This window comes from Anopheles marshallii, chromosome X, assembly GCF_943734725.1.
Source record: "Anopheles marshallii chromosome X, idAnoMarsDA_429_01, whole genome shotgun sequence".
Classification (NCBI taxonomy): Eukaryota; Metazoa; Arthropoda; class Insecta; order Diptera; family Culicidae; genus Anopheles; species Anopheles marshallii.
Genome location: NC_071325.1, coordinates 12,514,036 through 12,586,124, shown reverse-complemented (window position 1 = coordinate 12,586,124; position 72,089 = coordinate 12,514,036). Strand labels below are relative to the sequence as shown.

Below are 72,089 nucleotides of genomic sequence, written 5' to 3'. Positions count from 1 at the left end.
ATGGACATCTACCGCGTATTAATTTGACAATGTCAAAGGTATGTGGCTGCGGATTTCACGAAGTGAACCACCTTCTGTGATCCTGCGCGGAGTTTGAAAGCGCCAGACCTTTCTTGTTGGATGCGACCGGGATAATCGATAGACTGCTGGGTACTCCAATACACAAAAGTTTGGGCTGTAGGGTCCTCAAATTCATGAGGCTCATTTTAAACTTCTCGCGAATACATGTGCACTATTTATCACATGCAATAAAGTAAAGCAAGTACTACTACAATCAAACAATCAATCCATCAATCTGTAAAATTATGACAATAACTTTTACCGTTGTCAAATGTCAAATGTCATAAATAGGCTAATTATATCCACTGGATATGGCAGAGTTCGCAACGCTAATGCGAAAAATAGACATTGGTGTTAGAGGTTAGAGTTAGTGTTTAGAGGTCTGAAGAAACACACCTTCCGTTTTTTACTTCCGTAATCAACAGAGTTTTACGTAATCAAACAATCCAACAGTCAATCAATTAAACAATCAAACAATCAAACAGTCAAACAGTCAATCAATAAAACCTCCAAACAATCAAATCAATCGAATAATTGTAAAACCCTTAATATTACGACAGTAACTTTTACCGTTGTCAAATGTCAAATGTCATAAATAGGCCAATTACATCCATTGGATATGGCAGAGTTCGCAACGTTAATGCGAAAAATAGACATTGCTGTTAGAGGTTACAGTTAGTGTTTAGAGGTCTGAAGAAACACACCTTCCGTTTTTTACTTCCGTAATCAACAGAGTTTTACGCAATCAAACAATCCAACAGTCAATCAATTAAACAGTCAAACAATCAAACAATCAAACAATCAAACAATCAAACAGTCAAACAGTCAAACAATCAAATCAATCAAATAATTGTAAAACCCTTAATATTATGACAGTAACTTTCACCTTTGTCAAATGTTAAATGTCATAAATAGGCTAATTATATCCACTGGATATGGCAGAGTTCGCAACGTTAATGCGAAAAATAGACATTGCTGTTAGAGGTTACAGTTAGTGTTTAGAGGTCTGAAGAAACACACCTTCCGTTTTTTACTTCCGTAATCAACAGAGTTTTACGCAATCAAACAATCCTACAGTCAATCAATTAAACAGTCAAACAATCAAACAATCAAACAGTCAAACAGTCAAACAATCAAACCTCCAAACAATCAAATCAATCAAATAATTGTAAAACCCTTAATATTAAGACAGTAACTTTCACCTTTGTCAAATGTTAAATGTCATAAATAGGCTAATTATATCCACTGGATATGGCAGAGTTCGCAATGTTAATGCGAAAAATAGACATTGGTGTTAGAGGTTAGAGTTAGTGTTTATAGGTCTGAAGAAACACACATTCCGTTTTTTACTTCCGTAATCAACAGAGTTTTACGCAATCAAACAATCCAACAGTCAATCAATTAAACAGTCAAACAATCAAACAATCAAACAATCAAACAGTCAAACAGTCAAACAATCAAACCTCCAAACAATGAAATCAATCGAATAATTGTAAAACCTGTAATATTATGACAGTAACTTTTACCGTTGTCAAATGTCAAATGTCATAAATAGGCCAATTATATCCACTGGATATGGCAGAGTTCGCAACGTTAATGCGAAAAATAGACATTGGTGTTAGAGGTTAGAGTTAGTGTTTAGAGGTCTGAAGAAACACACCTTCCGTTTTTTACTTCCGTAATCAACAGAGTTTTACGCAATCAAACAATCCTACAGTCAATCAATTAAACAGTCAAACAATCAAACAATCAAACAGTCAAACAGTCAAACAATCAAACCTCCAAACAATCAAATCAATCAAATAATTGTAAAACCCTTAATATTATGACAGTAACTTTCACCTTTGTCAAATGTTAAATGTCATAAATAGGCTAATTATATCCACTGGATATGGCAGAGTTCGCAATGTTAATGCGAAAAATAGACATTGGTGTTAGAGGTTAGAGTTAGTGTTTATAGGTCTGAAGAAACACACATTCCGTTTTTTACTTCCGTAATCAACAGAGTTTTACGCAATCAAACAATCCAACAGTCAATCAATTAAACAGTCAAACAATCAAACAATCAAACAATCAAACAGTCAAACAGTCAAACAATCAAACCTCCAAACAATGAAATCAATCGAATAATTGTAAAACCTGTAATATTATGACAGTAACTTTTACCGTTGTCAAATGTCAAATGTCATAAATAGGCCAATTATATCCACTGGATATGGCAGAGTTCGCAACGTTAATGCGAAAAATAGACATTGGTGTTAGAGGTTAGAGTTAGTGTTTAGAGGTCTGAAGAAACACACCTTCCGTTTTTTACTTCCGTAATCAACAGAGTTTTACGCAATCAAACAATCCTACAGTCAATCAATTAAACAGTCAAACAATCAAACAATCAAACAGTCGAACAGTCAAACAATCAAACCTCCAAACAATCAAATCAATCAAATAATTGTAAAACCCTTAATATTATGACAGTAACTTTTACCGTTGTCAAATGTCAAATGTCATAAATAGGCTAATTATATCCACTGGATATGGCAGAGTTTGCAACGTTAATGCGAAAAATAGACATTGCTGTTAGAGGTTACAGTTAGTGTTTAGAGGTCTGAAGAAACACACCTTCCGTTTTTTACTTCCGTAATCAACAGAGTTTTACGCAATCAAACAATCCTACAGTCAATCAATTAAACAGTCAAACAATCAAACAATCAAACAGTCAAACAGTCAAACAATCAAACCTCCAAACAATCAAATCAATCAAATAATTGTAAAACCCTTAATATTATGACAGTAACTTTTACCGTTGTCAAATGTCAAATGTCATAAATAGGCTAATTATATCCACTGGATATGGCAGAGTTCGCAACGTTAATGCGAAAAATAGACATTGGTGTTAGAGGTTAGAGTTAGTGTTTAGAGGTCTGAAGAAACACACCTTCCGTTTTTTACTTCCGTAATCAACGTGTTTTACGCAATCAAACAATCCAACAGTCAATCAATTAAACAGTCAAACAATCAAACAATCAAACAGTCAAACAGTCAAACAATCAAACCTCCAAACAATCAAATCAATCAAATAATTGTAAAACCCTTAATATTAAGACAGTAACTTTCACCTTTGTCAAATGTTAAATGTCATAAATAGGCTAATTATATCCACTGGATATGGCAGAGTTCGCAATGTTAATGCGAAAAATAGACATTGGTGTTAGAGGTTAGAGTTAGTGTTTATAGGTCTGAAGAAACACACATTCCGTTTTTTACTTCCGTAATCAACAGAGTTTTACGCAATCAAACAATCCAACAGTCAATCAATTAAACAGTCAAACAATCAAACAATCAAACAATCAAACAGTCAAACAGTCAATCAATAAAACCTCCAAACAATCAAATCAATCGAATAATTGTAAAACCTGTAATATTATGACAGTAACTTTTACCGTTGTCAAATGTCAAATGTCATAAATAGGCTAATTATATCCACTGGATATGGCAGAGTTTGCAACGTTAATGCGAAAAATAGACATTGCTGTTAGAGGTTACAGTTAGTGTTTAGAGGTCTGAAGAAACACACCTTCCGTTTTTTACTTCCGTAATCAACGTGTTTTACGCAATCAAACAATCCAACAGTCAATCTATTAAACAGTCAAACAATCAAACAATCAAACAGTCAAACAGTCAAACAATCAAACCTCCAAACAATCAAATCAATCAAATAATTGTAAAACCCTTAATATTATGACAGTAACTTTTACCGTTGTCAAATGTCAAATGTCATAAATAGGCTAATTATATCCACTGGATATGGCAGAGTTCGCAACGTTAATGCGAAAAATAGACATTGGTGTTAGAGGTTAGAGTTAGTGTTTAGAGGTCTGAAGAAACACACCTTCCGTTTTTTACTTCCGTAATCAACAGAGTTTTACGCAATCAAACAATCCTACAGTCAATCAATTAAACAGTCAAACAATCAAACAATCAAACAGTCAAACAGTCAAACAATCAAACCTCCAAACAATCAAATCAATCAAATAATTGTAAAACCCTTAATATTAAGACAGTAACTTTCACCTTTGTCAAATGTTAAATGTCATAAATAGGCTAATTATATCCACTGGATATGGCAGAGTTCGCAATGTTAATGCGAAAAATAGACATTGGTGTTAGAGGTTAGAGTTAGTGTTTATAGGTCTGAAGAAACACACATTCCGTTTTTTACTTCCGTAATCAACAGAGTTTTACGCAATCAAACAATCCAACAGTCAATCAATTAAACAGTCAAACAATCAAACAATCAAACAATCAAACAGTCAAACAGTCAAACAATCAAACCTCCAAACAATGAAATCAATCGAATAATTGTAAAACCTGTAATATTATGACAGTAACTTTTACCGTTGTCAAATGTCAAATGTCATAAATAGGCTAATTATATCCACTGGATATGGCAGAGTTTGCAACGTTAATGCGAAAAATAGACATTGCTGTTAGAGGTTACAGTTAGTGTTTAGAGGTCTGAAGAAACACACCTTCCGTTTTTTACTTCCGTAATCAACGTGTTTTACGCAATCAAACAATCCAACAGTCAATCAATTAAACAGTCAAACAATCAAACAATCAAACAATCAAACAATCAAACAGTCAAACAGTCAAACAATCAAATCAATCAAATAATTGTAAAACCCTTAATATTATGACAGTAACTTTCACCTTTGTCAAATGTTAAATGTCATAAATAGGCTAATTATATCCACTGGATATGGCAGAGTTCGCAACGTTAATGCGAAAAATAGACATTGGTGTTAGAGGTTAGAGTTAGTGTTTAGAGGTCTGAAGAAACACACCTTCCGTTTTTTACTTCCGTAATCAACAGAGTTTTACGCAATCAAACAATCCTACAGTCAATCAATTAAACAGTCAAACAATCAAACAATCAAACAGTCAAACAGTCAAACAATCAAACCTCCAAACAATGAAATCAATCGAATAATTGTAAAACCTGTAATATTATGACAGTAACTTTTACCGTTGTCAAATGTCAAATGTCATAAATAGGCCAATTATATCCACTGGATATGGCAGAGTTCGCAACGTTAATGCGAAAAATAGACATTGGTGTTAGAGGTTAGAGTTAGTGTTTAGAGGTCTGAAGAAACACACCTTCCGTTTTTTACTTCCGTAATCAACAGAGTTTTACGCAATCAAACAATCCTACAGTCAATCAATTAAACAGTCAAACAATCAAACAATCAAACAGTCAAACAGTCAAACAATCAAACCTCCAAACAATCAAATCAATCAAATAATTGTAAAACCCTTAATATTATGACAGTAACTTTCACCTTTGTCAAATGTTAAATGTCATAAATAGGCTAATTATATCCACTGGATATGGCAGAGTTCGCAATGTTAATGCGAAAAATAGACATTGGTGTTAGAGGTTAGAGTTAGTGTTTATAGGTCTGAAGAAACACATATTCCGTTTTTTACTTCCGTAATCAACAGAGTTTTACGCAATCAAACAATCCAACAGTCAATCAATTAAACAGTCAAACAATCAAACAATCAAACAATCAAACAGTCAAACAGTCAAACAATCAAACCTCCAAACAATGAAATCAATCGAATAATTGTAAAACCTGTAATATTATGACAGTAACTTTTACCGTTGTCAAATGTCAAATGTCATAAATAGGCCAATTATATCCACTGGATATGGCAGAGTTCGCAACGTTAATGCGAAAAATAGACATTGGTGTTAGAGATTAGAGTTAGTGTTTAGAGGTCTAAGGAAACACACATTCCGTTTTTTACTTCCGTAATCAACAGAATTTTACGTAATCACATAATCCAACAGTCAAACAATCAAACAATCAAACAATCAAACAGTCAAACAGTCAATCAATAAAACCTCCAAACAATCAAATCAATCGAATAATTGTAAAACCTGTAATATTATGACAGTAACTTTTACCGTTGTCAAATGTCAAATGTCATAAATAGGCTAATTATATCCACTGGATATGGCAGAGTTTGCAACGTTAATGCGAAAAATAGACATTGCTGTTAGAGGTTACAGTTAGTGTTTAGAGGTCTGAAGAAACACACCTTCCGTTTTTTACTTCCGTAATCAACGTGTTTTACGCAATCAAACAATCCAACAGTCAATCAATTAAACAGTCAAACAATCAAACAATCAAACAGTCAAACAGTCAAACAATCAAACCTCCAAACAATCAAATCAATCAAATAATTGTAAAACCCTTAATATTATGACAGTAACTTTTACCGTTGTCAAATGTCAAATGTCATAAATAGGCTAATTATATCCACTGGATATGGCAGAGTTCGCAACGTTAATGCGAAAAATAGACATTGGTGTTAGAGGTTAGAGTTAGTGTTTAGAGGTCTGAGGAAACACACCTTCCGTTTTTTACTTCCGTAATCAACAGAATTTTACATAATCACACAATCCAACAGTCAAACAATCAAACAATCAAACAATCAAACAGTCAAACAGTCAATCAATAAAACCTCCAAACAATCAAATCAATCGAATAATTGTAAAACCCTTAATATTACGACAGTAACTTTTACCGTTGTCAAATGTCAAATGTCATAAATAGGCCAATTACATCCATTGGATATGGCAGAGTTCGCAACGTTAATGCGAAAAATAGACATTGGTGTTAGAGGTTAGAGTTAGTGTTTAGAGGTCTGAAGAAACACACCTTCCGTTTTTTACTTCCGTAATCAACAGAGTTTTACGCAATCACACAATCCAACAGTCAATCAATTAAACAGTCAAACAATCAAACAGTCAAACAGTCAATCAATAAAACCTCCAAACAATCAAATCAATCGAATAATTGTAAAACCTGTAATATTATGACAGTAACTTTTACCGTTGTCAAATGTCAAATGTCATAAATAGGCCAATTATATCCACTGGATATGGCAGAGTTCGCAACGTTAATGCGAAAAATAGACATTGGTGTTAGAGGTTAGAGTTAGTGTTTAGAGGTCTGAAGAAACACACCTTCCGTTTTTTACTTCCGTAATCAACGTGTTTTACGCAATCACACAATCCAACAGTCAATCAATTAAACAGTCAAACAATCAAACAATCAAACAATCAAACAGTCAAACAGTCAAACAATCAAACCTCCAAACAATCAAATCAATCAAATAATTGTAAAACCCTTAATATTATGACAGTAACTTTTACCGTTGTCAAATGTCAAATGTCATAAATAGGCTAATTATTCATATTCGTTATCCTCAAGCCTCAAGCTCACGAAGACCGGTTAAACGTTAAATTGCATAGAAAATTAATCTTCAGTGCGTTGATGCATTGATGCCGTGAACAATATCGCCTATGGTGAAGATATTTTATCTTTTTAAATTTTATCCTTCGTGATAATTTTTATCCTTCGTGATGAATTGAGGGTGTAAACAATGCGAGTAAACGATCTTAAACACTTTTAACATTTTAATTGATTTAACATCTACAAAACACTGGGCGTCTCCACCAATCACCCAGATATACGATATTCGCCAAGTGAGGTGAGGTACCACTCAAATGCCCAAACGTGAAACGACCAAAATGTCGCTAAAGTTTTGTTTTTTCAAAACGTATTAACCGGAAGAAAGGAAAAAATTGAACATATGTTTCAGTTCTACTCGTGATCTTTAGCTGCTCTATCAGCTGTCTAAGTTATTTGAAAGTCCAGCACCTTCTCTATGGAAAAAAAACTGTCAACCAGTTTATTTTATCCATTGATATAAACGGCGTCACAACTCTGGTTGGCTATACTCCAGTCATGTTCTTGATGAAGGCGTTAACTTCCGGAAAACATCTTGTACGCATGTCCTCAATAACAAAAAACCGCTGAACGAATGAACAGTTCCTATTCGCTAATCGTCATCCATAAAATATGCTTGTGCGGGTACGTATACTACCCAGTGACCATGCATATCGTTGTCATCTATTAATAACAATGAGCCGTGTGTCATGAACGATTTTCGCCCACAGCAATTTTTTAACGTGGTAATCTGCTACTCGGATTGCTGCACTTGCGCTTGACAAGGACGTGGTTAATAAGTTCGAACACACATGTTCTTCGTCAAGTATGCGTAATACAAATGCTCCTCCTGCAATGCAATGATATCAATGTCAATTTTAACTACAGCTATAGCTATCTACGTATCAATTCGACTCGTGCGTGTTGTCTGAAAATCAACTGACTATGATGGTTTCTTTTGACACTTCGTTTTTCTTCCGAAAGTGTTTAGAAAATTGCTTTTGGTGAGCAATTTAATGAAATCGCATGGGTTCGGTTTAACAATTTCGTAAGTGTTTTTGGGTATACTGGTCGTACTCCCGTATGCAGTAGTAAATACGGATCTGGCTACGCATCAATACATTAATCAAGCAAGTCAAGGATAAAAGTCTAGGCAAACATAAAAAAAACGGAAATATCTGGTGAACCCACAAAGGGTAGCCACATAGATAAAGATTCCGAATGTCCATTCAAAGGGTATTTCAGGCATTTTGAAGGCGCAAATCACTCTTGAGTTTTAACGATAACGGACTGCAATTTGGATTGTGCGATAATCCCATTTCTCACGCTCAGACCCAGAAGCAAACAGCTCAGGCCTCGTTCGGACGTACCTAGATTGGCAAGCGAAGTTTATTGCACAAATGCTAGTAATATAAATAAAATTAAAATTAATAACGCTTAATACCAATGTGTACACGTAACCAAGGTCACCAGAAGTTCACAAGATAAGTCCCACCTATTGTGGTAAAAAGTTCATCGGTAGCGCATGTGCATAAAACGTAATAGCATCTGGTGTAGTGCGTTACATCACCAAACAGTCGTACGCAGGTACAGTTGTGCAATCAACCAATACAACACCTCAAAATATCCAATATATCTTTTCATACACACCAGTTAGAAGAAGATAAATCAACAAATATCTTCTTACACGGACTAACTGCTCTGCCCACTGAGGTAGTGTTATGTTAGTGGAAGATCCACAGAACAGAAAAACTACGAGTGTGAAAAAGCTTGAAAAAAGAGACCTACGCCGAAACCGCTGTGTATTTGTTACATTCCGTGCAGGTTTAACACATTGACTGCTACCGTACATGTCCACTGAATTGCCCGATAGGCCACAGAACCACTCTTTGAAACGATTGCATTTGCTTTTGCATTTTTTGCTCCTTCTCTTTTAAATCATAATCACCAATTGTATGTGTTGTCTCAGTCGCTCCACAATGTCGTTTGTTGTGTTAATTTCTTGGAAACTCATTCTGGGAAAACCACTCCCTCTCTCGCAAAAGAAAGTGATATTCCGACTCCAAATCGGATGGAATCGTAATTATCAGACCTTGAAAAAATCACGTCTATGAATTCCTTAATTCCTGAATGAATTAATGAATTGTTCGATCAAAAATAAACATCGGCATTTTTTTTATAATTGACTCAAACAAAAACTGTATTTCAATATAAAATATCTTAGTTTAAAATTCTATACTTAATAATTCTTCACTTATGTCTACATAGGGATTTCGACTAACTGCATTTATGTAATTAACAAAGTGTTTGAAAACCGCTTCTTTCTTGGCAGTATTGGGGAAAACTAATTTCTCCCAGATTTGAGTTTTTGACTCACTTTAAAAAAGTTTCCCATCTTTGTTTTACCATGGATCATGCTGCGTGTTGCTTGTGTTCTAACGTTTCTATTTCATTGCATCTTTCACATTTGTCAGAGATTCCAATGTTCATTCGTTTGAGTGTTTCATTGTTGAGTACCTTTCCGTGAATTAAATAGTAGTAATCAGGTTTTTCTGATTGGTTGCCATACCATTTTTGTGTAGATTTCTCCATATTTGCTTTCAGTTTTTGGGACAGGTATTGCGTACATATTTTCAGTTTACGTAATTGTCTTAAATAATGTTTGTAATTGCTCTTGCTTGACGGTTTTTCTATTATTTTCCTCGGAAGATATGCTGTTTTATGTTTCAGGGAAGGTTTGCAGCTGTAAGAGTTAGAGTGTAAGCCGGAACTCTTAGCATCCCTGTGTCCCATACAAATCTCGTTAAGTTCGCCTTAATTTTGCTGATCTGTGAGTAAAGTGCAGAAAAAAGTACAGAAATGTACCATATCTAGGGCAGAACGTACGTGTTGCAAATTTTAACCTTTTGAAATAAATTCAAAATTCTTTGGTTGTGGAGCCAAACATGATATTTTTTTTCACTACTTCATCCCAGTTCTTTTTTCCCATGAGCCGTATATCGTTTATGAACGTTACTCCTAATACCTTTATGGTTTGTGTTGTGTTGAGCCACGATAATGAAATTTTGTTGTTGTACGTCCTATATCCTTTACATTTAGTTAAGTTCAACTCTCCGAATGTGTGATTAACTCTTTGATCCTATGGAGTTTGCTTGGGGAGGACGATATTACAGAAATATCATCAGCATATACTGTGATGCAGTCATGCTCTCCAGAGCACTTTTTTTCAATTCTCTTATTAGAGGATTTAGGTAGATCACAAACAAAAGCATCAACATGGAATCCCCTTGTCTTACGGTACGTTGTTTATGGAATGTATTGATTAGTGTTTACTTCAATTTTTGATGATGCTTTGTCTCCCATTGTTTTGAGTATATGTATTATGTTTTTGTTTATTCATATTTCATTCATTGTCTTGTATAGGAAATTTCGATTTACTCTATCAAAGGCTTGGTTCAAGTCGAGGGTAATGAGTTTCCTTGTAAACTTTTTCTGTTCCAGTTATCTATTTTTTCTTTTAATAATATGATAGATTGCAAGATATGGCAGTTTTTGTCAATCACAATGACAAAACATTGTGTATGTCAATTATAGTTTCTATGCGTATTCGTTTTATTCTGCTGAAAATTTTATAACCGACATTTAGCAACGCGATGGGATTTTACGACTTTAATCCTGCAGCTGTTCCATTTCTTTTTTTAACAAGTAATATTACGCCCTCGAGCAATGTAGAGGGTACTTTGCAATGGATAGTATCGTTCATGACCAAATTTAACTCGCGATGTAAAACACGACTGATAGAACCCAATTGGAATTCCATCGCAGCCTGGTGTTCGGCCGTTGGCTGATGTTTGATCGCTGACCAAATTACTGCTGTCGATGTATTTCTTCACGTATACTATTATTGTTCTCACAGCCTGTAGGCATTGCCCTAATTGATGGGAAAGTATATTTACTATCATGTCGATCTTCTTTAAATAGGTTTTCAAAGATGATTAGTGATGTAAGTTTTCATTTCATCTGAATCATCGGATAATAGTTCCGCCTTCTGTAACTAATTCTGCGATGTTATTAGCTTTTGCTTCGATTCTTGCTTTTATATGGAATGTAGATATCTTTTCATCCTGTTCCCTGCTTTCGTTGATTCTAAATTCATTCGCCATGAAATTGCGTTGCAATGTTAGCATTTTTGCTTTTATCTGGTTGATCTTAACGATTTCTAGCTATAGTAGCAATTAGCTGATCTATCATGTGAGTTCCTAAATAGTTTTATGTTTTCATTACTATTCCATTTGAAAAATGCTATTATTTCGGGTTTGGCTAGTGAAACCCACCAATCTATCCAGTTGGAGTATTTTTTTAGCCGTGTCAAATAAGTCCAACTTGTTTCAAATTTCGTAATGTTTTTTTCTTGGCTGGGTATGTTTTTCCGTATCGTCCAGTATAAGATATAAGAGAATTTACCGAGTTGATTGCTTCTGAATTGTTACAACTAACCGTTAAAAATACAACTAAATTCAGTCCGCAACAAGAACATCATCTTTTCCAAAAAAAGCCATCCGTCAAAACTCTAATGGGAAAAAATTACGACGCGCATGCATACGATGCTACAACAATAAATGACAAAACATGGGCCGTGTTTTAATATTTAATTATTTTCTTAGAAAGAATAACTACGAATAAAAGGCACTGTGAAAGAAAATGAATCAAATACGTGCACATTTATCTCGAGTAACTCGTCTGTTTCAATGTGAAATGTGTCATGCACTATGGGGCTGACGTGGCCCGATCGAAAAAACCTTTCAGCCACAACATAGCCACGTCGACTGCCACGACGTGCTCATCAATCTGCAGTTCTGAAAACAAATCGAAGGACTAGCACATTGTGTGGTGTCGTGGAGTTATTTCTCTCAACCTCTGGACCCATGCAGTGCAAAAGATGCCATGGTTATGGTGGAAATAATTGCAACAATGAAGCAAAATGCAATAAGTATGCTGGTGCTCATCAGTCCATCCAATGCCCCCTTACAGCAGGGCCATCCTCGGATGATGGTAAAATACCCGAACACAAGCTAAAATGTGCCAACTGCGATGATAACCACACACCGGGGGCTTTCATGGTTGTACAAAACGTCTTCAATGGTTCAAAAAACGGTTTCAATCCGGATCGACGCGATTTCCCATCGGTTCCTCAGATACCAAATATAAACGGGTTCAATTCGTCGACAAGCTAGCCCAGAACAACAACAAACAAAAAAACCATTCTAACGATGATATGTTCGACCCAACAGAAATATTTCCTATCATTGGAGGTGTATTTAGCCATTTACAAAAATTCTAATCTAAGCATGACGTTATTACCGCTGTATTAAAGGTAGTAATCCAATTCTGTTTTGCGCGATGAACGATTCAAGTGAGGTTAATAGAATCATAATGCTGTAGAACTGTAATGCTAATAGTGTTCTAAATTTAAAAAAAACTGAATTAGCTATCTTTCTTAAAGTTAACAATGTACATATAATGATTGTAACTGAAACTTTTCTAAAACCTGATATAAACTTTAGTATTAGTAATTATATAGCCCATAGATTTGATAGAACCTCTTGTACCAAAGGGGGAGTTGCAATAATCGTAAAATCAGATCCTCACAAAATTGAGAGAACGCCAACATTGAAAGTATCAGAAGTTGTGCAGATCATAGTCAGTATCAAGGATGGTAGCAAAGTAAAAATTACAGCAGCGTACTGCCCTGGCTCAAGTAAAAATTTTACCGATTTTTCAAACGACATAACCAATTTGACAAGATATCAAGGTAGTTATGTTATATACGGCGATTTTAATGCGCATCATCGTACATGGTACAAAAAAAACTGTGTTAAATCAAACTCAGCTTGAAAGATCCTCTTTGAAAAGTCCTTTATAGTGCAAAGAAGTATTTTTTCCATACATAATCCAAACAAGCCAACGATCTCTCCTTCTGATGCAAACCGTTTGCCTTCTATATTATCATTTCCAATAACCTTCATGACATTTCCAAACCGATTATTTTATCTGACCTTATTTCAGATCATATGCCGACACTTTTCGAAATCAAAAATTTAAAACCCACCAGTTAGCTGCCTAATTAAATTTTTGATCATGCACATGCCGATTGGAATGTCTTCAAAAAGTACATCAATACCAACCTTAATTGCACCCATACCCATACAATATAAATGATAAGTCACAAATCGATTCCATGATTGCAGAACTTAACAAAACCATACTCATTGCCCATAATTTAGCTGTTCCGACTATAATCCTTGGCCAATACAACATCGTTATTCCGGAGGATATACTCAATTTAATAAAAATTCGAAACATGTTCCAACGTAAGTGGCGAAGACACAGACACAGAATCTAAAACCCAGTACTATTTTTCTAGCAGACTAATCCAAGTAAAACTAAACGTTTTACATAATGAGAATTGGAGTAAGGATTTAATTGCTAATAACTAAGACAAACAAAATAAAAATAAACTCTGGAAATTTGCTAGAGTTAAAAAAAATAGAAAGAATATTCCCATGCTTGAATATGCACAAAAGCTTACTCATAATTCGAAAAGCCCAATCGAACAAAAAGTGGTAACTACGAACAAAAACGTTTTTAAAACCCATAATGAAAAAGTGGAAAATAATAATTGGACTCTTGTAAAACCAAACGAAATCAAACGTATTATTCATGCGTATTATTAAATAAAAAAAGGCAATAGGATAATATAAATAATCACACGCATAAAGAATTCCCAAATAAAGCTCTTGATTATCTGAATGTAATTTTCAATGATTGTTGAAACTTGGATACTTTCCAGAGGCCTGGAAAAAAGGAATAATAGTTGCAATACCTAAATCAGGCAGAGATTTGACGATTCCAGAAAACTATAGACCCATAAGTTTGTTGAGCTGTGAAGGAAAGGTATTTGAAAAATTATTGTCTCTCGTCTACGTTTATTCACGGATAACAACAACGTCATCCAAAACTATCAATTCGGCTTCCAACCTGCACTGTCCATCACTCATCAAATTCATAGATTGAAAAATACCATATTGAATAACCGAATAATTAAAAAATTAACCGGGCTTGTTCTGTTGAAAGGTGAAAAAGCATCTGATAACATATGGCATCAAGGTATGATATATAAACTTATTTCATATAACTGTCCACCATATTTGGTGAAAATCATTAAATCATTTCTCGAAAACTGACAGAACTGTGTCCACATCAAGAATACCAATTCTGAATTTTTTTCACCAACAACTGGCGTACCACAAGGTAGCATATTATCACCACTACTATTCAACAATTACACATCAGATCTACCGACTATGAAGAATTGTGAACAATACCTATTCGCTGACGACTTTGCCATTACATCGACATCAAAGCAACCAAAAACAACAATAAAATCACTAAACAACGCGTTTAAAAGGTACAATAAATTTTGCAACAAATGGAAACTGAAAGTAAACGGAAATAAGTCAGAAGCACTTTTCTTTACTAAATACACCAGTAAACGAAAACTTCCCTAACATTTGCTTGAAAATAAATAACTCAAACATTCCATGAAAAAATCGCGCAAAATACTTGGGAATCCTTGGATCAACGCATTACTTTAAAATCACATTTAGACAATTCAATCAACAAAGCATGGCCTGCTAGATCGGACATTTTGGCGGGTTCGATGAACTTTTCATGGCCTACTAGATCGAAAATGATGGCGGATTCTATGAACTTTTCATGGCCTACTAGTTAGGAAAAATCGGAAATGATGGCGGATTCTATGGACTTTTCATGGCCTACTAGATCGGACATTTTGGAGGGTTCGATGGACTTTTCATGGCCTACTAGATCGGAAATGTTGACGGATTCTATGGACTTTTCATGGCCTACTAGATCGGACATTTTGGAGGGTTCGATGGACTTTTCATGGTCTACTAGATCGGAAATGTTGACGGATTCTATGGACTTTTCATGGCCTACTAGATCGGAAAAATCGGAAATGATGGCGGATTCTATGGACTTTTCATGGCCTACTAGATCGGACATTTTAAAGGGTTCGATGGACTTTTCATGGCCTACTAGATCGGAAATGTTGACGGATTCTATGGACTTTTCATGGCCTAGTAGATCGGACATTTTGGAGGGTTCGATGGACTTTTCATGGCCTACTAGATCAGAAATGTTGACGGATTCTATGGACTTTTCATGGCCTACTAGATCGGAAAAATCGGAAATGATGGCGGATTCTATGGACTTTTCATGGCATACTAGATCGGAAAAATCGGAAATATTGGCGGATTCTATGGACTTTTCATGGCCTACTAGATCGGACATTTAAAAGGGTTCGATGGACTTTTCATGGCCTACTAGATCGGAAATGTTGACGGATTCTATGGACTTTTCATGGCATACTAGATCGGACATTTTGGAGGGTTCGATGGACTTTTCATGGCCTACTAGATCGGAAATGTTGACGGATTCTATGGACTTTTCATGGCCTACTAGATCGGAAGAATCGGGAATATTATCGGATTCTATGGACTTTTCATGGCCTACTAGATCGGACATTTTGGAGGGTTCGATGGACTTTTCATGGCCTACTAGATCAGAAATGTTGACGGATTCTATGGACTTTTCATGGCCTACTAGATCAGAAATGTTGACCGATTCTATGAATTTTTCATGGCCTACTAAATCGGAAAAATCGGAAATTTAAGCGGATTCTATGAACTTTTCATGGCCTACTAGATCGGACATTTTGGAGGGTTCGATGGACTTTTCATGGCCTACTAGATCGGAAATGTTGACGGATTCTATGGACTTTTCATGGCCTACTAGATCGGACATTTTGGAGGGTTCGATGGACTTTTCATGGCCTACTAGATCGGAAATGTTGACGGATTCTATGGACTTTTCATGGCATACTAGATCGGAAGAATCGGGAATATTATCGGATTCTATGGACTTTTCATGGCCTACTAGATCAGAAATGTTGACGGATTCTATGGACTTTTCATGGCCTACTAGATCGGAAAAATCGGAAATGATGGCGGATTCTATGGACTTTTCATGGCATACTAGATCGGAAAAATCGGAAATATTGGCGGATTCTATGGACTTTTCATGGCCTACTAGATCGGACATTTTAAAGGGTTCGATGGACTTTTCATGGCCTACTAGATCGGAAATGTTGACGGATTCTATGGACTTTTCATGGCATACTAGATCGGACATTTTGGAGGGTTCGATGGACTTTTCATGGCCTACTAGATCGGAAATGTTGACGGATTCTATGGACTTTTCATGGCCTACTAGATCGGAAGAATCGGGAATATTATCGGATTCTATGGACTTTTCATGGCCTACTAGATCGGATATTTTGGAGGGTTCGATGGACTTTTCATGGCCTACTAGATCGGAAATGTTGACGGATTCTATGGACTTTTCATGGCCTACTAGATCGGAAAAATCGGAAATGATGGCGGATTCTATGGACTTTTCATGGCCTACTAGATCGGAAAAATCGGAAATTTAGGCGGATTCTATGAACTTTTCATGGCCTACTAGATCGGACATTTTGGAGGGTTCGATGGACCTTTAATGGCCTACTAGATCGGAAGAATCGGGAATATTATCGGATTCTATGGACTTTTCATGGCCTACTAGATCGGAAATGTTGACGGATTCTATGAATTTTTCATGGCCTACTAGATCAGAAATGTTGACGGATTCTATGGACTTTTCATGGCCTACTAGATCGGAAAAATCGGAAATGATGGCGGATTCTATGGACTTTTCATGGCATACTAGATCGGAAAAATCGGAAATATTGGCGGATTCTATGGACTTTTCATGGCCTACTAGATCGGACATTTAAAAGGGTTCGATGGACTTTTCATGGCCTACTAGATCGGAAATGTTGACGGATTCTATGGACTTTTCATGGCCTACTAGATCGGAAAAATCGGAAATGATGGCGGATTCTATGGACTTTTCATGGCCTACTAGATCGGAAAAATCGGAAATATTGGCGGATTCTATGGACTTTTCATGACCTTCTAGATCGGACATTTTAAAGGTTTCGATGAACTTTTCATGGCCTATTAGATCGGAAATGTTGACCGATTCTATGAATTTTTCATGGCCTACTAAATCGGAAAAATCGGAAATTTAGGCGGATTCTATGAACTTTTCATGGCCTACTAGATCGGACATTTTGGAGGGTTTGATGGACTTTTCATGGCCTACTAGATCGGAAATGTTGACGGATTCTATGGACTTTTCATGGCATACTAGATCGGACATTTTAAAGGGTTCGATGGACTTTTCATGGCCTACTAGATCGGAAATGTTGACGGATTCTATGGACTTTTCATGGCATACTAGATCGGACATTTTGGAGGGTTCGATGGACTTTTCATGGCCTACTAGATCGGAAATGTTGACGGATTCTATGGACTTTTCATGGCCTACTAGATCGGAAGAATCGGGAATATTATCGGATTCTATGGACTTTTCATGGCCTACTAGATCGGACATTTTGGAGGGTTCGATGGACTTTTCATGGCCTACTAGATCAGAAATGTTGACGGATTCTATGGACTTTTCATGGCCTACTAGATCGGAAAAATCGGAAATGATGGCGGATTCTATGGACTTTTCATGGCATACTAGATCGGAAAAATCGGAAATATTGGCGGATTCTATGGACTTTTCATGGCCTACTAGATCGGACATTTTAAAGGGTTCGATGGACTTTTCATGGCCTACTAGATCGGAAATGTTGACGGATTCTATGGACTTTTCATGGCATACTAGATCGGACATTTTGGAGGGTTCGATGGACTTTTCATGGCCTACTAGATCGGAAATGTTGACGGATTCTATGGACTTTTCATGGCCTACTAGATCGGAAGAATCGGGAATATTATCGGATTCTATGGACTTTTCATGGCCTACTAGATCGGACATTTTGGAGGGTTCGATGGACTTTTCATGGCCTACTAGATCAGAAATGTTGACGGATTCTATGGACTTTTCATGGCCTACTAGATCGGAAAAATCGGAAATGATGGCGGATTCTATGAATTTTTCATGGCCTACTTAATCGGAAAAATCGGAAATATTGGCGGATTCTATGGACTTTTCATGGCCTACTAGATCGGACATTTTGGAGGGTTCGATGGACTTTTCATGGCCTACTAGATCGAACATTTTAAAGGGTTCAATGGACTTTTCATGGCCTACTAGATCGGAAATGTTGACGGATTCTATGAACTTTTCATGGCCTACTAGATCGGAAAAATCGGAAATGATGGCGGATTCTATGGACTTTTCATGGCATACTAGATCGGAAAAATCGGGAATATTGGCGGATTCTATGGACTTTTCATGGCCTAGTAGATCGGACATTTTGGAGGGTTCGATGGACTTTTCATGGCCTACTAGATCGGAAATGTTGACCGATTCTATGAATTTTTCATGGCCTACTAAATCGGAAAAATCGGAAATGATGGCGGATTCTATGGACTTTTCATGGCATACTAGATCGGAAGAATCGGGAATATTGGCGGATTCTATGGACTTTTCATGGCCTAGTAGATCGGACATTTTGGAGGGTTCGATGGACTTTTCATGGCCTACTAGATCGGAAATGTTGACCGATTCTATGAATTTTTCATGGCCTACTAAATCGGAAAAATCGGAAATTTAAGCGGATTCTATGGACTTTTCATGGCATACTAGATCGGACATTTTGGAGGGTTCGATGGACTTTTCATGGCCTACTAGATCGGAAATGTTGACGGATTCTATGGACTTTTCATGGCCTACTAGATCGGAAGAATCGGGAATATTATCGGATTCTATGGACTTTTCATGGCCTACTAGATCGGATATTATGGAGGGTTCGATGGACTTTTCATGGCATACTAGATCAGAAATGTTGACGGATTCTATGGACTTTTCATGGCCTACTAGATCGGAAAAATCGGAAATGATGGCGGATTCTATGGACTTTTCATGGCATACTAGAACGGAAAAATCGGAAATATTGGCGGATTCTATGGACTTTTCATGGCCTAGTAGATCGGACATTTTGGAGGGTTCGATGGACTTTTCATGGCCTACTAGATCGGAAATGTTGACCGATTCTATGAATTTTTCATGGCCTACTAAATCGGAAAAATCGGAAATTTAAGCGGATTCTATGGACTTTTCATGGCATACTAGATCGGACATTTTGGAGGGTTCGATGGACTTTTCATGGCCTACTAGATCGGAAATGTTGACGGATTCTATGGACTTTTCATGGCATACTAGATCGGAAGAATCGGGAATATTATCGGATTCTATGGACTTTTCATGGCCTACTAGATCGGATATTTTGGAGGGTTCGATGGACTTTTCATGGCATACTAGATCAGAAATGTTGACGGATTCTATGGACTTTTCATGGCCTACTAGATCGGAAAAATCGGAAATGATGGCGGATTCTATGGACTTTTCATGGCATACTAGAACGGAAAAATCGGAAATATTGGCGGATTCTATGGACTTTTCATGGCCTACTAGATCGGACATTTTAAAGGGTTCGATGGACTTTTCATGGCCTACCAGATCGGAAATGTTGACGGATTCTATGGACTTTTCATGGCATACTAGATCGAAAAATCGGAAATATTGGCGGAATCTATGGACTTTTCATGGCCTACTAGATCGGACATTTTAAAGGGTTCGATGGACTTTTCATGGCCTACTAGATCGGAAATGTTGACGGATTCTATGGACTTTTCATGGCATACTAGATCGGACATTTTGGAGGGTTCGATGGACTTTTCATGGCCTACTAGTTCGGAAATGTTGACGGATTCTATGGACTTTTCATGGCCTACTAGATCGGAAGAATCGGGAATATTATCAGATTCTATGGACTTTTCATGGCCTACTAGATCGGAAATGTTGACGGATTCTATGGACTTTTCATGGCCTACTAGATCAGAAATGTTGACGGATTCTATGGACTTTTCATGGCCTACTAGATCGGAAAAATCGGAAATGATGGCGGATTCTATGGACTTTTCATGGCATACTAGATCGGAAAAATCGGAAATATTGGCGGATTCTATGGACTTTTCATGGCCTACTAGATCGGACATTTTAAAGGGTTCGATGGACTTTTCATGGCCTACTAGATCGGAAATGTTGACGGATTCTATGGACTTTTCATGGCATACTAGATCGGACATTTTAAAGGGTTCGATGGACTTTTCATGGCCTACTAGATCGGAAATGTTGACGGATTCTATGGACTTTTCATGGCCTACTAGATCGGAAGAATCGGGAATATTATCGGATTCTATGGACTTTTCATGGCCTACTAGATCGGAAATGTTGACGGATTCTATGAATTTTTCATGGCCTACTTAATCGGAAAAATCGGAAATTTAGGCGGATTCTATGGACTTTTCATGGCCTACTAGATCGGACATTTTGGAGGGTTCGATGGACTTTTCATGGCCTACTAGATCAGAAATGTTGACGGATTCTATGGACTTTTCATGGCATACTAGATCGGAAAAATCGGAAATGATGGCGGATTCTATGAATTGTTCAAGGCCTACTTAATCGGAAAAATCGGAAATATTGGCGGATTCTATGGACTTTTCATGGCCTACTAGATCGGACATTTTAAAGGGTTCGATGGACTTTTCATGGCCTACTAGATCGGAAATGTTGACGGATTCTATGGACTTTTCATGGCATACTAGATCGGACATTTTGGAGGGTTCGATGGACTTTTCATGGCCTACTAGATCGGAAATGTTGACGGATTCTATGGACTTTTCATGGCCTACTAGATCGGAAGAATCGGGAATATTGGCGGATTCTATGGACTTTTCATGGCCTACTAGATCGGACATTTTGGAGGGTTCGATGGACTTTTCATGGCCTACTAGATCAGAAATGTTGACGGATTCTATGGACTTTTCATGGCATACTAGATCGGAAAAATCGGAAATGATGGCGGATTCTATGGACTTTTCATGGCATACTAGATCGGAAAAATCGGAAATATTGGCGGATTCTATGGACTTTTCATGGCCTACTAGATCGGACATTTTAAAGGGTTCGATGGACTTTTCATGGCCTACTAGATCGGAAGAATCGGGAATATTGGCGGATTCTATGGACTTTTCATGGCCTATTAGTTCGGAAAAATCGGACATTTTGGAGGGTTCGATGGACTTTTCATGGCCTACTAGTTCGGAAAAATCGGACATTTTGGAGGGTTCGATGGACTTTTCATGGCCTACTAGATCGAACATTTTAAAGGGTTCAATGGACTTTTCATGGCCTACTAGATCGGAAATGTTGACGGATTCTATGAACTTTTCATGGCCTACTAGATCGGAAAAATCGGAAATGATGGCGGATTCTATGGACTTTTCATGGCATACTAGATCGGAAGAATCGGGAATATTGGCGGATTCTATGGACTTTTCATGGCCTAGTAGATCGGACATTTTGGAGGGTTCGATGGACTTTTCATGGCCTACTAGATCGGAAATGTTGACCGATTCTATGAATTTTTCATGGCCTACTAAATCGGAAAAATCGGAAATGATGGCGGATTCTATGAACTTTTCATGGCCTACTAGATCGGACATTTTGGAGGGTTCGATGGACCTTTAATGGCCTACTAGATCGGAAGAATCGGGAATATTGGCGGATTCTATGGACTTTTCATGGCCTACTAGTTCGGAAAAATCGGACATTTTGGAGGGTTCGATGGACTTTTCATGGCCTACTAGATCGAACATTTTAAAGGGTTCGATGGACTTTTCATGGCCTACTAGATCGGAAATGTTGACGGATTCTATGGACTTTCATGGCATATTAGATCGGAAAAATCGGAAATTTAGGCGGATTCTATGGACTTTTCATGGCCTACTAGATCGGACATTTTGGAGGGTTCGATGGACTTTTCATGGTCTACTAGATCGGAAATGTTGACGGATTCTATGGACTTTTCATGGCCTACTAGATCGGAAGAATCGGGAATATTATCGGATTCTATGGACTTTTCATGGCCTACTAGATCGGATATTTTGGAGGGTTCGATGGACTTTTCATGGCCTACTAGATCGGAAATGTTGACGGATTCTATGGACTTTTCATGGCCTACTAGATCGGAAAAATCGGAAATGATGGCGGATTCTATGGACTTTTCATGGCCTACTAGATCGGAAAAATCGGAAATATTGGCGGATTCTATGGACTTTTCATGACCTTCTAGATCGGACATTTTAAAGGTTTCGATGAACTTTTCATGGCCTACTAGATCGGAAATGTTGACGGATTCTATGGACTTTTCATGGCCTACTAGATCGGAAGAATCGGGAATATTATCGGATTCTATGGACTTTTCATGGCCTACTAGATCGGACATTTTGGAGGGTTTGATGGACTTTTCATGGCCTACTAGATCGGAAATGTTGACGGATTCTATGGACTTTTCATGGCATACTAGATCGGACATTTTAAAGGGTTCGATGGACTTTTCATGGCCTACTAGATCGGAAATGTTGACGGATTCTATGGACTTTTCATGGCATACTAGATCGGACATTTTGGAGGGTTCGATGGACTTTTCATGGCCTACTAGATCGGAAATGTTGACGGATTCTATGGACTTTTCATGGCCTACTAGATCGGAAGAATCGGGAATATTATCGGATTCTATGGACTTTTCATGGCCTACTAGATCGGACATTTAAAAGGGTTCGATGGACTTTTCATGGCCTACTAGATCGGAAATGTTGACGGATTCTATGGACTTTTCATGGCCTACTAGATCGGAAAAATCGGAAATGATGGCGGATTCTATGGACTTTTCATGGCCTACTAGATCGGAAAAATCGGAAATATTGGCGGATTCTATGGACTTTTCATGACCTTCTAGATCGGACATTTTAAAGGTTTCGATGAACTTTTCATGGCCTATTAGATCGGAAATGTTGACCGATTCTATGAATTTTTCATGGCCTACTAAATCGGAAAAATCGGAAATTTAGGCGGATTCTATGAACTTTTCATGGCCTACTAGATCGGACATTTTGGAGGGTTTGATGGACTTTTCATGGCCTACTAGATCGGAAATGTTGACGGATTCTATGGACTTTTCATGGCATACTAGATCGGACATTTTAAAGGGTTCGATGGACTTTTCATGGCCTACTAGATCGGAAATGTTGACGGATTCTATGGACTTTTCATGGCATACTAGATCGGACATTTTGGAGGGTTCGATGGACTTTTCATGGCCTACTAGATCGGAAATGTTGACGGATTCTATGGACTTTTCATGGCCTACTAGATCGGAAGAATCGGGAATATTATCGGATTCTATGGACTTTTCATGGCCTACTAGATCGGACATTTTGGAGGGTTCGATGGACTTTTCATGGCCTACTAGATCAGAAATGTTGACGGATTCTATGGACTTTTCATGGCATACTAGATCGGACATTTTGGAGGGTTCGATGGACTTTTCATGGCCTACTAGATCGGAAATGTTGACGGATTCTATGGACTTTTCATGGCCTACTAGATCGGAAGAATCGGGAATATTATCGGATTCTATGGACTTTTCATGGCCTACTAGATCGGACATTTTGGAGGGTTCGATGGACTTTTCATGGCCTACTAGATCAGAAATGTTGACGGATTCTATGGACTTTTCATGGCATACTAGATCGGAAAAATCGGAAATGATGGCGGATTCTATGAATTTTTCAAGGCCTACTTAATCGGAAAAATCGGAAATATTGGCGGATTCTATGGACTTTTCATGGCCTACTAGATCGGACATTTTAAAGGGTTCGATGGACTTTTCATGGCCTACTAGATCGGAAATGTTGACGGATTCTATGGACTTTTCATGGCCTACTAGATCGGACATTTTGGAGGGTTCGATGGACTTTTCATGGCCTACTAGATCGGAAATGTTGACGGATTCTATGGACTTTTCATGGCCTACTAGATCGGAAGAATCGGGAATATTATCGGATTCTATGGACTTTTCATGGCCTACTAGATCGGACATTTTGGAGGGTTCGATGGACTTTTCATGGCCTACTAGATCAGAAATGTTGACGGATTCTATGGACTTTTCATGGCATACTAGATCGGAAAAATCGGAAATGATGGCGGATTCTATGAATTGTTCAAGGCCTACTTAATCGGAAAAATCGGAAATATTGGCGGATTCTATGGACTTTTCATGGCCTACTAGATCGGACATTTTAAAGGGTTCGATGGACTTTTCATGGCCTACTAGATCGGAAATGTTGACGGATTCTATGGACTTTTCATGGCATACTAGATCGGACATTTTGGAGGGTTCGATGGACTTTTCATGGCCTACTAGATCGGAAATGTTGACGGATTCTATGGACTTTTCATGGCCTACTAGATCGGAAGAATCGGGAATATTGGCGGATTCTATGGACTTTTCATGGCCTACTAGATCGGACATTTTGGAGGGTTCGATGGACTTTTCATGGCCTACTAGATCAGAAATGTTGACGGATTCTATGGACTTTTCATGGCATACTAGATCGGAAAAATCGGAAATGATGGCGGATTCTATGGACTTTTCATGGCATACTAGATCGGAAAAATCGGGAATATTATCGGATTCTATGGACTTTTCATGGCCTACTAGATCGGACATTTTGGAGGGTTCGATGGACTTTTCATGGCCTACTAGATCGGAAATGTTGACGGATTCTATGAATTTTTCATGGCCTACTTAATCGGAAAAATCGGAAATGATGGCGGATTCTATGGACTTTTCATGGCCTACTAGATCGAACATTTTAAAGGGTTCAATGGACTTTTCATGGCCTACTTAATCGGAAATGTTGACGGATTCTATGAACTTTTCATGGCCTACTAGATCGGAAAAATCGGAAATGATGGCGGATTCTATGGACTTTTCATGGCATACTAGATCGGAAGAATCGGGAATATTGGCGGATTCTATGGACTTTTCATGGCCTAGTAGATCGGACATTTTGGAGGGTTCGATGGACTTTTCATGGCCTACTAGATCGGAAATGTTGACCGATTCTATGAATTTTTCATGGCCTACTAGATCGGAAAAATCGGAAATGATGGCGGATTCTATGAACTTTTCATGGCCTACTAGATCGGAAAAATCGGGAATATTATCGGATTCTATGGACTTTTCATGGCCTACTAGATCGGACATTTTGGAGGGTTCGATGGACTTTTCATGGCCTACTAGATCGGAAATGTTGACGGATTCTATGAATTTTTCATGGCCTACTTAATCGGAAAAATCGGAAATGATGGCGGATTCTATGGACTTTTCATGGCCTACTAGATCGAACATTTTAAAGGGTTCAATGGACTTTTCATGGCCTACTTAATCGGAAATGTTGACGGATTCTATGAACTTTTCATGGCCTACTAGATCGGAAAAATCGGAAATGATGGCGGATTCTATGGACTTTTCATGGCATACTAGATCGGAAGAATCGGGAATATTGGCGGATTCTATGGACTTTTCATGGCCTAGTAGATCGGACATTTTGGAGGGTTCGATGGACTTTTCATGGCCTACTAGATCAGAAATGTTGACGGATTCTATGGACTTTTCATGGCATACTAGATCGGAAAAATCGGAAATGATGGCGGATTCTATGAATTGTTCAAGGCCTACTTAATCGGAAAAATCGGAAATATTGGCGGATTCTATGGACTTTTCATGGCCTACTAGATCGGACATTTTAAAGGGTTCGATGGACTTTTCATGGCCTACTAGATCGGAAATGTTGACGGATTCTATGGACTTTTCATGGCCTACTAGATCGGACATTTTGGAGGGTTCGATGGACTTTTCATGGCCTACTAGATCGAACATTTTAAAGGGTTCGATGGACTTTTCATGGCCTACTAGATCGGAAATGTTGACGGATTCTATGGACTTTCATGGCATATTAGATCGGAAAAATCGGAAATTTAGGCGGATTCTATGGACTTTTCATGGCCTACTAGATCGGACATTTTGGAGGGTTCGATGGACTTTTCATGGCCTACTAGATCGGAAATGTTGACGGATTCTATGGACTTTTCATGGCCTACTAGATCGGAAAAATCGGAAATGATGGCGGATTCTATGGACTTTTCATGGCCTACTAGATCGGAAAAATCGGAAATATTGGCGGATTCTATGGACTTTTCATGACCTTCTAGATCGGACATTTTAAAGGTTTCGATGAACTTTTCATGGCCTATTAGATCGGAAATGTTGACCGATTCTATGAATTTTTCATGGCCTACTAAATCGGAAAAATCGGAAATTTAGGCGGATTCTATGAACTTTTCATGGCCTACTAGATCGGACATTTTGGAGGGTTCGATGGACCTTTAATGGCCTATTAGATCGGAAGAATCGGGAATATTATCGGATTCTATGGACTTTTCATGGCCTACTAGATCGGAAATGTTGACGGATTCTATGAATTTTTCATGGCCTACTAGATCAGAAATGTTGACGGATTCTATGGACTTTTCATGGCCTACTAGATCGGAAAAATCGGAAATGATGGCGGATTCTATGGACTTTTCATGGCATACTAGATCGGAAAAATCGGAAATATTGGCGGATTCTATGGACTTTTCATGGCCTACTAGATCGGACATTTTAAAGGGTTCGATGGACTTTTCATGGCCTACTAGATCGGAAATGTTGACGGATTCTATGGACTTTTCATGGCATACTAGATCGGACATTTTGGAGGGTTCGATGGACTTTTCATGGCCTACTAGATCGGAAATGTTGACGGATTCTATGGACTTTTCATGGCCTACTAGATCGGAAGAATCGGGAATATTATCGGATTCTATGGACTTTTCATGGCCTACTAGATCGGAAATGTTGACGGATTCTATGAAATTTTCATGGTCTACTAAATCGGAAAAATCGGAAATTTAGGCGGATTCTATGAACTTTTCATGGCCTACTAGATCGGACATTTTGGAGGGTTCGATGGACTTTTCATGGCCTACTAGATCGGAAATGTTGACCGATTCTATGGACTTTTCATGGCCTACTAGTTCGGAAAAATCGGACATTTTGGAGGGTTCGATGGACTTTTCATGGCCTACTAGATCAGAAATGTTGACGGATTCTATGGACTTTTCATGGCCTACTAGATCGGAAAAATCGGACATTTTGGTGGGTTCGATGGACTTTTCATGGCCTACTAGATCGGACATTTTAAAGGGTTCGATGGACTTTTCATGGCCTACTAGATCGGAAATGTTGACGGATTCTATGGACTTTTCATGGCATACTAGATCGGACATTTTGGAGGGTTCGATGGACTTTTCATGGCCTACTAGATCGGAAATGTTGACAGATTCTATGGACTTTTCATGGCCTACTAGATCGGAAGAATCGGGAATATTATCGGATTCTATGGACTTTTCATGGCCTACTAGATCGGAAATGTTGACGGATTCTATGAATTTTTCATGGCCTACTTAATCGGAAAAATCGGAAATTTAGGCGGATTCTATGGACTTTTCATGGCCTACTAGATCGGACATTTTGGAGGGTTCGATGGACTTTTCATGGCCTACTAGATCGGAAGAATCGGGAATATTGGCGGATTCTATGGAATTTTCATGGCCTACTAGATCGGAAAAATCGGAAATATTGGCGGATTCTATGGACTTTTCATGGCCTACTAGATCGGAAATGTTGACGGATTCTATGGACTTTTCATGGCATACTAGATCGGAAGAATCGGACATTTTGGCGGATTCTATGGACTTTTCATGGCCTACTAGATCGGACATTTTGGAGGGTTCGATGGACTTTTCATGGCTTACTAGATCGGAAATGTTGACCGATTCTATGAATTTTTCATGGCCTACTAAATCGGAAAAATCGGAAATTTAGGCGGAATCTATGGACTTTTCATGGCCTAGTAGATCGGACATTTTGGACGAATCGATGGACTTTTCATGGCCTACTAGATCGGAAATGTTGACGGATTCTATGGACTTTTCATGGCATACTAGATCGGACATTTTGGAGGGTTCGATGGACTTTTCATGGCCTACTAGATCGGAAATGTTGACGGATTCTATGGACTTTTCATGGCATACTAGATCGGAAAAATCGGAAATATTGGCGGAATCTATGGACTTTTCATGGCCTAGTAGATCGGACATTTTGGAGGAATCGATGGACTTTTCATGGCCTACTAGATCGGAAATGTTGACGGATTCTATGGACTTTTCATGGCCTACTAGATCGGAAAAATCGGAAATGATGGCGGATTCTATGGACTTTTCATGGCATACTAGATCGGAAGAATCGGGAATATTGGCGGATTCTATGGACTTTGCATGGCCTAGTAGATCGGACATTTTGGAGGGTTCGATGGACTTTTCATGGCCTACTAGATCGGAAATGTTGACCGATTCTATTAATTTTTCATGGCCTACTAAATCGGAAAAATCGGAAATTTAGGCGGATTCTATGAACTTTTCATGGCCTACTAGATCGGACATTTTGGAGGGTTCGATGGACTTTTCATGGCCTACTAGATCGGAAGAATAGGGAATATTGGCGGATTCTATGGACTTTTCATGGCCTACTAGTTCGGAAAAATCGGACATTTTGGAGGGTTCGATGGACTTTTCATGGCCTACTAGATCAGAAATGTTGACGGATTCTATGGACTTTTCATGGCCTACTAGATCGGAAAAATCGGAAATGATGGCGGGTTCTATGGACTTTTCATGGCATACTAGATCGGACATTTTGGAGGGTTCGATGGACTTTTCATGGCCTACTAGATCGGAAATGTCGACGGATTCTATGGACTTTTCATGGCCTACTAGATCAGAAATGTTGACGGATTCTATGGACTTTTCATGGCCTACTAGATCGGAAAAATCGGAAATGATGGCGGATTCTATGGACTTTTCATGGCCTACTAGATCGGAAGAATCGGGAATATTATCGGATTCTATGGACTTTTCATGGCCTACTAGATCGGATATTTTGGAGGGTTCGATGGACTTTTCATGGCCTACTAGATCGGAAATGTTGACGGATTCTATGGACTTTTCATGGCCTACTAGATCGGAAAAATCGGAAATGATGGCGGATTCTATGGACTTTTCATGGCCTACTAGATCGGAAAAATCGGAAATATTGGCGGATTCTATGGACTTTTCATGGCCTACTAGATCGTACATTTTAAAGGGTTCGATGGACTTTTCATGGCCTACTAGATCGGAAATGTTGACGGATTCTATGGACTTTTCATGGCATACTAGATCGGACATTTTGGAGGGTTCGATGGACTTTTCATGGCCTACTAGATCGGAAATGTTGACGGATTCTATGGACTTTTCATGGCCTACTAGATCGGAAGAATCGGGAATATTATCGGATTCTATGGACTTTTCATGGCCTACTAGATCGGACATTTTGGAGGGTTCGATGGACTTTTCATGGCCTACTAGATCAGAAATGTTGACGGATTCTATGGACTTTTCATGGCATACTAGATCGGAAAAATCGGAAATGATGGCGGATTCTATGGACTTTTCATGGCATACTAGATCGGAAAAATCGGAAATATTGGCGGATTCTATGGACTTTTCATGGCCTACTAGATCGGACATTTTAAAGGGTTCGATGGACTTTTCATGGCCTACTAGATCGGAAATGTTGACGGATTCTATGGACTTTTCATGGCATACTAGATCGGACATTTTGGAGGGTTCGATGGACTTTTCATGGCCTACTAGATCGGAAATGTTGACGGATTCTATGGACTTTTCATGGCCTACTAGATCGGAAAAATCGGAAATGATGGCGGATTCTATGGACTTTTCATGGCCTACTAGATCGGAAAAATCGGAAATGTTGACGGATTCTATGGACTTTTCATGGCCTAGTAGATCGGACATTTTGGAGGGTTCGATGGACTTTTCATGGCCTGCTAGATCGAACATTTTAAAGGGTTCGATGGACTTTTCATGGCCTACTAGATCGGAAATGTTGACGGATTCTATGGACTTTCATGGCATATTAGATCGGAAAAATCGGAAATTTAGGCGGATTCTATGGACTTTTCATGGCCTACTAGATCGGACATTTTTAAGGGTTCGATGGACTTTTCATGGTCTATTAGATCGGAAATGTTGACGGATTCTATGGACTTTTCATGGCCTACTAGATCGGAAGAATCGGGAATATTATCGGATTCTATGGACTTTTCATGGCCTACTAGATCGGATATTTTGGAGGGTTCGATGGACTTTTCATGGCCTACTAGATCGGAAATGTTGACGGATTCTATGGACTTTTCATGGCCTACTAGATCGGAAAAATCGGAAATGATGGCGGATTCTATGGACTTTTCATGGCCTACTAGATCGGAAAAATCGGAAATATTGGCGGATTCTATGGACTTTTCATGGCCTACTAGATCGGACATTTTAAAGGGTTCGATGGACTTTTCATGGCCTACTAGATCGGAAATGTTGACGGATTCTATGGACTTTTCATGGCATACTAGATCGGACATTTTGGAGGGTTCGATGGACTTTTCATGGCCTACTAGATCGGAAATGTTGACGGATTCTATGGACTTTTCATGGCCTACTAGATCGGAAGAATCGGGAATATTATCGGATTCTATGGACTTTTCATGGCCTACTAGATCGGACATTTTGGAGGGTTCGATGGACTTTTCATGGCCTACTAGATCGGAAATGTTGACGGATTCTATGGACTTTTCATGGCATACTAGATCGGAAAAATCGGAAATGATGGCGGATTCTATGGACTTTTCATGGCATACTAGATCGGAAAAATCGGAAATATTGGCGGATTCTATGGACTTTTCATGGCCTACTAGATCGGACATTTTGGAGGGTTCGATGGACTTTTCATGGCCTACTAGATCGGAAATGTTGACGGATTCTATGGACTTTTCATGGCCTACTAGATCGGACATTTTGGAGGGTTCGATGGACTTTTCATGGCCTACTAGATCGGAAATGTTGACGGATTCTATGGACTTTTCATGGCCTACTAGATCGGAAGAATCGGGAATATTATCGGATTCTATGGACTTTTCATGGCCTACTAGATCGGACATTTTGGAGGGTTCGATGGACTTTTCATGGCCTACTAGATCAGAAATGTTGACGGATTCTATGGACTTTTCATGGCATACTAGATCGGAAAAATCGGAAATGATGGCGGATTCTATGGACTTTTCATGGCATACTAGATCGGAAAAATCGGAAATATTGGCGGATTCTATGGACTTTTCATGGCCTACTAGATCGGACATTTTAAAGGGTTCGATGGACTTTTCATGGCCTACTAGATCGGAAATGTTGACGGATTCTATGGACTTTTCATGGCATACTAGATCGGACATTTTGGAGGGTTCGATGGACTTTTCATGGCCTACTAGATCGGAAATGTTGACGGATTCTATGGACTTTTCATGGCCTACTAGATCGGAAAAATCGGAAATGATGGCGGATTCTATGGACTTTTCATGGCCTACTAGATCGGAAAAATCGGAAATATTGGCGGATTCTATGGACTTTTCATGGCCTACTAGATCGGACATTTTAAAGGGTTCGATGGACTTTTCATGGCCTACTAGATCGGAAATGTTGACGGATTCTATGGACTTTTCATGGCATACTAGATCGGACATTTTGGAGGGTTCGATGGACTTTTCATGGCCTACTAGATCGGAAATGTTGACGGATTCTATGGACTTTTCATGGCCTACTAGATCGGAAGAATCGGGAATATTATCGGATTCTATGGACTTTTCATGGCCTACTAGATCGGACATTTTGGAGGGTTCGATGGACTTTTCATGGCCTACTAGATCAGAAATGTTGACGGATTCTATGGACTTTTCATGGCATACTAGATCGGAAAAATCGGAAATGATGGCGGATTCTATGAATTTTTCAAGGCCTACTTAATCGGAAAAATCGGAAATATTGGCGGATTCTATGGACTTTTCATGGCCTACTAGATCGGACATTTTAAAGGGTTCGATGGACTTTTCATGGCCTACTAGATCGGAAATGTTGACGGATTCTATGGACTTTTCATGGCATACTAGATCGGACATTTTGGAGGGTTCGATGGACTTTTCATGGCCTACTAGATCGGAAATGTTGACGGATTCTATGGACTTTTCATGGCCTACTAGATCGGAAGAATCGGGAATATTATCGGATTCTATGGACTTTTCATGGCCTACTAGATCGGACATTTTGGAGGGTTCGATGGACTTTTCATGGCCTACTAGATCGGAAATGTTGACGGATTCTATGGACTTTTCATGGCCTACTAGATCGGAAGAATCGGGAATATTATCGGATTCTATGGACTTTTCATGGCCTACTAGATCGGACATTTTGGAGGGTTCGATGGACTTTTCATGGCCTACTAGATCGGAAATGTTGACGGATTCTATGGACTTTTCATGGCCTACTAGATCGGAAAAATCGGAAATGATGGCGGATTCTATGGACTTTTCATGGCATACTAGATCGGAAGAATCGGGAATATTGGCGGATTCTATGGACTTTGCATGGCCTAGTAGATCGGACATTTTGGAGGGTTCGATGGACTTTTCATGGCCTACTAGATCGGAAATGTTGACCGATTCTATTAATTTTTCATGGCCTACTAAATCGGAAAAATCGGAAATTTAGGCGGATTCTATGAACTTTTCATGGCCTACTAGATCGGACATTTTGGAGGGTTCGATGGACTTTTCATGGCCTACTAGATCGGAAGAATAGGGAATATTGGCGGATTCTATGGACTTTTCATGGCCTACTAGTTCGGAAAAATCGGACATTTTGGAGGGTTCGATGGACTTTTCATGGCCTACTAGATCAGAAATGTTGACGGATTCTATGGACTTTTCATGGCCTACTAGATCGGAAAAATCGGAAATGATGGCGGATTCTATGGACTTTTCATGGCCTACTAGATCGGAAAAATCGGACATTTTTAAGGGTTCGATGGACTTTTCATGACCTATTAGATCGGACATTTTAAAGGGTTCGATGGACTTTTCATGGCCTACTAGATCGGAAATGTTGACGGATTCTATGAATTTTTCATGGCCTACTTAATCGGAAAAATCGGAAATTTAGGCGGATTCTATGGACTTTTCATGGCCTACTAGATCGGACATTTTGGAGGGTTCGATGGACTTTTCATGGCCTACTAGATCGGAAATGTTGACAGATTCTATGGACTTTTCATGGCCTACTAGATCGGAAAAATCGGAATCATGGCGGAATCTATGGACTTTTCATGGCCTACTAGATCGGACATTTTGGAGGGTTCGATGGACTTTTCATGGCCTACTAGATCGGAAATGTTGACGGATTCTATGGACTTTTCATGGCCTACTAGATCGGACATTTTGAAGAATTCGATGGACTTTTCATGGCCTACTATATCAGAAATGTTGACGGATTCTATGGACTTTTCATGGCCTACTAGATCGGAAAAATCGGAAATGATGGCGGATTCTATGGACTTTTCATGGCATACTAGATCGGAAGAATCGGGAATATTGGCGTATTCTATGGACTTTTCATGGCCTAGTAGATCGGACATTTTGGAGGGTTCGATGGACTTTTCATGGCCTACTAGATCGGAAGAATAGGGAATATTGGCGGATTCTATGGACTTTTCATGGCCTACTAGTTCGGAAAAATCGGACATTTTGGAGGGTTCGATGGACTTTTCATGGCCTACTAGATCAGAAATGTTGACGGATTCTATGGACTTTTCATGGCCTACTAGATCGGAAAAATCGGAAATGATGGCGGATTCTATGGACTTTTCATGGCATACTAGATCGGAAAAATCGGAAATATTGGCGGATTCTATGGACTTTTCATGGCCTACTAGATCGGACATTTTAAAGGGTTCGATGGACTTTTCATGGCCTACTAGATCAGAAATGTTGACGGATTCTATGGACTTTTCATGGCATACTAGATCGGAAAAATCGGAAATGATGGCGGATTCTATGGACTTTTCATGGCCTACTAGATCGAACATTTTAAAGGGTTCGATGGACTTTTCATGGCCTACTAGATCGGAAATGTTGACGGATTCTATGAATTTTTCATGGCCTACTTAATCGGAAAAATCGGAAATTTAGGTGATTCTATGGACTTTTCATGGCCTACTAGATCGGACATTTTGGAGGGTTCGATGGACTTTTCATGGCCTACTAGATCGGTAATGTTGACGGATTCTATGAACTTTTCATGGCCTACTAGATCGGAAAAATCGGAAATATTGGCGGAATCTATGGACTTTTCATGGCCTACTAGATCGGAAATGTTGACGGATTCTATGAATTTTTCATGGCCTACTTAATCGGAAAAATCGGAAATTTAGGCGGATTCTATCGACTTTTCATGGCCTACTAGATCGGACATTTTGGAGGGTTCGATGGACTTTTCATGGCCTACTAGATCGGAAGAATCGGGAATATTGGCGGATTCTATGGACTTTTCATGGCCTAGTAGATCGGACATTTTGGAGGGTTCGATGGACTTTTCATGGCCTACTATATCAGAAATGTTGACCGATTCTATGAATTTTTCTAGGCCTACTAAATCGGAAAAATCGGAAATTTAGGCGGATTCTATGAACTTTTCATGGCCTACTAGATCGGACATTTTGGAGGGTTCGATGGACTTTTCATGGCCTACTAGATCGGAAGAATAGGGAATATTGGCGGATTCTATGGACTTTTCATGGCCTACTAGATCGGAAATGTTGACAGATTCTATGGACTTTTCATGGCCTACTAGATCGGAAAAATCGGAAATATTGGCGGAATCTATGGACTTTTCATGGCCTACTAGATCGGACATTTTGGAGGGTTCGATGGACTTTTCATGGCCTACTAGATCGGAAATGTTGACGGATTCTATGGACTTTTCATGGCCTACTAGATCGGACATTTTGAAGAATTCGATGGACTTTTCATGGCCTACTATATCAGAAATGTTGACGGATTCTATGGACTTTTCATGGCCTACTAGATCGGAAAAATCGGAAATGATGGCGGATTCTATGGACTTATCATGGCATACTAGATCGGAAAAATCGGAAATATTGGCGGATTCTATGGACATGGCCTATTTCATGGCCTACTAGATCGGACATTTTAAAGGGTTCGATGGACTTTTCATGGCCTACTAGATCGGAAATGTTGACGGATTCTATGGACTTTTCATGGCCTACTAGATCGGACATTTTGGAGGGTTCGATGAACTTTTCATGGCCTACTAGATCGGTAATGTTGACGGATTCTATGGACTTTTCATGGCATACTAGATCGGAAAAATCGGAAATATTGGCGGAATCTATGGACTTTTCATGGCCTACTAGATCGGAAAAATCGGAAATATTGGCGGATTCTATGGACTTTTCATGGCATACTAGATCGGAAGAATCGGGAATATTGGCGGATTCTATGGACTTTTCATGGCCTACTAGTTCGGAAAAATCGGACATTTTGGAGGGTTCGATGGACTTTTCATGGCCTACTAGATCAGAAATGTTGACGGATTCTATGGACTTTTTATGGCCTACTAGATCGGAAAAATCGGAAATGATGGCGGATTCTATGGACTTTTCATGGCATACTAGATCGGAAAAATCGGAAATATTTGAGGGTTCGATGGACTTTTCATGGCCTACTAGATCGAACATTTTAAAGGGTTCGATGGACTTTTCATGGCCTACTAGATCGGAAATGTTGACGGATTCTATGGACTTTTCATGGCCTACTAGATCGGAAAAATCGAATATGACGGCGGAATCTATTGACTTTTCATGGCCTACTAGATCGGAAATTCTTATGGTAGGCAAAGATTTAAGGATTCCAATGCTTTAGACCCATAAGTTTTTTTTGAGGTCTTAATGAAAGGTCTTTGAAAAAAGTAGCGCAAATTAAATTATAACAACAACGTCATTCAAAACTATCAATTCGGCTTTCAACCTGCACTGTCCTCCACTCATCAAATCCATAGATTGAAAAATACCATAATGAAAAGCCGAAAAATCTAGAAAAATCAACCGGCCTTCTACTGTTGGATGGTGAAAAATTCGTTAATGCCATATAACACCAAAGTAATATTTTTAATTTTATTTCATATAACAACCTCCCATATTTACTGCAAATCATAAAATCCTTCTTCGAAAACAAACAGGACTGTGTCCGTATCGGAATTTCCAAATCTGAAGCGTTAGATATTATTGTTTTTATTATATATTAGTACTGAAATATTTGACATAAACCAGAGCGATGATATCGCGCCCAATTTTCTTGAGCAGACTAATTAGCTGGTTACCCTTAGTAGCTGTATGCTCAAGCTGGTCATTAAAGCGCAACTTATCGTCAAGCACTCCAAGGTCTCTGAAATAATTGTTACGCTCAAGAGCAGTGGTACTAATTTTGTACTGGTAGAGTAATGGGTTGCGTTTTCGGGCAAAGTTTATGACCGCACACTTATCGACGCAGAGCTTAAAGTCATTCGTGGCACACCAGGGTTGGAACACAATCATAAAAACGGACGCTGCGATAAAAAGACGAGTGTCCCTAAGTTGCATAACAGCGCAGGCTAGCGACGAATGGTTCATGGGGAATTCCCGAGACGTTAGAGAGTGAGAGCAGGCAATTAACACTCCACCACCACAAGCGCATGTACTATTAGCAACACTACGAGCGCAGCGGAAAAACCTGGAAGTTAATTTCAAATAACAGGGACGTGGGTTGTCACGGGTCAAGCCAGGGGTCAGTAAGCAATTAAGTCGCATTCCATAATCGCTAATCGAAATTGCATTATTCCGGCACGTTCCGCATTAAAAGCACGCACCGTACGTGGTAGTGAATCACTGCGACTTAAAGCAGTTGGGGATATTTAAGGGGGGGGCGCATATGGTGGGCACGAGTAGGAACATAAAATGGTATGATGGCTTGAAGAGTAGATGCATTAGTACAACCGAGCAGAAGGGAAGCAATAAAGGAAGGCTGGAACGAGGAATGACGGACTTGAAGGAATTCAAGGGTAAGCCAGATCAATATGCAAGTGTGAACTATTGCCCTCTAGCTTGCGTAATACAAATCTTGTGAACGATCACTGAATCCGCTCAACACGATCAGCATGTACTCTGGACGAAAGAGTCCAACGTACCGAGCAGTACTCGAACCTTACGTAAAGACCTTACGATGGAACAATACAGGGTTTTTAAACACAGAGGATCAGTAAAATCACTCGCAACACGTTTCAGCAAACCAAGAGCTCTCCATACTTTGCTAACAATATAGTCAATGTGATAGGAGGAGGTGAGACCACGGTCGAGAAACACACCAAGATCTTTAATCACACTGACCCTATTAACAGCAACATCGTCAATAGTATAATGGTGGGAAATGGGAGTAGGAGACCGGGAAAACGATGGGACATTACACTTATCAGGACAAAGCGATGAGAACACCACAAGGACCAAATATTTAGGATGGATTGTAGAACATCATAGTCTTCACGAGACTAGATAGCATGGCTAATCTTTCAATCATCTGCGTAACAAAGTAAACAATTAGGTGTCCAGACAGAACAAACATCGTTGGTGAACTGAACAAATAACAGAAGATTGGGAAGGTGGGACACCAACGTTAGCAACGATACTGGAGCAGACATAGGAATTAAATTTCACACGATAAACACGACTACGCAGAAAAGAACATAATCAGCTAACAGAGGAATGGATGCTTAAATTAGATAATTTATCTATAAATAATATATGGAAATAAATTCGGCAAATATATCAATAGTTTGCCGACCCCTGAGACGATTGAAGACGGGAACGAAAAAAGTTTGGTGACAAGTTGAAATCAAAGAAGGGAGATAAGTGGTTGAGTCATCTAAACCAGGAAAGAAGCGGAACATTACGGGTATAAGGGCTCATTCAATTATTACGTAACGCAAAAATTGACAATTATCGACCCCCTCCCCCGTTACTGTAACAAAACGTTAACAACACTGGAAGTAACCTCCCTCTGTTGATTGCGTCACATTTCGACGACTCCCCCTCCCTCCTCGTTTATATAAAAAAATCTTAAAATTTTCTTAACCCTTTTACCGTTGTGCTAATTTGTTTAGTAGTCAGTTAAGTCAGGATGGATCAAAAGGCAATGTACTTATAATTCTGAACATTATGTTGGATATATGCCAGTTGATTTAAAAATTGCTGCTGCTTTTGCTTAAACACAAGAGGATTCTGAGACTGCTTATAGCCCTTCTAGCTCAAAAATTGTTTTATGAATAGACGACGCTTGTTATGTTATGCTTGATGCTAATCCCCGCCTCCCTCTATCAGCGTTACGTAATAATTGAATGAGCCCTAAGACTCTTCTTAGCCGAGACCCTACCAAAGTCAAATCTCTCTAAAGGGTCGTTCGAGTGGAGGGAGCGGGAGAGCGCATAAAAACATATGGAGGAGAGGAGGTCGGGAGCATCGAAGGAACCAGCAATAGGCCCACGTATAAAACAGGCTAGACTCACATGACATCGTTAGTTAAGTGAACGAAATATTTATGGCGATTTTCTTAAGGTGGCAAGTGCGTGGAACCAAACAAACAGCGAAAAGCAACGCTGGAGAAATATCGTTGTATGTTTTCGATTCTGGCGCATCCCTCAATTGTAGGTAGGTTTCAAACACAACTGCCATACTCAAGTATAGGGTGAACAAAACTGCAATATAAGGCGATAAAAGAACATTTATCAGAGCAAAGCCGAAGGAAATGAAGCGAACACCAGACTGTAAAGGTATCAATGTAACGCTGCATTTTTTCACAGTAAACACAAGAGGACATAGGTGAAAAGATACTGATGTAATCGGCATACAAAAAATGACCATCAGGTGGTAGTACAGTAGAATTAATAGAAAAAGCTAACAGAAGGGGAGTAATCACACAATCTTCTGGAACAACTAGTTTACAATTTTACTTTCAGTCTTCATGCTTAACGATCACTTTCGCGAGAGGTCAAAACAATTTTTTTCTTTTTGAAGCACTACCCTTCCTTCAGACAGGATACGTAGTCACGAACACACCACTTTCAAACGATCGACACATACAGGGATCTCAAAATGAAAACATAATAATGGGTAAAATAATAGGACCGGATTGATTGGTCGTTAACTGTTCTGTACACAATAATACAATATTCAAAGAAAACATGAAAACCGAAGACGTGTTGAGACACCACAAAATAAGAGCCAGAAGTCTCGGTTGGAAAATCATTTCTGGAATTCTTGTTAATACATCAGCGAGTATGTTGCTATGGGTGATAATCACTGCACTATATCGAAGATCAGGATCGAATCAAACATACCATACCATACCATACTATACCATAGAAAAAAAAAAACATAAACATACCAGACGACATCATTAGACGGTTAAGGCAACGCTATCAAACAGTATATCACAGTTTTTCGCACGCTTTAAGCAACTTACAAAGTCTTAAACTGATCACACACTCCGCGGTACACAAGCTGCACACTTTGTCTCTTGCAGTAGCACAAACACCATACACAACAGGAAAATATCACTTACCTGCTTCTGTTCAACGTAACAATTACTACAATTACTACACTTCCACAAAATTCGATTAGTTGGTCAAGTTATTCGAATCGCAGCAAGCTTTTTGAACACAACCGCACACACAAGCAATCTGTTTGAAGTTGCAAGGATTGCACACAACGCGACCGCGACGCTACTGACCCACTCACCTACAGCAAACTAATCGTATCAAATGCCAAAAACGGAGTGCAAGCTCTAACCAGTATACGGTTGGCTTTTATATTGCAGTTCGTCGTCCCTGCCGCCTTTCCGCCGGTAGAACCAACCGACGAAAGCTCCACGCGAAACGCAGTTTTACTGTCGAATTTGCATAACTTTAGTTGAGTGGCTGAGTGACTGAGTCGTAGAGGGGTATCAAACAGACTGCCATCGAAAGTGTTAATGCGCAAATGTTCCAGGCTACGTGAGTTACGCGTTTGAGTGTACTATTCCCCTACAACTGCATCGGCTGGCGATGATCGTGCACCGCGAAAATTATTTGATCAAGCCCTTCGGAAAAAGGGGAGTGTCGTACAACAATGCACGCTATCTCTTTTCGTTCGGTTTACCCAACCGAGCCCGATGCTTAGCCGCGGTTAACGTTGCGTGGTGGTGTTAGGGGATCGAATGTCGCCTGTACGGTCTGAAGCGAGACAAATGCGGGTTAGGGGTTGTGGAACATCCAAACCCTTGCATGGGTTCCTGCAACAGGCAACGCATAAGACACGAACGAGAAAGAACCAAGTGGTGGGAAAGGGAAAAAGCAAGAAGCTGAATTGTAAATGCACCCATAAAATAGTTTTGCGTGATGAGTCATACATTTCTATAGCGGATATTTTCGAAACGGAAAACAGCTCTCTAAATATTCCGAATAATATTTCCAACGATCGTTTGAGAAAATAAAAACACATTATTTCGTTTAAGAAAAAAAATTATCTAAATGTATAAATGTATATATTTATTGTTTCTTGTGTTCCATTCCGAACATTTGATAAGCCGCCATTCCAGATTAAATTAAAAGTAGACAATAACAAATGACGTACCTAAAAGGTTAAACCTTTCGTATCAGCTAGGATCATACGACATAATAACGACTTTGTTAAAAAAAAAAATACCGCGATCGGAAATCTCTTTTACGGCTTTTTTAGAGTTATAGTCTAGAAAAAACATTGTTCCAATTATTTCATAAAATATCGCTACATATCCCATCCCTGAAATAGAGCCCATGTCTAAGCTGAAACCCGTGCGGTTCTGCTCCCTGCCGTCCCAGTGTCGGATGCACCGTTTTGAGCGCCTCAATCAGGGAAACAAACGAACCTTTTGTGAAATGCGGACCTCGTAAACGAACCGTAAGACAATAATCGCATTGAGTCACTATGCGAGAAGAATGATGGCTGGTTCCAGCCCCAAGTGGCCCAACGGTTCATAACGCAAACATAAAAAAAACATAGACAACAAAGCAATCTTAGGACGGAAACCAATAACGATCGCCGCGTTCAGACTTGCGCTGGTGAAACCGGCGAATGCAAGAGCATAAAAAAAAACAATGCAGACACGAATCTTCAGCACACTTTCGTCCGTTTATCCCCCGTACGGGTGCAGGCAACGGTGGTATGGTAAACAGGCAGGCTCGTCGTATTCTCCTTCTGCACGCCCATTTTGCTCGGGTCTCCGTTCGTTCGGTTAGACAAAAAAAAAATTGGGGAAAAAAAAGCATCGCAAAAACGACCGATTAACAGGGAACGAAGCAGCATTGTGTGTGTAATGCGTTGGAAAGCGAGACTGCTTCTGTTGGATGCCCGTGTACGCTGTGCGTGATCAGAACGTGTCGATCTCTGTTGACCGCTGCACGCGATACCGCATTGAGTGGACGAAACGACGAGCATATTTGAATGTGTTGTTGCTGCATTGGTGCGTTAGGTGCGAAAGTGGTGTTGAAGCTGTAACGAAAGTGAATTGGTTTGGTGGGAAAATTCGATTGGGTGTTTTTTTTTTTTTTGTTTGGCAGAATGAAACATTACGTTGTCATCACTTTCAAGGGCGCTAACAAAGGTAAGAGATGAAGATGTGGGAACGTATCATAAAAGGTCCAGTGTGAGAATGATGGTTTGTTTTTGTTCAGTGCTGAAACACTATTGCACCGATCAGCAGGAAGCGTTACGGACGCTGCGAGCAACGCCCGGAGCTCGTATGATGGTGTTTTCTTCCAAAAACGATATACCCGACTTCTTAGCAACGCCAATAACCACCACTAACAGTAAGTCGTTGAGACTGTTTCCCCCCAAAAGCCCAACATTGCATATCGCTCCATCTCTTCTGTCGAACAGACCGACCCGTTACCGATTCCGCTTGTATCCGTCCCCGCGGGGCTGTTGACTACGACGGCAGATATGATCGGTGTTTCCTGCAAGCGGTCGAGGCTGGCGATCAGCTGAAGGTGTTTCGGATGATTGTTTGCGTTCCGGCGCTGTTAATCAACGACACGTACCATCCGCGCGTGTACACGAAACAGGGTGAGAACGCGCTGCACATTGCGGCCAGACGGGGCTTTTCGCAAATCTGCAACCACATCCTGCAAGCGATCGGGTCCCCTTTGTTCATCGCGACGCACCAGGGAAAAAGGACCGAGATGACGACGGTGCTGAGCGAAAAGTTGCTGGAGCTCTACCTGAACTCGGCCGAACGGTACCGATACGACACACCGATACATCTAGCGGTGGAGCACGGGTGGGTGAGCGTCGTGCGCGTGCTCATTTCGTATCCGCAGTGCGAGCTAAAGCCCAACATTTGGAACCATTACCCGCAAGACTTGGTATGCGTTCGCGCCACTGGTGCTCGTACGACGAGCGCGGTGTACTCGACCATTGCCGGTTTGCTGCAGGAGAATTATTTCGTACCGCTCATAAGAACCGAGTGCGATCTGGAGCCGCCATTCGTAGGGGAACCTTTCTCGCGCCTGAAACCGCCCGACCTAACCAACCAAACTGGAGATGTACTGGCACCACAAAGGGTAGTCACCGCATTCGCTGGTCCGATGACTCTCGTTATGGCGCAACACTTTCGCAAGCAATGGCAATCCTCTCCGCGGCTGACGGTAGTTCCGACCAACACCGACGGCACGCATGATTCATCGCCGCCAGGCCGCGACACACAACTGCTATGCTCGGTCACCCAAAAGCTGTACGACCAGTCCAACCTAGCGCAGGCACCGGGTTACATTGTGCGTGCGTTTCGCAGACGCTATTTGAACACCGCGCTGGAGCGAATCGGCCGTTATATGGCTAAAGCGCTGAACATGCAATGGAAAGAGTACTGGCCTTTTCTCAACCTGTACTGTGATTTGAGCGAGCCGTACGGGTTGCGCATGCTTGAGAAATATTTGGCGTACAAGGCGGCCAACCTGTCGCTGCAGCAGGACGCCACGGCGATCGCTATCGGTGGGAGCATAAAAAACCGGGAGAACCTTTTCGCGCTGTTCGCTATCGCAAATGTGGAAATCAATGAGCAGCTGTACCCATTCATTACCCGCTGGAAACATAACATGTCGCTTATCTTAAATGCGGATTGATTCATTGGCTAGTGCGCTAACCGATACGGAGTTTAACACATGGAAACGATGGTTTCATATAAATGATTTAAATTCAAGTGATATTGATACATGATTGTCTATCGAGGAGTTCATTTTTCTACAAGGAGGAGTAAAAAGAAACAGAAAATGCAACAAAAAAACTACTCTTAAATATACTTAACATAATTTATAATTTTAAATGTCTTCATGACAGAAAAATACTTCTACATAGAAGTGCCTATTATCTTATCAACAAAGAAAAAACTTTATAAAAATGCCATATTACAAAATATCTTAAATATTGTTACAAACAAACAAAAACAAAAAAAAGCAGTTACAACAAAATATGAAATTAAGATATAACAAAAAGACGAAAAAAAAAGAAGATAAAAAATTAGGATGTCAAAATAGATAAAAGTGACAATATTATCGAGCAGATGGATCATCAACTGAAGGTCGATTCAACAATTATTGTAATGCAAATAAAGGAGAATTCATACATTACCTGAGTCTCCATTAACTTCAGGCACTGGGCGTCTCCACGCATAAAAGAATATTATGGTCACGAATGAAAGGTTTTAATAAAATTTATTGCTGCTAATTCTTTGGTGTTTACGGATGTATTCTTTCACCAGCTTTTACACGCCTTACGATTCTCTACCAGGAGAAATGGGAGGAATTGGGATGAAGGGAAAGAAAAGGGTGGGTACAGGAGGAAAAGGGTGGAGGGGGGGTGGGGGGAAAGGGGGTTGGTAGGAGAGGTGATTATGCTTGGGGTGGTTTGGGATGAATAGAATTCTTCTTCTTCTTCTTCTTCTTCTTCCCGGGCAGGTCTGCCGCGGGGAATTGGTTCGGATGGGATTTTGGGACAGTCCGTTTGTGTGAAGACCGGCGCCGCTACCATCATGCCACCGGGCCGCCCAAATGGAATTGAATGGAATGAGGGATTGATTGAACACGGCAGCATTTTCAAGGTGATCAGTCACCCTAACCCCGGTACTTATTCCCCCGAGGCCATTGCGATGGATGGTGGTTTTGGGGTGAGATTGAGTAGTGCAAAACAGAAGTAAAAACGCGTTAAAAAAAACTACACATTGGCGAACACTTGGGACAGTGAAACCATCACACACGGACCATTGTTATCTACGTAGACAGGCGTGAGAGGGGAGCGTGCTGAAACGTGTTCCAACGCGTTCGCACACCACAGCCGCACGGACTGTACGCGTAGCCGCCACACCGCCGGCTTAATGATTGGAGCAAGATCGCTGCGAGGTTGGTGAGCGAGAGACGAAAACCGATCGTTTACGCTTGCCGGTACCACCGCCTGCGGGACACAAACACCGAAAATCACCAAGGGTCCAGTTGAATTCTTGAGCGTTAACGAAATTTATGGCAAGAAGCAACTGACGGACGAAAAGGAACAATAAAAAATGATATATGAGCATCAAAGAACTTCGGTGCTCTCGGGCAACGGATGGAACAAAGAGGACAAAGAAAATGATTTTAGGCGCGTCGAAACGGCTCCCGTGAAAACATCAGCCATAGCTTAGAGGGTGTGTTACCCACAATGGCTGCCAGATCATACGTGGTAACGATGATAAACCCAGACGATTTTTTAAGCTTAAATTTAATATGAAATCAATTGTTGGAATTTATTCAACCTCGATCGAACATTTGTTTGATCACTTATGACATACGGTTGTGCCTGCTAGCGAAAGAGCTGCGAGTTTTGTAGCGATTGCCTCAAGAACTGGCTTGGCACGAGGTTGGGCGAGTACTCGACCCCCGGCACTACCACCTCGGCCTGCGGTTCCGGTTTCGGTACGATCGGTGGTATGCGCGACTGCCGGACCGCTTTCACGCGCGGCAACGACTTGGTGAGGTAGTCCGCAGGTGGCATCGGAGGTGGCGCCGGTGCATCGCTGTGCTGGGTGAGCAAAATAGGCCGCAGCACGGTGCCGGGTTCGGATTTCACCGTCAGCAACCCGAGCGCTGGATCGGAACGCTGGGCACGTGCCGCTAGCGGTGGCAGCAGCGGCAACGGTTGGATGGTTTCGGGCGGGATCGCTCGGAGGCGTGACATTTGGTCAGAGCCGGTGGGCGAGTCGAGACCCCGCTGCTGGAGAAGACGCGCGTTCAGATAGTTGGCTTCATGCTGCCTTCGTAGCGCATCCTGCTGTTGTTGATGTAGGTGCGGATCTTGATGATGGTAATGCATGTGCTGATCGAAGTCGTTGTACGGACTGCGGCTGCGACTGCGTGCGGTAGGGCTGTGGCTGGCGAGGCTGTGGGCGGATCCATTCCGTGGATCCCGCGGATCTGGCGAGTCGGGATAGAGTGCGGCAAACCGTGCCGCATTTCTCGCACTTAACTGCTCGTGGCCGGCCGGTTGAGGATCCTCGAGAGTGTCGTCCAGTCGGCCGTTTGCGTGTGTAGTATCCACCTGCAGTTCGGGGTTGATCGTGGGCTGTGGTGGGGGTGGTTGTTGATGGCGCCGGCTGAATGCAAAGTAAGACCGCATGCGGCTAAGGTCGGACTCTATCTCCGCCAACGACTTACGGCCAGTGTTGGGCATATGCCACAAGGTGGCGACCGCACAAACCACACCAACCACGATCGCCGTAATGTAGTGCGCAGCGATCACGTCTTTATGGTTGCTGCTGGCCACCGCCACCCCACCGGATGTTACCTCCATCCCGAACAGGGTGCCATCGTTGGTACCATAATACTGCAGCAGCGCAATCGCAAGCAGCTCGATCGCAGTGCCCAGGGCGAGCGCGGCTTCGTTGAAGTTCAGCGGTGTCAGTTCCAAAATGTGGATGGCCGGCAACGGTAAGGCAGCGCCAAGAAACGCAAAGAACAACAGCTTGGCGATACCATACTCCGGTTTGGTCAGATCAGCGGAGTAGAAGGCAATTGCTAGCACAAGCGCTATGACATACAGGACGGATGCACCCAGGAACAATGTCTTCGGTGCGAGTCGAATGCCAAGAAGCGTTGTGAGTAGGGCACCACCCGCCAGCAACCAAAAGGGTAGGTAGCCCACGTTATCCTGCTCCAGCAGTACCTCGGTAGCCATGATGCCATATATCAGCAGTACCCAATAGAACGCGAGCAACCCGACCAGCTTGGTTCCTATCATGTACACCGTCCACAGTGTCCGATAACGGCAGCCGGTTTCGTTGCCTCCAGCACTAACGATGCGCTCGGTGGACCAACCGGTGCCAGTAACGCCCTTGCCGAGCGCCGGCGCAGCACGACCGAACTGGGCGTACGAGGCGAAGGGGCGTCGGTCCGGATTCAGCAACCTGCCACTGTCATGTGCCATTGCCGTGTCGTAGTCGAGCGGTTGGCGATAATTAACGATAGTTTCACGCTGCAGTAGCTCTACCAGTCCAAGCAGCACCAGCAGGAAAGTGCTGGCGGTCAGCAGAGCGATCGCGACGTTCTGATGCAGCCGGTCCTCGCCTTCATCGTTGACCGCGGCCAGTTCGGTGATGGTTGCCGTCGTTGCCACACCAGCTAGAAACCAGACAGTGCACAACGACATCAGCAGCACTCGGTGACGGGAGCGGCAGCGAATGTGTAGGTAGCTCAGGCCCGGCACGAGCGTTAGTCCAAAGGCGATGGCGCCAAGGTAGATCGCCGGCACGACGTCTGCAATAAGAAGAGAGACAGCAAGGCTTTAGAAATACAACACAAGCACACCACAACGTTGCATAAATTGAAAATGGTGGCGAAAAGGCAAAACATCAACTAATTAATTATTATATTATTCTTATAACAAATTAACTATAATTCTTCACGTTGGTAGGCAATTTTCTATAAAAAGCACACTGCTACTACTACTACTACTACTACATAGTATCCTCACTATTCACTATTGCTTACTCAGCATCCATACACAAGGTATCATTAGAATTTCTAAGCTTAAGCAAACAAATAAAATAATTAAATAAAAATAAAGTTCATGAACTAAGTAAGTAAGGATTAAGGTTTGGCATGCCGGCCTACACCTGCAAACTCATGTTCGCTTCTGCTCGTGAACGCCCCTTCACAGCACGTTCTCTAAACGGCCAAACAAAAAAAAATCGAATGACGTGTTTGATAGCGATCGGCAATCCATCGTATACAAGCAAATACATACGGGTGTACGCATGTCGCTTGCTGTTTGACAGCTGTCAATTGAAAATTCGGGTGCGGTATCTCCCAGGTACTCGCAGGTTGATAGATGCTCCTATTTGATAGCGTGCTTGAACTGTGAGTCACTGGCAAGAATATTCTTTCCCGTGCAGCAGGAAGCGCAGAGGTGAGATAGTGGAACCGGTGTGCCGGTAGGAAGTGAAAAAAAAAGCCTAGTTGACAGCGTACCGAGTGTCGAAAGGGCAGATGATCAAAGACGTTGTACACGCGTAGGCACATAACGCGCACGCTCGATTTGATAAGATAACAGGTGGCACTAGATATCGGCAATCAAGTGAGCACTTCAACCCATCACACCTCGGGCGGGGTTCGACGGCGTACTCCAACACTCGGTAAACCCCGGGTCATGCTTACCATCCACAAGAAGAAAGACGAGACCGGCCGTTATTGAGAACACGGTTGCGGTCAGCTGTAGGTACAGATGAATAAACTGCGTCTTGCGATAGTTAAGCTTCAGACCGTTGGTCAGCACCACCGTGATGAGCATAGCGACGATCGCGATGATGTGTGGCCAGTAGTAGGTTTCCTCGTACAAGCAGGCAATGAGTTTGTCTTCAATGGTGGGCAACAGCAGCAGATATCCGTAGATGATCCCGGCCGGGACGTACGCGATCCCGGCCGTTACCTCGGCGATATGGTCCATACCGGCTCAGCTGCAGTGCCTCTAGAGGAGGTGCTGTACCGATAACTGCATCGGTGGAAAAATGGTTCAATTAGCAGCAAACGATCTTGCTGGTCACGACACACTGCACGGTAATGAGCTGGAATGCACTAACCACTGCTCTGAACTAACTCCTATCCCTTTGGCCCGTCTTAAGGAAGGTACAGAGAAGCGTCTTATCAGCGTCAAGTACGGCCGACGACTGAACGAACCCGAACACAAACTAAATGAATGCTCTGTTGTTGGGCAATCGCATGTAATCGATAAACCACTTCCACCGATGATACCTCTTCCTTGCTTTTGGTAGTATTGAGCGCAACCGGCAGGTTGGAACGCCGAAGGTCCAACATCGATCATGCGTAGTGGGTTGCTGATGAGATCCGCTGGGGTAAACCCATTCATGTGAGAAAAAAAGCGTTCATTTTGAGCTGCTAGGGATAGCCAAAATGACCCATTGATAGGAAATTTGTTGCACGTGATTTGGCGATTAAACAATATCGTCCAAAACGATTTCATCTTCTCTATCGCTCGCCCATCATGCAGGATAAAGAGTTCTTCGGATAAAGCTTGTCTTTCTGATAGCGAGGGTACCAACTGACGGTGTGGCCTTCGGGGGAATAAACGTTAAGCAGCATGGCCATTGAAGCAGATTAAGAAATAGTTGATTCCAACGGCCTACGCAGTGTGCTGTGGAGTTGCAATGAATCAGGGAAACATCAAACAGTCGTTCTTGTATACACTCCTACCCGTGCATAGCCTCGCCTCGCGCATAGCTTCACCCCGTTTTATTCGATTCCATGTAAACAGAAACAGTCAATGGTTATCTTATCTCTATACCGACCGTAGTGCATCGATTGTCTGTCCACCGGCATGCCTCTGTTATGACTACCTATTAACTTTTACAGGTAAAGCATTCTACCCTTCTGCCACACGGCCACCACAATTGTACGTTCTGGCAAATGCGAGGTAATAATTCAAGGAGATAATTTACGCGTAAGATTAGAATGTGCCAAGAACATCCACACGAGGGCATTCATTCATCATGCCTTTGCTTGCTTTGGTTCTTTGATAATTTGCTAGCTGCGTGATGGGGCACCAATGCGAAGGAATTCGTGGAAGGGCAGAACAAGAAGCAAAATAAAATAAATCGGTGGTGGTGGATGATTGAGTTTGGTGATCCATCGTTATTAGTTATGTTACTGTTAGTTTACGGTCTAGCATTAAATTCGATATCATACATAATTATCGACAGGTCTGTCGTTTAACGATTATGTCTAGAAAAAAAAAACCACCCGTCCGACTAAGACCGACACCTGCTTCAACAGATTTCAAGTTTTTCACACATAAAATAGATAACAAAAGATAACACTAAGAGACAAGAAGAGCGGAACGAACACAAACAAGGCAGAAGGCTAGGGAAGAATTCAAGTCAAAACGATCGTGCAATCGATTAAACCATTTAAAGAGGGAATTAACGGATCATTATGACGATATAGAGATTGTCGCGTTTCCGCTGCAAGGGAATGACGTGGACGGAGAGACCATGAAGGAACATGAAGGGGTTTACAAACATTTCATTCATTGGTGGGCATTTCCTCCTACCAACTTATCCCAGACATACTCGGTTTTTAGTGTTCTGCTTTATGGTTCGTCGGGGTCCAGTCCATTCGATTGTCGTCGTCGCTTTGGGGTCTTATCTGAAGTCGTCTCACGTTTCGTGCTTGTTGTGCCTCTATGCGTGCAGCGCTACTTACATAAATACAAACAGACGATACAACACTTACTACATGGAAGACTAAGGAGAAGGAAAGCTAGACATTTACACATTTAAGTCGAATTCTCTGGCGAATCTATAAATAATTTTCATGTATGGCAGGTCTCTTGACGCCAAAATGTGCCTTATTGGAACATTTGGTTTCCCTGTTATTTGCCGCAACAACCGTCAGTAGTGAGTTTCTGGCATCGGCAAAGTCTTTACAAACCCATACGATATTACCCCCCCACGATATGGACCATCTACTATATCGTGATGGTCTTTATCGCAAACGCAAAACTTCGTTGGAGCCAGGTTTATACGCTGAAGATGAGAGTTCAATGCAAAATGATTAGACATGAGTCTTGACATCATGCGGATGAAAGCTCTACCTTCAGAGAGCCCGGCAAACCAGGGTCGTAAGGAGATTTATGGTGAAACCGAGTAATAAAATTTCCCGAGATCATCTGTATCCCATAGATTCTGCTTAACTTAACCGAAATATTGGAACTGGAAGGTGTCATTCCACATCTGTCACTGCAAGGTCATCCCTAAAGTCCGTTGTGTCTGCAGGTGGGGTCACGAGATACTGGAGCCGGGAAATGGTTACTCCAATCGGCACTCACTGGCCAACCCTAAAATCCGTTGTGCCCTACGCGATTCCGGGTATGTTCGTAGGCTCCGGGTATACCATATAATGGATCCAGCCGGGAGTAGAAATATGGTTTTCCTGTGTCTTGTTGTTTTGAACGCATGTGAGGGAGCAACACCACCTCCGTCACTAAAGGCCGATGCAACATTGGGAATAAGCGTGTGCCCGTATCTCCACCATACGAGCCAGCGAGTTCTCTTTATGGACTAATTATCCAGAGTCTCGCTTATACAACAATGTCCTTGGAGCCCATGAGGCTAAGTTCGAAAATTACTGTTGTGAATACTTGTTTTTTTAACACTCCAGAAGGGGTTTTATTTCAATTTTTCTTTTGTTATACAAATAGCAATAACAAAGCACGATCCCCTTCCGAAACCTTTTCTTACACATTTTTCCCTTAGGGGGTTAATGTTAGAAATGATACCGTAATTCATATACGCTCTCTTTACAGCAGATTCCGCTTAGAAGCTTCCCCAAATTACGCCTTCCCGTTAAGCTAGCTATTTTCGCATCCCTCGTGGGGTTAACAATTATTCCGCTTTTTCCCCTCTTCAACGGAGCTTCCCTGTATGCGATCGTTTGCACTAGCGGCCGGATGTTGTCGCCTCGGTGATAGAGGCCTCTTCTGCAGCTGTGAAAGCATTAGTAAGAATAAATGTACCCAAAAGGCCTATCGCTGACGTAAATGTCTTAGCGGACCATCCAGCGTAGGTTTTGAGACCTGGGGAGTTGTTCATCCGTAGACGCTTCGGCGAATCGGGCAGTGCCTCGGGTGAGGTGCCTTCTGCATACGAGCTTCCTTGGTTAAGGAAGTGGGTTATCTGTGAAGATTCTCTCCTCCAACAAGCTAGATAGAAAGACGTAACACGAAAGATGAAACCAAGAGTGCCGTATGCATTCATTAGAACTTCGTCAACATGTAATTTGAAGTTTAACTCATCATCGAGTTCGAGATGGTCGGATGGTTCGGAGACGAGATGGTATGGGAAATGTTGATGTCATCAGCATAAAGGAGATAACCATCAGGAGGTAAGACAAACAGAGCAAACAAAAACGGACTGAGTACACTACCGTGTGGATCACCGGATGAACAAAGGTAACTTTTGGAACAATTAATTTAATTTCAACCAATTTTTACTCAGCAATGTTGCTCCTTCAAAACCATGTTAATATAGCATATCCAAATACCAATTCTTATAATTTAGCCAATTTATATTTTATTCCACGTTAATTAGGGGAAGATCGATGACTTTTTTTGGATTGGAAAATGACCATGAGGATTTTCAAAAAGTGGGAAAGGCTCCTTTTGAGCAAAAAAGAGTTTAAAATTTGAATAGGACAGAAGAGAGAAAGAATCTCTACAATTTAACAAAGCAGAAGCGGGAATACCAATCTGACTCGGTGAATACGAAGGTTTCAATTTAGACAGTGCACATCATCTCAATACTGATATCAATTTTAGCTAAATTCTGAAAAGCGAATCTTTTCGCTTTCGTGGAGATCGCAAACAGGGTCCACGAACATACTGGAAGAGTAATCAGCGAACAATGTACAAACAAAATGTAGAAGGATTAGAATGAAAACGTGACTACATCCTATACATAAAACAATGGTAGTGGGTTCGGTAATACAACCAGTCTATTCTCACTGCATATTTAAAGAAACCAACAGTGTAACTCGAAAAACAACGACGTTATTAATTCATAAGCGGTTTATTGATTCTTTTGTCCTATAGAACAACTAATTTGTTCGACCCAGATCTTAAAGCTTGGTGTACGTCAAGGCAGCATCCTTGAACACAGCCAGCAGGTGCTTGTACAGCTGAGTATTGCCAAAGCACTGAGCGAAGACATCGGTGACGTGTTCACACTTGCTCTTGTTACAGGCCTGCTTGTTCAGGTTAGCCAAACAGACTTGAGTCTCAGCGTTGTTCTCCTTGAAGGCTTCCTCGTTGCTTTGGGTGTAAAGGTTGTGCAGGAGCGGAGCATCCTTGGACCAACCACCGTACCGTACCACATAAGCATAGAAGAAGCACTGCGATTCTAGCCCGCTTGGGAAGCATCCACCAGCCAGTTTACGGCGGGTCTCTTCCGACACGTCCAACATGTCGAACAAGTCATAGGCCTCCTGCAGGTCCTCGCCGTAGTAGCTCGGGATGTACTCAGGACAGTTGGTAAGCGTTCCGTAGTTCTGGTAGTAGCACTGGAAGGCACGATAGGCCTGCACGCATGGCTCACCGTTGCATTCCTGGGGCAGGTTCACCAGGCACCGTTCGGTACGCTTGGCGTTGTCGCAGTCTTCGGTGGCTGGGACGAAGTAGTTGGACAGCACTTCCTCGTGAAGCGTACCGTTTTCCCAGGCACGCAGGTTCTCGAGGACGCACAGCACCAGGCAGTGAACCTCCTGCTCATCGGGGTATCCCTCGCGCAAGTAGCGTTGGAGACGGTCGTCCGGCACACGCAGGTAGAGGGCACATTCGGCCTGGGCCTCTGGCCAACTCTTCCGTATATAATAATGATCCATCGACGATTGATCCGCCTGGATGGAGCCAATGATTGATGCCAAAGCAACTACCAAAACGATGAAGAATTTCATTTTGCTTTGCCTTGCTGTTGCTGCTTCACGAGTGGAGCTGTACTGTAGAAACTGTGTTTTCACTCATTTATATATGAACCGTGGCGTAGCAGAACAGCGCCATAACATATCACACAATAGAGGAAAACGCGTGCCGCAAGCCAAATTTGCACGTACTTGCCCCTCGATTGTACTCCACTGTCACGATAAAAACCACATAAACATATACTTTGGTACGTTCACCCTAGATTGTCGCCCATGGGGTCTGTGGCGGGTAGCGTTTGTTATGGTTGCTTCAGAGTATCAACATTGTTTACGTTGTTTTCTCGCGCACGATTGCAAACGAAACATTGGTTGCCGCAGCGTCTCCGTTGGCTTACTGAAACCGGTAATTAATCGTACGTGTAGTGGGATAACGAATATTGGATAACATCGCATCACTGGTTGCCTAAATGTTGGACTAAAAGCGTTTGGATGAAGGAAAGTTTTGGAGTTATAATAGCGTTCAGGGTTGCAGGGCCCTTGACCTTTTTTTTCTGGCTTGCGTTTCAAACAGCGGAATAGCATCACTCAGACAGTAAATTTTTATGTTATTCCGCTACTCCCATGTATAAAATGATCGATATCATTTTACGATTTTTTAATATATAAAAAGCTTACTAAAGTATGGAGAATATGACATCGATGCCGGCTCTACGAAAATCACGGTACAAAATCCCATCCCAAACGGTTTCCTCGTAACAGTGATTTAATATCCGACTATGAGGTAAAATTAAGTCTATTAAAACTGGTTATACTCACAAAAATTAAAATAAAGCGTCAGTAGATAGTTTAAATAAATTTTATATAAATAAATGATAACATTTAAATTATATCGATATTCTCATCTATTTTAAAACGATTTCAGCTGTAGCCAATAGGAGATATATTAGTTCCTGTTAATCTCATTCAACTTAATCACACAAAAGTAGACGTTTTTCACGCAAAATTAAAACATATTGGTTTGCAGCTTTGTGGTTAGTGGTGAAATCCGAGAAAAGTTTATATTATTCGAAATGATTTTATAAATCTTAGATTCTAATAAATTCGATACATGTCAAATATGTACAAAAATTGGTTATGGTGTAATCGGATGATCGTCTTCACACGACCGGACCGGTCCAAAATCCCATCCGGACCAATCCTCCGCAGGCAGTACTAATTATCCGGTTACAGTTAAATAAAGTCAAAGAACGCCAGCCAAAGAAATGGCTAGTTTAAACCGTTGAAGGTTAATGATTGATGTAATTTATACTATGATTATTTGATTATTTTACTAAACAAATAAATACTACTTGAGTTTAGTTGAAACATTCGTTTATTGATTTATTCGTTCGCGTCTGGAAGTACTTTGTATTAACGTCCGTAGCAACGGTGCATCGGGCAAGTCTTGCCCTTGGTGCAGTAGCAGACGGGCTGACCAAGGAAGTTCTTGGCTGCGTCGACGAACAAGGTATGAAGCAAGTACTCCAGTCCGCGAGACTCACCGAAGCAAGCTTGGAACGTATCGAAGGCCTGCTGGCAGACGGTCTTCTTACAGGCAAGCTTCTTTTGATTCTGCAGACAGGCGACAGTCTGAGCATTGCTGGGGTTGAATACCTCCTCGTTGGACTGGTAATAGAGACGCTCCAGATTGGCACCATCTTCTACACTGTACAGTCCGGTGCGGGTCACAAATGCGTAGAAGAAGCACAGAGACTCCTCGCCGCTCGGGAAGCAACCTCCGGCCAGGTTCTGCAGCGTGCTTTGGGAGACCGCCAACATACCGAACAGATCGTAGGACACCTGCACATCCTCAAGGTAGGTATTGACCACGAACTGCGGGCACTCGCTGAGCGCACCGTAGTGTTGGTAGTAGCACTGGAACGCCTTGTACACTTGCGTGCAGAGGTCATCATCACAGGTGTACAAGTTCTCCGCCAGACAAGCTTCCGTGCGCTCGACGTTATGGAAATCATCCGGATACGGTACAAAGTGTCCCTCCACCATGTGCTTCTGCAGACCCGTGGTGTGGTTCCAGAAGCGCAGGTTGAAGGCGACGCAACGCAGCAAACAGCGAACCTCCTCCACGTTAGGGTAGCCTTCCCTCACGTAACGCAGTAGATCGTCATGCTCCACGCCCTGGTATTCGGCACACTCCTTCTGCGCCTGGTTGAAGCTTTTCTCCACCACGTAGTGCTGCAGGGCGGAGGCCACGGAGACGGCTACTGCCGACAGCATGAGCACAGAAAGCGCAAACTTGTTCATTGTTGCTCTAGTTAGTTGCTGTACACAATTCAGCTGGAACTGCATGTCTTTCCCACTGTCAGCGACCCATTTATATACGCTAATAAGCCAGACATGAGTTTTATGCGTGCTTTTTTACCGGATTGTCATGTTGCTTAATCGTAACGGTGCACCACGTATGTATAGAGATGAAGCCTAAACCCATATGCAAACAACCCCTAATGATATCAACATGTTTGAAGAACATTTCACTGATGTTAAACATAATACGTGACTCTGTTCGTTAGCATTACCAGCTGTTTGCTCGACATGGTTTATACTGTACTTTGCTGTTTCACTTGGGCAGTTTGATTGCGACCAGCTGTTAAGCTTCCAAATATCCAGGTGCGTGGTAAACATATGCTGGCAGCGTCAAACAAAAGTACAAGACTCGTCTCAAAACAATCAATTGGTTCAGAAATTTGAACAGATGTGATAAAGCGATGTCCCTATGGAAAGCTTCAGCGAGTCCAATTGAACTAATCAACACAATAATCATCAGTCAAGCCTTATCTGTGCCGATACCGATACAGCGAGTGATAACTTCGATGTTTAGACGTCAATTAGAGGCTGTGATGGGTGTAATTAACGATTTGCCATTATCGCTCGGTTTTATTAAGCTGCTGTTTAGCTCATTGTAAAAGCGCACTGGTGCGAAATTTCACTATCTAGTCCAACACTAAGGCGTTCATGTAAGTGATCCCAACACTGAGGATGTCTTAAACATGTTTATTGATGCATCGTTGTATTACTGATTTCACGTTTATTCTATTGTATAGTATCTTTATGCTTAAAAAACAATCAACATAGTTGCAGTCTGAAGAATAAATCGGATACGTTCAATGTTCAAACTTGGTTTATTAAAAAGAATTTAAAAATCAGTAAAATAAGAAAATCTTCAAAACCAGTGATCCGGTTGTTGAGTTAAAAGTCACGTAAATATTTTATTATTTTTTTATTATTTAATTTTAGTATTGTAATATTTTAATTTAAAATTGATGATGTTATGCACTACTGTTCCAAGAGCAACTCGTACACTCATCATTCCTTTCATCCCGGACCTTCGCCCTGCTTGTTGTCTCAAATTCGATGAGAAAAAAATCCATTCCCCTACAGTGGTTCTCACCGGGGAATGTTGAACGACTTCCCCGATCATTCATGACTACGATCAGTTATGGCCGACTTTGTGAAGAGTTTCCACAGCATCTTCCTGTGAGCGAAACAGAGTCAAATATCTCTCTACAGTTGCCTGCACGAACACAGATTCATCTCTCGTATCCATACACGGCGTATACGTACACGGCGTATACGTACACGAGATCAATCTCTCTCCGAGAAACGCACTTAAGCCAGATGAATTAAGTCTGCTACAAGCGGCAACTTTCTCTCTCAATTCGATTCTGCAAGACAAATTGGAAAAAATAAAAAAAAAACAAGAAAATATAAAAAAAAACATCGAAAACACGAAACATAAAAGTTGTAATTATCGTTTGTTGGGCTTAACAAATCAACATAATCACTCCCTAGCATAGCGAAACTCATTACTCTTAGCGAAAAAACAACACAGACGTGACGTCACTTACGGGTTGAATAATGCGCGGCGCAAGTGTTCATTAAACACTTAAGCCTTTGAACGCATTATTATTTCACAGGTTTGCGTCCCTCTGGTCAGAAATTTTCAAATAAAGTGAGCGTATAAAATCTATTACTTTTGAAAACATTAAATATAGTTGAATATAATGTTGAAAAAAGAAATTGAACTAGTCGCAAGTGTTCAACTGTGTTCCCCTATTGCAGGTGTCTTAAAGCTACCGCACGCGACCCTCGAGTACGTCCAGTGTGACTCGCGACGCTATAGCTAAAATTTAGAATATATAAAATTATGTTTTTCAAACAACCGTCGGGAATTTAACAAACAACTGGCTTATTCTTTCCGTTCTTCATCTATTAATTATTATTTTGATTAATTGATTTAACAGGCATAAATTGAGTTAAAAAAAATATCTCTAGCGCAATAGCTGCATAAATGTCCCCAGATACGGTATTTTCTGGCGAGCTTCTGGCTGAAAAGTTAGGAAACCCCTGCCCCCTGCACCACAATAACGAGCTGCAGCATAAACTGGTATTGGAATGGTAGAAAGGGAAACACGTGACTCGAAAAGTGTAGCCGATGAATCATCACAGCAGTGCTTGCAGTGTATTTGATTTTTTTTTTTAACAATTTTTAACACTTTTTGCAATTTACATTGCACGGGTATCAACGATAGGAATCGTGCCTCTCGTGTAAGCAATCCACAGAGCGAAAGAAAAAATCAACCCCAAGGAGATTCACCATTCCGGTTTGCTGTTTTGCTCATCTTGTTTCATTACAAAAGATATTCATAGTATCGAGGCGAAGGGAACGAAGCGAATAAAATCGAAGATACTTACGTCACAGGAAGGAATCGGCTAGTCAAGATTTTTAAATAAAATTATTGAAACGTTATTGTATGGTTTGTGATGCATAAATACATCTTTATTTTAGCATAATCATGAACAGTAAATCATATAGAATTGAGTATTTGCCGTGCATAAACTTATCTATCAAGCCCTGCCCTGTGCACTTCAGCACTGTATAAAAGGAGTATCATTGTGTGTGTGTGTGTGTGTGTGTGTGTGCGTGTGTGTGTGTGTGTGTATTTTGTGTATAATTTAATGTAATATAATAATGCGGCAAATGCCGTCATATTGGAGGAAATAAATAAAAAAAAAGTATATAATATAATCCTTCATTACGCCACCATTCCATGCCAGTACAGAAATATCCACCCTTGAAATCTCTTTGCCAAATGTGGCAAATTGAATCTGCGTGCCCTAAACTCTCATTAAAATGTGAGCTATAATACAATTTCGTCTTTTTGTTCGCTTGTGTTGCATTTCTCGCGCCGCATTCACCCCTTTTCATCACGGCGTGAACGAACGTACCACACGCCCCATGAAGCGCCATCCACGGACAACGTTATGCAGCATACGAAATCCCAAGAAGTTGTTTATCTTCTCCTGATCGTTGAAGCCGATGGTCGACAGCTCGTTCCCGATGCGCACGTAGCGCGGCAGTGCCTTGCGGATAACCATCCGCACCAGCCGCTGGCCACTGCTAATGCCGGCGTAGCGGACTCCCGGACCCCAATGGCTGTGGCCGATGGCGAGTACCACGCCGAACTCCTCCATGACCTCCTTCACCTGCTCGTCCGTCACCAGCTCGGACAGGTCGAACAGCAGCACATCCGCCGGGACATCCACGAGCTTGAGCGCGACACGGGATCCCTGGCTGCCCTCCGGGAACGAATGACGCCTGTTGTTGATCGCCACCAAACGCTTGGCCGTTATCAGATCACTCAGCCGCATATACAGGCAGCGCTCGATACCGTTCCACTGCAGAAATTTCAGCTGCTCCGGTTGCAGCTCCAGAAAATGCTCGACGAAGTTGTGCAGCTCCAGCACGGTTAGATCACGCTTCAGGAAGCCAAAGTCGCAACGCACCGTGTTTTTGCGTATTCCTTCACATTCCATGCCAAATCCGGGCTCCACTGTGAGTAGCATTTTTGTTTGTTTTTCGCGTTTGTTTCGCTTCCGTACGAGTTTTGAACTGATGTTAAACGATCCGCTTGTTTAGTGTGCCGAAGACTCTGCGTCCGATGAACGTTCGCGATCGTTCCCTTGTGTGCCGGCTGGTACTTTTGCGTGCAGTGAGTGTTGCTCAGCGATCACCGATCGAACTGACCCTCGCGAATGCGTCTGTTCAACTAACACGCCGATAAACGAGGTACTCAGTCTGCATAGCCGATTGTGATCATTTTGCGATTTCGGGTCGCACGTCTGCGTCATCAGGGCCCGAGGCAACCGCGCTGAGTCACCGAAAGGGGTTTGGTGCGCTTGGTGAGAGTAGCCGAACAGTCGTATGTCTCCCCACAGAACGCCACCGTATAGTGTGCTATTTTGTCATTATTGTCAAAGTACTGGAGCGACAAAGAAAACGAATGCTCACATCTGTGGGTGACCACTGGCAAACATGATCAGGGGAGGGAGGTAGCTGAAATGGGACGAAGAGAAAAAGGGGTGGCTTCTGTGAGTGGAAAGGTGGCTTTGGTGAGTGGAAAATAATAGAGATTTGTTTTCACGTCATTTATATGTTTAATAATAATTTTTTTTTTTTTAAAACACGCGATGCACTGTAGTATGTTCGTAAAGTCCGAAGCTCACCCTAACAAAGGATGCATGCCCAGCGATCACACTATACTCTACCCCTTTTTTATTAAATTAACAAAGGTTATGACATTTTTAGGATAGCAATTTTAATTAAACCGCAATAAAGTTACAATTATTTAACAACAAAAATTGATTTTATTGATATTATGCTGTAAAGGGATGGTTCGTTCCGGGCAGCTTTCGTCGCTGGTTTACTCCGTCGCTTTCCCCTCATTTCTGTGTCGCTTGCCACCGTTTACCGATGTCGCTTCTCTTTTCTTCCTTCGTCTTTCTTCCAATTTATATTCCCTCCCGTTTCGTTCCTCCCTAACCGTCGCATGCGCTGTGCCAGTGGTCCCCAACCTATGGTCCGCGAAACACTTGCGGTCCGTCGCACAAGTAAACGTGGTTGTTTGGCCGTTAAACCTATCGTTACAGCTTCACTAGCGCCATGCCAAGCGAGTTTGTTTGGTGGTGTTTAATTTACAGTGACACAATTATTTCTTCCGCTGCTTCGAAAATTATCGTAAACCAATTTAACATTTTCATAAATCTTTTGCCGTGTTTTATTGGCAGCTCCGGTCCATAGCTTGCGCATGTGGTTCGCGATAAACATATGTTGAGCCAAGGTGCGCTACGGTATTGACCATCCGCTCGTTGCTGGCTTTCGTCAGTTCAATTACTTGGCTGACCATTTCGACTTCTTCACACTTCGCATCTTTTTTTTTTATTGGAATAGAGTTTCAAGATTCAAATACACAGTGAACGTGCATTCATTCCTAACACAAATAGAACAATATTTTACTTTAAAGCAACAAATTAAACGGTGGCCAAAAATGCTGGAATAGTGTAGGAATATTGTGCATTGGTAGCGGCAGCGATCGACACACGACAGGACCGGTCCAAAATCTCATCCGGACCAATCACCCTTACGCAGGACTGACCATCTCGCGGGGGCTAAATAAAGTCGGGGAAACCCAGACATGACCCGAGGCTTCTTGAGGATGGTTTGTCAATAAAAAAAAAGAATGTTTGTCAAGGTAAGAACGAGTTGGACATACGATGCTATAAAAAATAATTAGGATACAATAGGATACTGATAAAAAAACAACATGCACGGCAACAAGCGACGAACGGCGATAGTGATAATGAAACATTTTCTGCATGCGATTCGAAAATTTGTCAACACCTGCAAGCCGGGATCTTCGCGACAAACTAAACAAGGAGCCAAACCCCCCACTCCCCCCCCCCCCCCCCCCCCACTCCCCCCTCGCTCCCATCCTTCCTTCTCCGCCCCTACAAACACGCATAAATTCTGTACAGAAATGTCTATCATAAGTTCTGCCGAATATGGCTTTGTGTTAAGGTCAATCGCACAAACACCAAAACAGTAATAAATATGAACGAAGGCTTCAATGCACGATGCAACAGCAAAAAACGATGACTAAGATCCGAGCTTCGGGGGACAAACGAAGGAAAGAGATTATTATGTGCATGTGTGATGCACAAAGCTCGAGAAAAAGTGAGGTAGCAATGCAACATCAATACAGGTATTGAAGGTGAGCGCAACACAAATTTGACTAGTAGTCAGCAACGTTCGAAAGCGAAAGCAACGGATTGCGTATTGGTGCACCTATAACCGGTCGCGGAAGGAGCCTGGATAGCATTTGGTGATTACGAACGCGGTGTGGCAAACTGAACCAAGGAAGAAAATGTGCATTCCGAAGGTACTTGACGAGCCCTTGAACGTGCTTGAAAACGAGTGGATTGTGGAGATGGAGGAGCCACCGGACGAGGAGGAGCACGGTTTCGTCTTCAACATTGAAATACTGCAACCACAGCCCAACGATGCCGAACCGGTGCAGCCACAGCAACAACACCAAGACGGCGGTTACACACAGCATATACCCAACGGATACGATGGCGAGAATCCATACGTAACCGCATTCGAGGATGTTATGCATATCGCGAATCAAGTACAGAGACAAATGGAACTCGTCCAAAACCAGGGCAGTTTAGAGAGATTGCATTTAGAATTTCTGGACACCATGTCACAGTTCTACCGCAATGAATTGACCATTGTAGAAACATATGCGGCACTCGTTGCACTGTATTTTGATGTTATAAATGCATAATGTGCTTTGTAAACTGAAAATGGTGTAAAGTGTTTTATTATACTTGATTAATTAAAAAAAAAAAACAAAGCAGATACAGTGAAGATTCCCCAAACCCAGTGGGCAATCCGATCGTTGCGGGACATATAGCAGTTAAAAAGTATGTGGATTTGACTGCTTCGGCAACATTTACTAATGTCACATCCACTTAATTAGTCGGCAATGTTGTCCAACAGCTATCTAACTAACAATCAAAGCTGCAAAAACGAGGAGGCAGTTTAATAGAAGTATCCGCTTGTTGTTGTAATTGGGTAACTAAAGTTCGTTAAATGTAAAGAAAAAGCCTCGAAAGACTTTACCGCATTGTATTGGAGCTTCAATGCATTTTCACAGTGTGGTTTTGAACAACAGCAAATAATTTGACATTAATCTTCACTCGTGATAATTTGGTAAGCAAATTAAGGTAAGTACTTATGGGTGATGATTGTTATAGTCTACAACAGCTTTGAATATTTGGAGACAACAACAAAAGCTCATGTAATTTGCTAGCCAACAGGCTTACGATTACGATTACGTGATCGTCGCATGATCGCTGCCGAATGTGTGTTTCTTTGTTGGTGAGCTTTGCGTTGTGTGAACGATGAAAAATCAATCTTAACAGTATTTCCATAGCATATAATAATATCTTTATCCAACGTATCCATCCACATACGTGTACACATTTTTTGTCTTCAAAATTGACCCAGACACAAGGCTTGTTGCCGGTGGCGGATTCTGGTGGGGTGGCGGCGTAGGCTGTCGGTGGGGTGGTGGGCGGTGGGCGGCGTAGGCTGTCTAGGGCCTCGCCGTGTAGGAAGCACCGGAAAAAGCAAAAAAATCTTCTTCGTATGCTAGTGGGGGCCCCGAAGTGTAACACAAGGGGACATTTGGTTTGCAACCTCCCCCCCACCCAATCCCCCCCCCCCCCCCTCCCCCGGGTTAACCGAATTGTAAGAGAAGCAGGGGGGGCCATCCAATTACGCCCCCCAATTAAACCCCCCCCCCACCCCCCGAAAAAATTCTTTAAATACGGTGCCCCAACTATCATTCCGCCAAGTATTTACTTCACTTCATGAGAACTAGGTAGTGTAACTTTCCAGTGAAATTTCATCGCTAGTGCAGTGCTTAATGAATCTTTGGAGGAGAGTCATTCATATGCAACTTTAGCGAGGAGACATTCAAATCATGGATCGACTCTCTGAAGATGCAACAGTGCCGCATGCCCCTTGAATGCCTTAAGCGGTAGTTAGACCCATTTCTGTAAACGGATTCGAAGGTAGGGAGTGTAAATGATAGACGTGATTAAACACAGACAACATACAAACCAACCGAGAAGACCGCGAGTGAGTAATAAACGACTCGGCTGTGCCTTCTTTGGGTCTCTTTATGCGGAAGAACATGAGGAGGAATGGGAAGCAAGGCAGGAAGGAAGGAAGAATTGGGAAGGATTAAAACGATTCAGAAGCCGTCTTAGTGACTCTCCTGTTTCCGTTGGGGTCCTCTCTCCATCTTTACGGGACTCCCAACCCCTAGAGAGATTTCATGGATTTTTGGCTTTGCACCACCCTTGCTTTTGCATATTGTATCTTTCACGCCCCTGTATGATTCGCTCCTTCGCTTTCGTACCCTTTTTGGCACACGAACCATGGTAGAAACGATACTCTCCTTCTTGTTTGCGACAGTTTATTGTTTCGCTTTCCTTTCCTCGTAAACCCTTCATGCCTTCTGTATAGCAATTCGTTTGTCCTTGGTTTGTTTCCTGAACTGTGCAGTGATCGTTCTTTGATCAGATCGAAAATGTCTTTCGTACACGAGAACGTTTCCACCATCGTTGTAAGAATTGCTAAAATTGGCTTGTCCTTATACATAAACTTTATCAATTCTTTAACAATTCTTTAATTACCGTGGCATTACAATTCGATGCGCAATGGTCGAGAAGTTTCAATCTATTGTAAAGCCCATTTTCCACAACCTTACTAGTTCATTCATGATTCCTCTATATCATAGTTTTATTCTTAAAAGATAAAAATTCAGAAAACTAATATGTTTCACTTCCCAAATTTCTTCCCAACCTCAAACGATTTCTTACGTGGACATTTCTTCACTTCTACTCTTTCGCGCCGGTGCAAGTCAACATATATCGTATCTTGAGAGATATGATCGTGGTGCGAGACCTTGATCGCACGCACTTAGCTGAGCGGATGACCACCGTACGCTAAAAAATATGCTGGATTTCTATCAAACATTAACTTGAGCTGAGCTAAATTGATTAACTACCGCTAATGTGTGATGTGTCGCCCGAGGGTTGTACCGGACATTTTTTGTGCTCAAATACGGCCATATTGAAAATATGAACCAGTATTACACTGATGAATCATCCACTGGGCAGATGGCAGACCATGGAAGCCTTCTTGAGGCAACTATGTTCCGTGTTCACGGCACGTTCAATTTTTCATGCACTATTATTAATAACAACGAGCCTCCCTGATGAGTACTTCATATTTTCAGATAGGCTTAGGGCTATTGAAATATGAAGAATTCCCGGTAACGAGAAAACAGACACAGTGGTCAAAACAGATGTCATAGAAGGCGTATACTTACGACGAGCCACAGAAACTTGTCCTGTCACTATGGCAGAGCATGTGGTAATGGGACGAATCAAGGCATTTCGTTATCTCGATCCCTCCGCAGAGTCCCTATGGCTTTGGATCGGTGTCCTCTCTGTAGGTCGTGCATTCATGCGGATGATGTTCCGACTTTGGATGGACATCTACTGCGTATTAATCTGGCAACGTCAAAGGTGTGTGGCTACAGCACAACAACTACAACAATCATTCCAAATAAAGCACAACAAACTTACCGAAAGGACGTACAAAAACGATACCAAAATCAATGACATCGAAATACACCAACCGATCGAAGTTGCCCGGGATATAGCAAATGGCAAGAAGGAAGTGCCTTGTACATAATCAACACAAGTTAGTGGCGGATCATTCCCCTGGGAGGCCCTGGGCAAAATGATAGTTGGGCACCTTAAATTAAAAGTAAAAAAAAGAAAAAAGATTTTGAGGGGGGGGGGGGGGTCCTGATCAATTTGAAAAAAAATCTGAGAGAGAGAGGATCAGCTTCGAGGCCCCTCAAATGAGACGAAGCTAAAAGCGTGGTTGGATGGGACCTCAAACTGTCGCTCTTAGAATAAAGTTTACCGCGACGGGGAGGGGGGTGCATATTTCAAAACTGTTGAAGGGGGGGGGGGAGGTGTTGCATTCCAATTTCTCCATAGGTCCCTTGTGTTACACTTCGGGGCCCCCACTAGCTCTTTTACACTTTACACATCTTTTTATACTAACCATCGTTTTTCGGGGCCCCCTACTCGGCGAAATGGAAATGGAAATTATACAGAAATAAAGCAATATTTATCACGTGAACGGTTGAGTCTGTTGCAAACAGCAACTCTTGCTCGACTTCACTAAGGAGATAGAATGACCTCAAGGGTTACAAAAACAGATGCTCCACATAATGACACAGAGTGCGTATGGGTCTCAAGGACCTCCTTCCAACCCCCCCCCCCCCCCCCCTCCTCCCTTGGTGAAAAATATTTAAAATTTATTTGTGAGCACTCACCCCCCGTCTTACTTTCATTCCGCCGATGGGTTATACTTCGCATCTGTGTTAAAATTGATAAAATTGATAAAACTGATAAAATAACATACCCGTTGCGTTAATAAATTAAAAAAAAATTATCAAATGATTTACTGCCTGACACAGCTACATAAGTACCTAATCAAAATCGTTGCTAACTGTTGACGTTTTCAATTAAACTCTCACGCGTTGATTTTGCCAATCATGAGATGCTCTGCGTGGAGAAAAACGCACTTTTCTTCCAATACGTACCGTCCTATCGCATGATTTCATATTTCACACAAGTAAGACAGCAGCCGCAAAGGAAAACCGTTGCAAAAGCGACCAAAGCAAACAGACATGAGTAAGATACTTCGATTATTTTTAGCACGTCATCTGCGGCACTTAACAAAAAAAGAAGCAAAACCCGCACATGCATTGGACAAGTAAATTTTCCACACGGACGATAGCAAGTTGGCAACTGAAAAAATGTATGCACACACACAGATTTCATATCATATTGTGCAAACTGTTGGTGCACGTATGTACCTTTGCTCGAATGCAGTTCGCAAACACAATAGTTGCGGCACACTAGCATGGCCTGTAGCATTTGCTGCTTGCCCGTAACAATTTTCTAACCCACCGTGTGTGGTGCATTCCAGCTCAATCAGACCGTTGCGCACAACGCAGCTAGCTAGTCATGGGTATCGTTATTGTGGATTTGGGATGTATTCCCACCGGTTCCGGTGCATTAAGAACCGCCCAACAGATGAAAGAAAGAACTACACCGAAACCCAAATGTATGCACAGAGCCGAATGGCTGAAATCGTCGAACTGTTTGATGTGCAGCAGATTGTTGTTTCCAGCTGAAACAAGTAAAAATACTTGCCTTCCCCAAAGCAACAATTCTTCCGCGCATCGATCGCACAAGCATCGGTGCAAATATGCTTGAACGCTTCATCCACCACGCTGGCTTTCCACCAACTGTGCCATGCAGGCGTAAGATGCAAAACAAAAATGTGCAAAAACACATGCAATGAACTGTGCAGCGTTCAAGAAACAAAAGCATTGCCGTTCAAAGCGTTGCCGTTCCACCGGTTTGGTGTGCACTGCTTGCATTGCAAACGAAAACCGAACGTATTGCAGGTGTGCTATTGCAATATCGTTCGCTACATTGCCAAAAAAAAATATCTGTTACCAAAACATTATCTACAAAACAGAATCGTTTTGTTGAAGACCGGCTTACTTTTCTAAACCGGTTTAACACACCTATCTAATGCATACCGTATAATACAGGGTGTACCATATAGAGGTGTTAGAAGTTTTTTTTAAATAACTTGACCACTCTGTAACAGATAGTCATATTTATTCAACTACTGAAGCGGATTTATCCACCTCGGGGCCACAAACGGGGAGACCGTCTTCCAAGGTATACGTTATCTATTTTCAGTTTGATGGACAAGTTATAAAACACGAGAAAAGCATATTTACTTAAGTCCGATTATCATGTTAAGATAAAATACCGAAGAGAAGTTTAATTTGTTTTTCTTTAACAATTAAATTGAGAGGTTTTCTTCAAAAATCTTTAGTTGATTAAAAAAAATGGCGCTTAATATACTTCTTCAATAAATCTGAACTCTTTTATTAGTATAAAAAGACCATGCTATGGCCACATCAGCGTTAGGGATTATCCACAATATTTTGCACTTTAACACAACGAAATACCCAGATTTTTATACTACTTATGGTACATGACATTGTTATTTTATTAACATTTTTTATATCTACCTTTCTAATGAAATATATTTTTTCATGAAAAGTTAAAGTCCTCCAGATATAAGCCACATATAAAGTCCTTTATTCTAATGAACCACAGAAGGTTTCAAATGTTGAGGACTTATTATATATGTATAGAATATTTTTCAAACCAGCAATAGATAATCAGCAATAGATAATCTTAATCACAAAATACGCTAAATACCATAATAAACCCAGAAACCACTATGGGGTTTATGATTTTTTAAATATATGTAGATTAAGTTATATAACAATGATTAAGTTATATAACACTGGTCGTTTTGCACACTTCCATAAAGAAGACTCAGGAAAACATGAATCTAAAAGTAATATTGGATAATATAAGCAATATAATCAGATTAAACATAAACCAATAAACTATTCAAACTCTATCTGTGCGGCTAGTGTAGATTCTAATAAGTCCGCAGTGGCGAATCAGTCCACTTGGAGGCCCTGGGCGAACTGATTGTTGAGGCCTTTAATTAAAAAAAAATCCCGTGGGGGGGGGACTTGATACTTGTTGACCGCGGGAGGGGAGTAGGAAACGTACCAATTCCTCCAGAGACCCTTTTAGCACTCGGAGAAGGCCTAATTCATACAGTTTTTCCTACTAAACAGTTTTTTTTTCGGGGCTCCCCACATGGCGAGACCATAGGCGGCTATTCCACCCGCCATTAGATCCACCATTGTATGTCTCTAATAAGTTATAGTTGCAAAACTTACCAGCAGTATTAAATGTTAAATCACAAAATTATTTCTCTTGAGCACATGTTTTTGTATGTTTTTGTAAGGGCCTCCAAATGTTTCAGTTAGAATAATTGACAAATGGCCGAGTTATTTGTTATTTATTAACTATAATTTAACGTACCGTGTGTGGCCCACTTGAAGCGGGATAACATTACACACAAAATTCGTCGGCTTTGTCACGTTCAGTTTTAGTCAGTTTAACGCGGCACGAGTACAGTCTACAAGCGTGGCGCGCGACATGTCAGGTTGATGACGATCACAAAAAAAACGATTAAACTCACGACACAGACGAAAAAATGGATCAGAGCAGCCAAAGCGAGAACGGCTTTCCTCACCTTCGAGTAGCGATCTAGCCCGGCGCGGTCTCGATGGAACATACAAACATAGATAGAAGCGCCGGCAAGTCTATTCAGTTGTCCAACCGTCCCGCAACAAACTGCCTCTGGGCGTTGCAGTTGCGTTGCTTCAGCGACTCGAGGTCCAGCAGCGCACAGCGTTCCTCGTAGACCACTGGGATTCTAAAGAAGCGCAAAGCAAACCGCACGGGATCGACTCCACACGGACCAGATGGTGAGCAGATGAAGGTCACCATACTACCGAAGCGTATTCCGCAGCAAAGCGCAGTGCAGCATCTTAATGCAGACCGGCGATCGGCGATGTCGCGTGCGATTTTCCGCGTGCACTGTTGGTATGAGCCATAAAAAAAACATAAAAAATACGTTAGAAATTTGTAAATTAAATTAACAAATGGAATTTAAGTGTATTGCTTTTCGAAACAATATTTGAACTACATTTCCGGGCCTCCTTAAGGTTGGGCCACCAATGGCTCAGTCCGCTTTTGGGGAACTAAAAATCCCCTCCAGATCCTCGAAGCCCAACGGAAATCAGAAATAGATGCAAACAAGTGCGATAAGCAAACAAATTGGCATAACAATTAAAAACACGTCCACACGAACGTAATGGGTCACAGCTGCCAATCTGCGTACGGCGTTTAGGTAGGGTTAAGGGAGGACGGGATCGGAGTAAACGGGAAGGAACATACATTCAGGGTGGGGACGTCGATATCATTGAGTAGGATTGATGAGATGAAAAAGGGTTGGGCGTGGGAGCGTCTTATTTCGAGGCTTTTAAGCCCCAAAACTTGACAACGGATTGAATAGGGAGGGTAAGATCGTGTGCAAACATTAGGTAACAATTAGGTGGTATTATTGCACAAATATCGTTGACAAACAAGGTAAACAATAAGTGACTTAAAATACTGCTTTGCGGTACTCCTGACGGACACGGAAATGGATTAGCGAAAGAAACCCCGCATAATACACGAGAAGAACTATCACATAAATAACACTTGATCTAGGGAATAAGAGTAGTAGTAGCAGTAGTATTGTTAGTATTATTATTTATTGCTTGCCTCTCGGGCTATACAATTGTAAAATTAAATCTAAACTAAACCCTAAACGAAAAGAAAATTAATAAACTATTGTAAGTATTGCGGAATCCTACCTTTTCTAGCTTGGCCATGAGGGGACACTATCAAATGCGGCATTAAAATCGATGTAGACTACATCGGCTTGACGGCCTGCATCTAGCTGGAAATACAACATTAAAACAAAGCACATGTGGTTAGGCACAACGGAACGTTTCGGCACAAACCCGTGTTGAAGTTGAGAATGGACAACCAACCCAAAGACTTTGGACAACGCGCATTGTTTAGTAATCTCTCTTAGACAATAAACTACGGTTACCCTTCTAAAGATTCCACAACGAATCTAAACTCGATGGGAAAAAAATCCAAGGCAGGAAGATTTACCATCCGACTTGGAGAGTTGAGTTGAGTTCTGGTTTAAAAAAACGCTTTATTAAATATTTATTCTAGCTTATATACTAATTTTCTGCTGATCGAATCGCGGTCAGCATTTTTATACTGTTTCAATATTGCTTACAACTTAATGCTGATCAATCGCAGTCAGCATTTTTATGCTGCTCGATATTGTTTATATTTTAACTGTTGACTTGCTTGCATCTTTTTCCGTCGGTCAGTAGTAACCATGACCATGACACCACAGGCCGTGTTGACCCAATCACACGCCGCTGTCGTCAACACCTTCTTAAAGATTGGGATCACTAACCAACACCAAACAGGTTTTCCATAGTTGATGGAACTCCCGTAGAGATCGTTGAACCAATACCAACCGATACGGGACGATTATATTATGGTATCGAGTGATGGACACTTGTTGGATGTCATATTTAAAAAGCGACCCATCAAATTGTGAAACTGGTTGTCGAGTTATTTGCAAAAATACTTCGAATATTTATATAAGTATTTATATGATTACATTTTATATCATATATCATATTATTATTGTTAAATTATTATAATATATTTTATATTATTATTATATCATTCATATTATATTATTATATTTATATTATACTGCACATACATAATACAGACCAATGACTGAACTGAAGGTTATTTTTAAATATTAAGGAATCTGGTTAACTTATAACATACCCCGGTACGCTTTAAAATTTGATTTATATTCCAGTTTACTGGCAGTCCCATCGCACTGAGTACTTGAAGAGACTGTTACAGTTGATTTTGTTCGAAAGTAATTAAATGATGATTCGTTTCGAAGGGTTCAGTCCAACGGTTAAAGTTTATCGTCCGTAACAAGCAATCGCTTCAAAGAGATGCATCTTTCCTCTCCCTTTTTTTTTTAATTCCAAATCAATGTTCAATAGTTCATGAACGCATTGATTGTGCGCGAGAAATCTTTTACTTCTCTATTCCCACATCAAAACGCAGCCCAGCCGCAAGACGGTCCCGAGATCCTCGTCTCTACAAATCCACATTAAAGCAATTATTCACACTAGCACTGGTGTCAACCAACACCAACAACAGCGGATGACGGACCAGGCGTTGGGATCCCGGTCGCGTGGTAATAAAATCCAAACCCGATTTTACCACTTTACGGCCGTACGGAAATTCGAACCGAATGCGAAGAACAATTATGATCGTGCGGTGGTGCTGAGGACAGTTGCGGTTCATTGAAACGCTCACTGGACCAACATGCAACGGTCGTGCCCTTAATTACGGTTCCGTTTTTATGTGACCGCTAACTGCTGCACACGACGTTTTCGGTGCATCTCAGCTGCAGCGTCGCCGGCTTCTTCGGGGGATGAAGCGAATGAACGGCAATCATTGTTTGGGTCGTAGACACCGTGGCGGGTGGAAAATATTCCAATATTCCTTACGCTGTCCACTTACGGATATGAGCGTCTTCGGGCCAAAAAAAAAAAAAGGGCACCGAATGCTTGCCGTCCCGCAGTCGCGCAGAAAGAATGTGACCCTTCGGCAGAATATCAGCGTGCACGTGCAAGAGTTCGTACATTACTCCTTCACACACTTCTTCCAAAACTCCGGAAATATTCCCACCCAGCGTTTTCGGTTTTTTTCTTTTCTGCTCGTTGCCTCCGGCACATTCGATTTATGGCGGGTCCGTTGTGTATGTGGCGGTGTTTAAAGATAAATAAAAAAAAAACACACATAACCCTTTTACAATGGCCAACATCTTCTGTCAGCGTGAAGACACACCCGAAAATGGGCTCCGAAGCGCAACCTTCAATCCTTTCAGTGCTGTTC

At 41.3% G+C, this 72,089-nt stretch overlaps 4 protein-coding genes and 1 pseudogene across 4 annotated transcripts; 1 reads left to right on the top strand and 4 right to left on the bottom strand.

The window, feature by feature from the left end:
• The first annotated feature begins 42,189 nt into the window (after positions 1–42,189).
• LOC128719897 (ankyrin repeat and LEM domain-containing protein 2-like) lies at positions 42,190–43,748 on the top strand. The gene is made up of 3 exons (XM_053813540.1): positions 42,190–42,232; positions 42,303–42,437; positions 42,508–43,748. Exons 1-3 carry the CDS (start codon positions 42,190–42,192, stop codon positions 43,746–43,748), a joined length of 1,419 nt encoding a protein of 472 aa, XP_053669515.1.
• A 1,708-nt stretch (positions 43,749–45,456) lies between these two features.
• Positions 45,457–48,594, bottom strand: LOC128712600 (uncharacterized). Its single transcript, XM_053807493.1, has 2 exons — positions 48,306–48,594; positions 45,457–47,405 (listed from the first exon to the last, which is right to left on the bottom strand). The coding sequence occupies exons 1-2, from the start codon at positions 48,592–48,594 to the stop codon at positions 45,457–45,459; spliced, it is 2,238 nt and encodes a 745-aa protein (XP_053663468.1).
• Positions 48,595–52,778: 4,184 nt separating this feature from the next.
• LOC128719886 (general odorant-binding protein 69-like) lies at positions 52,779–53,612 on the bottom strand. The gene has a single exon (XM_053813528.1). It carries the CDS (start codon positions 53,610–53,612, stop codon positions 52,779–52,781), a length of 834 nt encoding a protein of 277 aa, XP_053669503.1.
• Positions 53,613–54,986: 1,374 nt separating this feature from the next.
• Positions 54,987–56,015, bottom strand: LOC128709910 (general odorant-binding protein 45-like; annotated as a pseudogene).
• Positions 56,016–58,838: 2,823 nt separating this feature from the next.
• LOC128713349 (uncharacterized) lies at positions 58,839–59,477 on the bottom strand. Its single transcript, XM_053808211.1, has one exon. It carries the CDS (start codon positions 59,475–59,477, stop codon positions 58,839–58,841), a length of 639 nt encoding a protein of 212 aa, XP_053664186.1.
• Between the last annotated feature and the right edge of the window lie 12,612 nt (positions 59,478–72,089).

Coding starts and splice junctions, on each gene's coding strand:
- LOC128719897 (XM_053813540.1), top strand. CDS start 42,190: ATGAAACATTACGTTGTCATCACTTTCAAGGGCGCTAACAAAG. Junction 42,233..42,302: donor TTTCAAGGGCGCTAACAAAG/GTAAGAGATGAA, acceptor GTTTTTGTTCAG/TGCTGAAACACTATTGCACC. Junction 42,438..42,507: donor GCCAATAACCACCACTAACA/GTAAGTCGTTGA, acceptor TCTGTCGAACAG/ACCGACCCGTTACCGATTCC.
- LOC128719886 (XM_053813528.1), bottom strand. CDS start 53,612: ATGAAATTCTTCATCGTTTTGGTAGTTGCTTTGGCATCAATCATTGGC.
- LOC128713349 (XM_053808211.1), bottom strand. CDS start 59,477: ATGCTACTCACAGTGGAGCCCGGATTTGGCATGGAATGTGAAGGAATA.
- LOC128712600 (XM_053807493.1), bottom strand. CDS start 48,594: ATGGACCATATCGCCGAGGTAACGGCCGGGATCGCGTACGTCCCGGCC. Junction 47,406..48,305: donor CGTCTTTCTTCTTGTGGATG/GTAAGCATGACC, acceptor TTCTTATTGCAG/ACGTCGTGCCGGCGATCTAC.